Source organism: Artemia sp. Qi Xiang Cuo, chromosome 17, assembly GCF_049724085.1.
Source record: "Artemia sp. Qi Xiang Cuo chromosome 17, ASM4972408v1, whole genome shotgun sequence".
Lineage (NCBI taxonomy): Eukaryota > Metazoa > Arthropoda > Branchiopoda > Anostraca > Artemiidae > Artemia > Artemia sp. Qi Xiang Cuo.
In genome coordinates this window covers 27,680,921-27,753,009 of record NC_142810.1, presented here as the reverse complement: position 1 = coordinate 27,753,009, position 72,089 = coordinate 27,680,921, and the positions used below count along the sequence as shown (strand labels likewise).

Below are 72,089 nucleotides of genomic sequence, written 5' to 3'. Positions count from 1 at the left end.
GAACAGTAATAGTCGTATGCGTATACACCTTTGCAGGTCAATAGGTCATACACTTAACTGTCTGGAAAGTGCTGTTTAAGCAATGGAAAGCTATAAAAATTGTCACTTTTCTGCACTTGAATCAATTGACTCAATGCCTTGGGAAACAAACTAAAGGAATCTAAAAACCTGATTTTATTCCAACACGTATGCCCATTATCCACTGCCTGCCATTTCAGATCGAGAAGCAACAACTTCTCGGCCAATTTGGGAATAATGTTGTAGGTAAATGAACTGTTTACCCATGGACTGTCTACTCCCCCTCCCCCCCCGTGCATATGTACCAGTGCTGGTACAATAAATTTTATATCTTAATTTGAGTTGTGAATAAAAACAGGGATAAAAAACTGTTGGCTAACATTTAAGTTACACGATTGATGCGCAACCCCTCTAAAATTACTACCCCCAGAGGATATTTCCTGCTACAACTGATTATGGTCTCTGACTTTCCCCCTCCCCCCTCTTTTCCCTTTAGTCCCCTTATTCCCCTCTACAAACTCTCCCTTACAGACCTGACATATTTTTTTATTTTTAATCGCGAGACGATCCTCTGCAGACAACACCATATGGTAATGGGTATTTCTCAAACGAGAAATAGCACCATTAGCCCTGCCAATTAGTTTAGTCAGGGTCTTGATCGAGAACACCCCCTCATCCAATGTTTCTACTATTTCTAACAACCGCATGGTGTTAGAATTGTCTCTTTGGGCATGGGTATAGGGTACTGCAATAGCCTGATGTTGTTTGATTCGGTTTGGAAATCGAGGATCATTCACCTCCACCAGCTTAGCTTCACAATCCAAAGATATTTTGTTGCACTGGAAGAGGGTGTTTTGAAAATTTTTAAAGCGTAGAATAGAGCAATCTCCTGAAACCGTTTTTTCTGCCTTATAACTACGCTGTCTACAATGCTTCATGTGGTCCCCTTAGTTTTTTATCAATAAAAAATCGAGACAGGCATGATAGACATTAGAAACTGGTCCCCTTATGCGTTCCACCCCCCAGACCTCTACTGATATCTCTGATCGCATTAAAATGGTCAATTGAATTGGCAAAGTCACTAGATAGTGGTGTGTACAACAATGTAACCCAGTGTTTGACTAATTTAATTGTCGGGTCCCTTACAGGGAAAACCACCCCCTTCTTTTTTGAACGAACCCCATCTTCAATTTCACTTTTATACTGAACCACAGTAACGCCGATATTTAAATGAGCATTACCCCTTTCAAAAATATCTATAGATCTTAGCGTTACTGGGTATTTTCCCTCTAAGGAAGAGAAATCTACAATGGGAAAATTGGACCCTTCCTTCCCATGTGCATCCCAGTGATCTAAATTCGTCTTGGTAGAGTGACGTGCTAGAGGCTCGAATGCTGATATGAGGAAAGCATACTTGAAACATTTTTGACCTGTTTCAAAACAAATCCACTGGACACCTTGACAACCTTCTAGATCTGGATTATAATTTAAAACTGTACCCTTATCCCTATGCCCCCCTCTTAAAATAAAATCTTTCTTTAATTTACAAATATTCACACTTACATTTTCAAAAAAAGGAACTACGGAGCCGCTTCCACTTTCGTTATATTTATCGAGATGCGCTATAATATGACCTACCCAATCCATGAAAACACTATCAAAATTTTCTAAATTCGGATAAATCACGCGCATCTCAGAGTGTATATAATGGTGGTTACCCTCACCTGTCCACTCATTTATATAGCATATCTTTAAAACACGTCACCCCTTAATTAAATCCCTCCCCCCCTCCCCATAATTGAATTTGGTTCTCCAGCAGTGCACGAATTCTATCTACATAGTCATGCACAATTTCTGCGGGGTCAAACACAAAATTTCCCCCCATAAGTGAATTAAATGGATCCCCAAAAGTCGCAGTGTAGACAACTATTGAATTTAAAATTGTGTTGGACAGCTGAAATTCGGGAAATGTTGTAAATTGGACATTACCCCCCTCCCCTTCTTGGATATCATCAACACCCCCTCCCCCTCCACATTGTTCAATATTATGGGTATGGGAAACAATTTCATTTGTTTGAACTATGTTAATGTAATCAGTGGGGGGAGGGTTCCCAGTTAATTCATTTGTAAAATTATTTAAAATCTGTAGTGTGTTAGGACTCAAGTCCCCCAGCCTAACTACGCTATAATCGACAATTAAAAAATCAGTCAAAAACTCATCAATATTAGATGGTATTTCAATAGAATTAATAATACCATGCCATTCGTTGATAGCCGGTATTTCAATGTCCTGAATGGCGTCCTCTTCTTCTCCAACTGATGAGGATGATGATGATGATTATGATGACGACGATGAGGGGGAGGACAAAGAATAAGGGACCAATGGTCCAACCTATAAATGAAAAATAGCTTATTTTCAAAGTGTTCAAATCACCCCTACTGTTTAAAATTTGGATTATTATCTAAACGTGCTTAGTAGTAGTAGTAGCAGTATGCACATAGTAGCATTTAGTTAATTCACTGTTCCATATATTCTGAAAGTTCCAATTTCCAACTTAACATAAGATATTTACAATCTAAAACGCCGCTTTACATAGAAGGCAATTGGTTGAAAAATAGTTTTGTTTTTAGATATTTCTAAGATAGGTAAGAAAAAAATGCTCACATTTGCAAATTTCGGCTGTTTTTGAATGCCCGAAGGGCCAGGCAAAGCATGCTGTACCATCGGTAGACCTTTCGTTGGTGAGGCAGTGACTTTACCTGCAGTAGGACTCGCCATCATGTAGGAAGCTGCCCATTCAATTTTGAATTTCCTGCTAGTGGACGGGCCAGCGATGTCACAATCCTGCACAGATTGGGCTGCGGCTTGGGCAGGCAATACTTGTTTGTGAGTCTTCGGCCAGCGACCATATTGGACAACTGTCGCCTTCGCAGGGGCCGCATTATTACCCCTTGCTCTCTTACTGGGAGGCAGCGGGCATTCTTCACAATTGGCCTTAAAAGAAGAGAAAAAAGTTAGTATGGAAAATAATTTCTCTCTTTTTTTTACAGAAGGAAAATTAGTATCCCCTAACCCTAATTTTGTCTAGAAAAGCATTTATCGCAAAGAAGCCCCCTCCCCAGCATTTTCAGTAAAGCAAAAAGTAAAAATATACTAAACTCAGATATCAAATGCTATTTTAATTAATTAAAAAAGCTTATTCATAGACATCCCAACCCCTTACTTTTCAGGCAAAGAAAAACTTTGCTTTCATTGTAAAATAATGGTGATAGAATTGAGGCATGTCCCCCGCCCCCCTTCAGTAATTTCCTAAATATATTGTTAGACCTTAATTTGAAAATAACTCGTTTCACTTCTTCAAATAAAAGTTGCGTTTGCCTAGCTTAATTATCGCAATCTCTTTTTGCTCGAAACTATTTTTAACTTGACGGAGAAATAGTTCCTTTTGGATGTGTGAAACCTTTTACAGGAAGTGCTTTAAAAAGGGTGACAGCTAATTTTAACCTCGCGCTGGAGAGCCTTATGTCAAACCAGAGCGGCGGATGTCAGTTAGAGAAAAGATTACAATACAGAAAAGCCAAAATTTATCGAAAATAGAATTATTTCTATTGCGAGAATTATCGTTGTAAAACAATGGGGGAGGGGTTAGGTTTTTGAGGGTAAAAAGAACATATTTTATGTTTTCTATCGAGTAAAAAGATAGCATAGTGGTTTTTTGGGGGAGGGGGGACTTAAATATACTGGAGGGTGACCAAGGAAAATAATTTTATTTTGAAAATAAAAATGTACTAAAACAGAACTCACATTGCTAATTGAGGTTGCCAATGCTTCAAGCTCATCAATAGTATCCATTCTTGTTCTTTCAACTGTGTCACAATACTTTCTGATAATTTAATCACAATGCATGTCCGTTATATACGAAATCTCAAGGGTGAATTGTGATGTAACGGGGAAAACCATATATAAGCAAGCCTCTGATTGGCTGAGAATGGGGATGTTACCGACTCACTGATTGGCTGAGAAGGAAGCACGGTATCTAACTGTTTCCTATTCCTGGACACCTTGACATTCGCCCCTAGCATGCACTTGGCCAAAAGAACAACAACATCAAATAACTTGACCTTTGGAAATTTAGGTCATTGACCCTGTCTCCGGTAGACTCAATAATCCAGAAAACATCCATCAAAGTGACAAAAATCCTGTTTTTTTATTCTCACCGACAAAAACCATAAAACAGACATAAATTGATGTTGATATCCATGAAAAACAACAAATAAATTGACCAACACTCATAACCGTCCAAGAAACACCCATCAAAGTGAGAAAATTCCTGTTTTTCCATTCTCACTGACAAAAACCATAAAACAGACATTAATTACTGTTGACATCCATGAAAAACATCAAATAAATTGACCGACAAAAATAACCATCCAAGAAACAACCATCAAAGTTAGAAAATTCATGTTTTTTAAAGTGAGAAAAATTCTGTTTTTTCATTCTCACTGACAAAAACCATAGAACATCCATAATTTGATGTTGACAACCATGAAAAACATCAAATAAATTGACCTACACACATAACCATCCAAGAAACATCCATAAAATTGAGAAAATTCCTGTTTTTTTCAAGTGAGAAAAATCCTGTTTTTTTCATTCTCAGTGAGAAAACCATCTCCCTAGGGACTCTATGCCCATATATGGACTCCCGCTCGGAGTAGCACCCCCCTTTCTACTTTCAATTACTTACGACTATTTAAAAGGGCACTAGGCCTTTCTATTTTCAATCGAATGAGCCCTTTTGGAAACGACAACGCTTTCTATAAACACCTTATATTCCCCCAGGGCATAAATTACAACCCTTACCCTAAGGTCTGTTAGGGTGGTTGTCATCCTCTAAGACCGAATTTCCAGAACTTTCAACTACGTTAAACAACATGGCTATCTCAAAATTTTGATTAGATGTGTTTGGGGAAATGGTGGGTGCGAGAGAGCTGTTAGTCGCCGTACAATCACTTTCTACTATTAAAAAGAGCAGAAGCCACTCCAATTTCCGATTGAATGAGCGGTTTTCGAAGTTTCTACGACAACTACTTCGATACGAAGTGCCCTGCTCTAAAGGAAAAAGTTAAGAAATAATACATTGTGCCAAAATTGTTCTTATGTGCTCCCAGGGCATAACTTCAAACCCTTGCCCTGAGGGTTCTGGGGAAGTATCCTCCTCTTTACTTAATCCCCGTTTCTTGTCTCGTTCTCGAGTGTCCCCGTTCTTTACTTAGGCAGCGCGATCGTGATGCCTATGATTTATACAACAACTTTCTATATAAACCTTATATGCCCCCAGGTCATAACTTACAACCCTTGCACTGAGGGCTCTGAGGGGGTTATCATCCCAGAAGACCTGATTTCCAGATCGTTCAACTACGTTGAACAAAATGGATGTCTCAAAATTTTGATTGGATGGGTTTTGGAAAATGGTGGGCGTGAGAGGGGCGTTAGTTGCTATCCAATTACTTTCAATATATAAAAAAGGCACTAGCCCTTTCAATTTCCAATTGAATGATGCCTTTTGAATTTTCTACGACAACGCTTTCAATAAAAGCTTTATGTACCCCAAGGCATAATTTACAACCCTTGCCCTGAGGGCTGTGGGGGAGTGGGTTGTCATCCTTAAAGACCTAATTTCCAAAACTTTCTACTACGTTGAATAAAATGGCTATCTAAAGATTTTGACTGAATTTGTTTGGGGAAAAGGTGGGCGTGAGAGGGGGGTGAGTTGCCCTCAAATCACTTTCGACTGTTAAAAAGGGTACTATCCCTTTGAATTCAAAACCGAATGAGCCCTTTTTCAAGTTTCTACGACAAAGATTTCAATAAAAACCTTATATGCCCCCAGGGCATAACTTATAATCCTTGCCCTGAGGGGTGTGGGGGAGTGTTCTCCTCAAAAACATATTTTCTATCTAGAAATCAACTAGACTAAACAAAATGGCTATCTCAAATTTTTTATTGGATGTGTTTGGGGGAATGATGGGCTTGGGGGGGGGGGGGGGGCTAGTTGCCCTCCAATCACTTTCGACTATTAAAAAGGCACTATCCCTTTGAATTTCAGTCGAATGAGCTTTTTCGAAGTTTCTACGACAACACCTTCTTTAAAACCTTATATGCCCCCAGGGCATAACTTAAAACCCTTGCTCTGAGAGCTGTGGGAGAGTGTCCAATCAAAAACATATTTTATATCTGGAAATCAATTACGCTGAACAAAATGGCTGTCTCAAAATTTTGATTGGATGTGTTTGGGAAATTGATGGGCGTGGGGGGGATCTAGTTGCTCTCCAATCACTTTTGACTATTAAAAAGGGCACTAGCCGTTTGAATTTCCAATCGAATGAGCCTTTTTTGAAGTTTCTACGACAACGCCTTCTATAAAAGCCTTACGTGCCCCCAGGGCATAACTTAAAACCCTTGCCCTGAGGGATGTCGGGAGGGCCCTCCTCGAAAACATATTTTCTATCTGAAAATCAACCACGCTGAACAAAATGGCTATCTCAAAATTTTGATTGGATGTGTTTGGGTGGACGATGGGCGGGGGGGGGGGGTTAGTTGCCCTCCAAACACTTTCGACGATTAAAAACAGCACTAGAACTCTCAATTTCCAATCGAAAGAGACCCTTTTGAAGTTTCTACGACGACCTCTTCCATATTAAGTGCGCAGCTCTAAAGGAAAAAAATAAATAAATAGTACATTGTGGCGATTGTGCCAACATCGTTCTTATACGGCCTCAGGGCACAACCTAAAACCCTTGCCCAAGAGTTGTGGGGGAGTTTCCTCCTCAAAAATATATTTTCTATGTGGAGATCAACTACGCTGAAAAAAATGGTTACCTCAAAATTTGGATTGGCTGTGTTTGGGGGAATGATTGGCGTGGGGGGGGCTAGTTGCCCTCCAATCACTTTTGACTATTAAAAAGGGTACTAGCCCTTCGAATTTCCAATCGAATGAGCCAGTTTTGAAGTTTCTACGACAACGCCTTCTATAAAAACCTTATATGGCCCCAGGGCATAACTTAAAACCCTTGCCCTGAGGGTTGTGGGGGAGTGTCCTCCTTAAAAACATATTTTCTGTCTGGAAATCAACTACGCTGAATAAAATGGCTATCTCAAAACTTTGATTGGGTGTGTTTGGGGGAATGATGGGCGTGGGGGAGGGCTAGTTGCCCTCCAATAACTTTCTACTATTAAAAAGGGCAGAAGCCACTCCAATTTCCAATTGAATGAGCCCTTTTTGAAGTTTCTACGACAAGTCCTTCGATACGAAGTGCCCGGCTGAAGAAAAAAAACATATTGTGCCTACATCATTCTTTACTTAGGTAGCGCTAGCGCGCTGCCTATGACTACTGCTAAGGTTGTTCAGGAGAAAATTTCAGGGTATCTTTAGGGGAAACTTGAGCTAAATGAAAACGCACATTGTACATGCAGGTTATCAAAAGTGAGTATCAGCAATGTCTTAATAACGGCTTAGAGAATTAAGCTGAAAATTACAGGATGTGTTAAGGGGAATATTGAACAAACCGAACGGCACTACTTACACACTACTACTAATGTTACTACAATTACTAGTGCTAACCGGGTTGCAGCGGTAGCTAGCAGCCTAGTAAGAGACGATTGCTACTTGGACTAAGGGTATTACGGTGAAAATTGCGAGAAATATTGAGGGGGATGTTGAACTACATCATAACATATTATATGCATGTAGGTTGTCAAAGAGGCGATTTATCATGAATAACTTAGGCTATTAAGGTTAAACTTTCAGGACTTGATGAGGAGAGTGATGTACTAACAAAAGGCAGTAGGTACATATAGCAACTACTGCTACTTTTAGTGCTGCTGTTGAGATTACTACTACTATTGAGGCTATTGGCATTAAGGTGAAATTTTTAGGAAATATCTAGAAGGATGTTGAACTAAGTCAAATCACACTAGGTGTATTTTGATTGTCAAAAGGATGTATCAGCAATATCTCAGGAACGGCTTATAGCATAAGATGAAACTTCTAAGGCATATTGAGGGGGATGTTGAATTAACCAAAAAGTACTAGGCGCGGGCTACTGCTGGTACTTCTACTGCTTGTCTACTAATTCTACTAAAGGTAAGGGTATTAAGGTGAAATTTAATGGGGAACTTTGAGGAGGACGTTGAACTAAATCAAAACACATTATGTGTATGCAGGTTATCAACGGAAGTATCAGCAATATGTCAGACTCTAATAGATGTTGTGGTGCATGTTCAAACTAAAGTAAAACGTACTATATGGATGCAGGTTGTCAGAAGGGCATATAAACAATATCTCGGGAGCTGTCAAGGGTATCAAATTGAACCTTTCAGGGCTATTGCTGTTACTACTTCAAATACAACAACTACTGCTACAACTGTGACTCCGACGACTTGTGACTGTGAATCAGACTGCTTTCGACTGCGACTGTGACTACTTGGAACTGCGATTGTGACCACATGCAACTAGTGGCCAATAATTGACAAATCTATTAAAAAAGGAGTAAACAAGAGAAAAAGAACAGGATAAGAGGACGCCAAAAAATCTTCGGGGGGGGGGGGGGGCCCTCCAGCCCCCCTGGATCTGCCAGTGTGTCTCTACCCATTGGTCTAGGCAATAATAATGTATAGTAGGCTACATATGTTTTAAATTTAACCCAGCAAGCTGACCAATAATCCAGAAAATTTATGCCTACTCTATCCTTTCTAATCTGAGGTATCAATAAATGTTATCGGCTGAAAACTTAACGATCTTGGAATCAGTTTTAAGACGGTTCAAAATCTTTCTACCTGAACAAACAAAAGTGTCAGTTAAATATTTTAAAGCTTTAAAAAAATTATGGCAAGGATTATCCCCCAATGTGGACAGAAATAAAGAGGGCACTGCCATGAAAAGAAGTTTCCAAGGCATGTCACACGAAATAAACCGAAGTGCGGGAATGGAAAATTTTAGTGATTTCACATTGTCATTCCGAAACAATTTCTATCTGACGTAAAAATGTAAAATGATCTAAATCTTGGTTCACATATCAAGACTGATGTATAATATCTTGAAATATCAATCAAGCGTAAAAATGATATTTCAATCATATTTGATTGAAATATTCAAATGGGGGATTTTATTCGGTTTGTAGGTGAGGGGGATATTAGGTGAATTTATACCATAGTTTGAGAAAGTAATGGACAAAAGTAAGAAAGTAATGTATTTATTTTTACTCACATTTGCGGTACAAGGTTCGATGAGGAATATCAAATAAACAACTCTTCAATTTACTGGCGTAGGCACTATGGTAAATTACACACTGGAGATAGATTATAAAACGGGTCTATTTAAAATTCGAGTTCAATATTTGGTTTAAGCATAGTAAAAAGCTTTGTTAAAGTCAAAAATTGTTAATGGGCTGATAATAGGTTCACTCCAAACTCTCATATATCTGGTCAAGAACTATCAAAAAACTCCTCTAGACTCCTATAGACTCTACTGCTATAGACTGCAATAGCCTGGTTCAAAACTGCCAAATCTTAACTAATTATACTATCCAAATTTTGCCAGAGGTTACGTTAAGGCGTTGCTAAGAGTATTTTATCCGTATTCCCATTGGACCGGGAAGTCACCGATTAGCTTCTTCAACTGTCACACAATTTATAGCTTTGAGATTTTCATTTAGAAAGTTTTGAGACAATGCAACTTGATTACATTGGAATTCCTAACCTAAGCTTAGTTTCAGAATAATATAACTACATTACACGAAAAACTTCGTATTTCTCGTGGCTATTGTTGTGTGACAATACAACTTGATTACATTGAAATGCGTACCCTAAACTTAGTTTTAGAATAATACAGCTTGATTAAATGAAAATACTTTGTATTTCTCTTTACAATTGTTCTGTAACAGTACAACTTAATTATATTGTAAGGCCCACTCTAAACATAATTTAAAGATAATATGGCTACGAAAATATTTTTTATTTCTCTTGACTATTGCTGTATGAAAAATCATACAAAGTTTATATGATTAAGATTAATTTGTTTGCTACTTTTTAAATTACAAGATCAAGCCTTATTCGATCTTTGGGTTACTTTGATTTTTAGGTTATTATTTTAAGTGGTTCTATCTTACAAGGGTAACTTTAAATTGAAAGGTTTGAGCTTTTTGAATTTCGATCCCATTACATATTACCCTTCCCATTGTTAACGATGTCCTCATCGTTGTGTTTACTACTTCTCCTTTTATTCTTGAATTTTGATCCCGTTTTATCATTGTTAATTTGTAATATTTGGCACTTATTATTTGAATTAAACCACATTTATTAAGACATATCTTTTTTTCATATTCCTGACTGCTTTATATGACTACATATATGAAAACATTACTTAAAGATCCATCACCTATTCACTCTATTTGACGAAAGGGCCAAAGAGTTTCTACTGACTAAGATATATTGACAATGTGATTAAATATGTAAACATTATTTTCGTCCACCTAATGCTGAAAATATGTCCACCTGACATGCTAATATTTCTATATGATTTAATAATCTTGTTCCTGATTAAACAATTGCTCAATTACCTGATATGAAATAGATAATGAAATTAGACGCTCACTATTTCTGATTCCATATTATATTTCGACCCGACCCTATTCTATTTTAACTACCTAGTATAATGATGATAATGAAATTGTGCTTTCATTATCCCCAATTCTACATAATATTTCCACATGACGCTTTACGGACACTGTAAGCCACTGACTTCTAAGAGCAGCCTATTAAATCTAAATTTTAACACACCAATATATATGGATTAAAACAACTTGCTAAGAAACGAAGTTGACACATTGATAAATTTTAACTTAATATCTGATTGCAACACTGGAATGATGTCGCTTGCACTTTTTTCATCTGTTTTATGAAATGTTTCTCAATATTCACTAAAACTACATGTTAGATACATAAGATTTCATACTTACTTCATCATTCTACGTGTCTTTATAATACTCACATACATTGTCACTTTATTTTGGGCTTCCATTGAATTAATTTCTGAGTCAGCTAATTGTTTATGGTTTGTCATCTCGGTGTTTCAGTTTTGGCACTTATCGCTTGGGGTAAGAATATTAAAATGTTCATAAGTATAACTTTTTGCATAAGATTGTCCGTGCATGGTTTTCACATAATTTACGAGGTGTTGGTGTCATAGAATCGTTGATATGTTTACTAGGTACATATTGATTATGGGATTGACCACAGGGAATGGGTATCTTGATAGCTGGGCTGGGTATTTATTTTGAGCGTTTTATCCTCGGGAAAATCTAATGTGCGTACAGTTTATGTTTTCCGTAAATTGTTCACATTTGGCTCTTCTTTTTTGAATGATGGACTGTGTTACGACATCTAGGAGCAATTACGGTTGGATCCAAAATTGATTCTATGGTTTTGGTTCGACGTATTGTCTTTGATTTGGGGTTTAATGATACACAATCTTTGAGGGATTAATCACTGAGATCACAATATTAATAGGTGGGTTGGGTCTCTTTTCTGGACACTTTATTTTGGAGAAAGATTTAACACGTGCAGATTATGTTTCTCGTAAAAGGTGTTCATATTTGGCTCTTCTTTTTATGGAGGATGGGCTGCTTTGAGACGTCTAATAATAATTGTGGTAGGGTCAAAATTTGATTTTGGTGTCTGGTTTCAACATATTGTCTTTGATTCGTGGCTTATGATATGTGATTATTGAGGGATTAACCCCCTGGATTATTCTTGGTCCTTAGGATTTAATGTTTGGGACCTTGCCGTCTAAGGATAGTTTTTTGACGGGTTTATATGCAGTTTTATGACATGACTGGTCGGGGTGATTCTCTAGATAATAGTCGATTAATATATATGGGGTTGTCTGTTTGACGATATTGTTTGAGGTAGTGTTACCTGGTACTAAGTTTTGTTACCTGCGATTGTCATCAGAGTGTTGTCTTCAGGGATTTACTTGGTGAGTACTTATCGTTGGTTGACGAATGATGAAAGTAGATATTACTAGGTTGCATCTGTGTTTCGTGCGTGTATAACAAATAAGGAAATAGTACATAATTTATAGGATATTAAACAGGGACTATTATTTGAAGCAATAGTCGTGATTAATCACACTAACGATATCGGGTTAATCAGAGCAATATTAAATTTAAAGATAAAAAGACGAAAACCAAGTCTTATCGTTTTAGCATATTGCGGCAATACTGGATTAGTGCGATACAGATTTAGCAATCATTGAAAAAATGATTAAGTACACGGAAAAATAACACAATATGAAAATTTAGAGAATAATACTTATATATATTTTCAGCACATGTTTCAGCGCTTAACTTATTTTAAACGTTCCTCTACACTTAACTAATTTTGCATTTAATTTTGAACTATCTAATTAAACTAATTTTCAACTATCTAATTGAACATGAGATAGGTTACATGGTTTAATGAGATGTCGTGATTTACTATAAATTTTCAATCCTTTACTGTTTACGCACGTCCATGCCGCCTATGAAATGCATATTTATCGTCACAGCTGCATGGGCTCTCGCAAACAATAATTAGAGAGGTGGGACTGGACATTTTACGAATGAGGACCTCTACACCCATTCGTTTGATAATCTCCTCCCGTTTTTTTGGCCTAAGGGTTATCAGTACTCTTTTTCTACGTGTTCTAATAATCAGGGTTAATAACATTCTTATAGTCGGAGAAATCATCAACACGAAACCTATTGCCAGGAGCATGTTCCACCAAAAATTTGTTGAAAATAGTCCGTATCTACTTTCTACGTATGTCAATCTTTGGTCTTCATTAGTGAATAGGGGAATTCGGGAGTCTAAAGTTTCTCTTATTTTTGTAAGCAGTAAAGTTCCCTTCTCTATTTTCGACCATATTGAGGCTTTTACTTCCTCGTTGTTAATATTTGGAATAGTGTACGATAAATTACCTTAGGGCTTATTATATTCGTGCTTGTAGTTATTAATGGGTTTTTTACTGTCGCTTCTTTGGTTACTAATCGACACCCTTGTTTTATGGTTATTGTTCCCATGTCTTGTAGTAGTAATTCTGTTCTATAGCTTGAATCAATTCTTTCTGTGTTATTATAACATAATATGGACCCGACTGTTTCCTTTGGAACATAAAATAGCCACAGATCATTTCTAAGATGAATGAATATCTCTCTTTTGGTACTTCCTATTGACGCTTCACACGAATTGGGAATTTCTTCCTGTTGGGTTTCTTTTAAAAATATATCTAACATACAGGATCCAGATTTCACATTGTAAATAGGCAGGGTTAGCTGGCATACTAAATTTTTGGATGCTATACATTCCTTAAGGTCCTGTGGGTTAGCCAAGGCATATTTCCTTCTATCTTGATCGACTAGCAAGTATTCTGCTTCGGGTGTAATAGTCATAAATGAATTGGTTTCGCCTATTTTGGCTGGAAACGTAGAAATTCTATATAGGTCATACATGGATTGCTGATTAATTAATAGAATTGTTACCACTGCAAATAGTCGTTCGATTATCTCCGTGATTTGAACCCTCAGCGTTGTGCAATAGTGGAATAGGTTCGCTACTTCTGGTTCCGTGGGTAGATGTAGGCCAAATGTCAGATGTGTTTTTATTTCATTTCTTCCAAGATACTTTTTAGGTTCAAAGGATCTAACGGGTCGTAGGATAAGGTTCCTCCAGTAAGGGCAAATAACGCGAATTTAAATTAGCTAACATCAGTTGCTAGGTTAAGTAAAGACATTGTCACTATGTCGAGAGATCCTAGAGGCCACGCCAATTCAAATGGGGGGATTTTATTTGGTTTGTAGGTGAGGGGGATATTGACTGAATTTATACCATAGTTTGAGGGGAAATTTCATTTGACGGGGGATTAAAACAGTGGGTTAAATGAGGAGCATATGTCAGTGATCATTACTGAGTAAAAAATCAGATTATACAGATTAAGATTCCTTAGGGAGCGGATGGAGACACAAGGACTAGTTATTCTGAGAAGTATTAAGAGACAAAAGTAAGAAAGTACTGTATTTATTTTCTACTCACACTTGCGATACAAGGCTCGATCAGGAATATCACATAAACTGCACTTCAATTTACTGGCGTGGGCACTATATGAAATTACTCACTGGGGATAGATTCTAACACGGGTCTGTCTAAATTATCAGTTTAAAGTTTGGTTTAAGAATAGTAAAATACTCACATAATACTGTCAAAAATTGTTAATGGGCATATAATAGGTTCACTCCAAACTCTCATATATCTGGTCAAGAACTATCAAAAAACTCCTCTAGACTCCTATAGACTCTCCTAGACTGCTATAGACTGGCTAAAAACTGCCAAATCCTAACTAACTATACTATCCAAATTTCACCAGAGGTTAAGTTAAGGCGTTGCTAAAAGTATGTTATCCGTATTCCCATTGGACCGGGAATACACCGATTGGCTACTTCAACTTTCACACAATTTATAGCTATGAGATTTTCATTTTGGAATTTTCGGACAATACGACTTGATTACATTGGAATTCCTGACCTAAGCTTAGTTTCAGAATAATATAACTAGATTACACGAAAATACTTTGTATTTCTCGTGGCTATTGTTGTGTGACAATACAACTTGATTTCGTTGAAATACCTACTCTGAACTTAGTTTTAAAATAATATAGCTTTATTACACGGAAATACTTTGTATTTCTCTTTACAATTGTTGTGTAAGAGTACAACTTAATTATGTTGAAATGCCTACTCTAAACTTAGTTTTAGAATAATATAGCTTGATTACACGGAAATATTTTGTATTTCTTGTGGCTATTGTTGTGTAGGAATACAACTTGATTACATTGAAATGCCCACCCTAAACTTAGTTTTAGAATAATATAGATTGATTACACGAAAACACTTTATATTTCTCTTGACTATTGCTGTATGAAAAATCATACAAAGTTTATATGATTAAGATACATTTGTTTACTACTCTTTAAATTGCAAGATTCAGCCTTATTCGATCTGTGGGTTACTTTGATTTTTAGGTTCATATTTTACAGGGGTAACTTTAACTTGGAAGGTTTGAGGTTTTTGAATTTTGATCCCGTTACAATATCAATCAAGTGTAAAAATGTTCAACAAAAATTTAACACAAATTAGGAAAATATAACAAAAGAAAATCGATGTCCAAGAACTAAAACCAACCTAATGTGATTAATGGCAAAATACAACCAAACGGGGAGGGGATGAAATGTTAATGCATTATGACAATCAATTATCACAGGCTAAACAATGGCGGAATTAATATACCAAGTAAAAATAAAAACAATTGAAATCGAAATGTCAATTAAATTTCAAAATGAAATATTTACAATTAAAGAAAGGATTGCGCAAACGACTAGATTAAATTTTCAAATTACCACCACAAAAGTGTAAAGCAAAATGGAGATAAGATAAAAAAAAAAGTGGGCAGAGTTATTATGACCATATACCATCAGATCCAATAAAAGACTGAGGAGTTCATTTAGGTTCAGGAAACATATCAGGAATCATTAAGGTGTTCCAAAAAAACTGTTTAAAGGGGTTAAAACTGTTTCAAAACCTCTCTGTAACAGAATGGATGGGAGAGCAAGTTGGGATTTCTAAGGAGGCGAAGCGGTGGAGTTGGGGTCTAATGGGGTTGTGAAAATTGGGGAAAATGTCCTCAATACGGGGATTAGAAATGGCAGATTTGGCAAAACGTAAACAAATTTATTCCCTCCTTTATTTTAATCGGTTGATCCGTGTGGCTTTAAGGAAGAAGGAGTATGGGATTTCGCTCTCTTTGGAAATGATCCTAAGTGCATGCTTTTAGACCGACTCAATTTTTTCGCTAAGTTCTCTTGAAAGCGGCGTATGCCAGACCGGACATGCATATTCCAATAACGGCCTGACAAAGGATAAGTAAACACGGAGGGAATATATCTTCGGGCAATTAAATTTGTTTAACAGTTAAAACATGGATAGTGAAACATTCACCTGTTTAACAATATTTGAAACATACATGTATCACTTGAGATTGTTAGGAATCGGGACACCAAGGAGTTTAACATGATCCACAAGTATTTCGGGGGAAGGATAGGGTTTAGAAAACAAGAGTGGATTTCAAAGAAGTTTATCATCATTATACTTGATTTAGTGGTCACTTTTTTGGTTGGGGGGGGGGGTCACTTTTAATATTCCTATGATGTACTTCAAGGATCGAGAAGTCCTCCAATCAGTTCATATATATTTCCAACCGATTTATGAGAAAACATACCCCTTGCGTTTGACCAAACAAAAGAGGTATGATCACCGCAAGCTGTGGATTACGGAGGTAATAAAAGACAAGATAAAAAAGGAACTTATTATATGAGCAATCTTTTAATAGTTAGGATAACGCAGATTTTACAGAATTCAAACGAGTGAGAAATAAGGTGAACAGTATGAGAAAGCAAGCAAAGAAGAAGTATTTTGAAGAAAAGTTTTCTGATATTAAGGGAGATACCAAAGCCATATGACAGGTTATCAATGAGTTTATGGGAAATCGGAAAAATAGTCAGTTGCCTTGCATTGATATAAATCGAAGTTATGTGAGTGATAAGAATGTGGTCGCGAATTATTTTGGCCAGTTTTATTCTCCGGTTAGTTCGTCTGTTCAAGAGAGTGTAAAGTGTGACAGAGAAAATTTTCTTACCGGGGAATTCGTGGATTCTCGTGGAGATACTGTTGAATTTCAGTTTGAAAAGTGCACAAGTGATGAAGTGATTAAAATAGTGAAAAATATAAAATTGATTTGTGCAGGGATAGATGGGGTAAATCCGAGAACTTTTAAAACTGTTTTAATGTATATACTACCATGTATTCTCCACGTTATCAACTTATCTATAGAAACGGGGACCTTTCCAGAAGCATTGAAGCAAGCTAAAGTTATCCCGCTTTACAAAGGGGGTGCCAGGTCAGATGCCGGAAACTGGAGACCAATATCGATACTGCCTTTATTGTCAAAAATTTTGGAAAAAGTGATTCATCGCCGTCTACATAACCATCTCATGAAACACAGCTTACTCAGTGACACCCGATTCGGGTTTCGAAAAGGTCATTCCACCAGCCATGCTGCCATTCATCTTGCTGATTTTTTAAACAATTGTTTGGAAAATGGTGAAATTTCTCTAAGACTATTTTTTGATTTTAGGATAGCATTTGACACGGTAGATTTTAAAAATTTATTGCAAAGATTAGAATGCTTAGGTATTAAAGGGGTGAATTTGAAGTGGTTTGAAAAATATTTGTGTGGGAGGTCTATTAAGTGATGATTGATGATATTTTTTCTTCCCCTTATCAAGTGTCGTATGGTGTGCCACAAGGATCGGTTCTTGGCCCACTCCTGTATCTGGTTTAAGTGGATAGTATGAGGTTTTATCTTCCAGATTATTGCTCGACATTATTTGCAGATGACTTTTTCTTTTTCTTTTTCTTTACTTTTTCTAGTATTAAGTTGCAAGTGTTGAATGTAGGACAGCTATGGGACTACCAAATAGGAATTTTCGCCTATCAATGCTGGAATAATATTAGTCCTGATATTTTTTAGGATTATTTTAGTGACAATAGGTCTTTGCACCATTATGAAACTCGTCATGCTAGTGACTTCGTTGTTCCAAATAGAAGTGGCACCAGGGCTGACTTCCATACTAGGTTTTCCGGACATAATGTGTGGAACTCTGTTCATGAGAGTATTCGGATGGCTGAGCACCTGGATTTATTTAAAAATAAATTAAAAAAAATATTTTTTAGGTCAAGGTCGATAGCTTTATTTATTTTTTTTAATTATTATTTTTTGTGCTTTTGTTTATAGTTATATATTAGTTAGTAGATGAGTTCTATGTACCCACCCTGTTGCATGTGCTTTTTTTATTATTTGTTGCTCCTTTGTTTATAGTTAATTATTAGTTAGTAGATGAGTCCTATGTACCCGCCCAATCGCAAGCGCTTTTTTGTATCTTTCTTGGGGCAGGTATTGGAATATTAGTTAAGGCTGGACGATATGAAAACCGAAAATTAACTATGCAGAAGAGTTTTTATTGTGCGAAAATGGGGTGGTTATCTTTTGATGAATACAAACGGGTTTAGAAGGCGGTCCTTAACTTGACTCTGCAAAATTTGAATAGCAGGGTTTCAAGCTCTCACCTTATTTTAAAAGACAAAATCGCAAAACAAGGTAAGAAGCGGATAGATATATATAATGTTGTTTCCCTCTCAGTATTAGCCTTTAGTCAAACTGAGAAAAAACTATGAATTATAAAAATAAGAAACATCAATTAAAGAACAACGTATGGACGTATGATAAGATTTGGATAGGAAAGAATACGATTATTCAGCAAGAGCATCGGTCAAAAATATTCCAGGGGGGCAGACACAAAAATATCAATTGTGGTTGGGACAGGGAATATATTTCAGGGTATTTATTTTTTTAGGAATAAGTTTATTTTTAAATACTTTTAGTGAAAAACTCTCAAATTAAAAGACCAATTAAATTGCATACAAAATGAAACAAAATACAGTAAATTTTAAACAAAAGTTCCTCGTAAAGGATCGTTTTATTTAATCAATAATATATGCAACAATTATGCATATAATCTTAAAAGAAAATCTGATTCAAACCAAAATTACAGAAAGATTTATTGCTTCCATAGATTATAACAGAAGTAGACTTGTCTTTATGCAATTTCCTACTCCTTAGAATAGTTTACAGAAAGACTAAAGATAATCAAAAATCATCCCGCCTGCATAGATACCATGTCTTGATTTTATACCGGCCATGTAAAATGTACCTCATTCATAACAGGACTTTCCACCTCGAACTTAAATCCCTTTTATATTCAGACATTTGAAAACTTACAGAACAGCGAAAGAAAAAACTAAATTTAAACTTACTATCCAGCTGTCAAATTGATCCTCTTTCTTTTTATTAGCCTATTCAACTAAATAAAATCAGCAGGTTTAAACACAGTTTAAAATTTATCAAATAGTTTGTGATAAAAAAAAAACTGGAAGTAAAAAGTGACTTGGGCCAATATCCACCAAAACTAAAAATGAAATTCTCTTGACAATCGCTAAACCGACAGTATTGGCTTTTTATGCTGATTCTAAATATATAAAATTATTTCAGTTTATTGTCACCCACCCACAACTAAAAGTTTGAGAAAATTTGTCTATTTTTTGAAAAAAAGGGGAACACCCCCAGAAATGTTAACGATCTTATTGAAAATCCCTTAATAAAAAAATCACTTCAGAGAGCTCTACGATAGAGTTTTCATGCTCCAATCTTCAAAATGTGGAGTTTCGCATTTTTTTTTCAGAAGAAACATCATCGGTGCATGTTTTTTTGTTTTGTTTTTCACATGGGTGATTGTATCAAAGCGAATGTCGAAGATAATTGGGAGGGAGCTCTTTCAAACCTAAATTGAAAGCTCTTCTTTAAATGACCATACACGTTGGGCCAGAGGAAAGTCTAGTTTTCTGCCATTTTATGGCACCGAACTACCACTTTACCCTAAGGAGGATAAATTTGTAATCAATTTTAAATAGTGAGGAATTAAATGATTCAAAAGTACCAAAAAATGATTTTTATGCTTTCTTGTGAGAAAAAACGTAATGTCAAATAGTGGCAGTACAAGGTTGAGCAAAGTTGATTCTAATCATTAGTAAGGAAATTGGGCTACCTTCGGTAATCTGTAATTGCGTATCAGCTACAATGAGGGGGGGGGGGAGGGGGAAGTCATCCTTTAGTTGGGGATAAGTTAGATTCCTAAAAAAGTAGATATTAATGGACATATTGCTTACTCTTCATGAGGCCTCAGATAAATGTTAAAAGAGGTAGAGAGGAGTCGGAATTAATTAAAATGTTTCTCTATACAGCTAAAATATTAAATTCCCATATCTACCAGCACAGAGGGGGAAAATCTTTTCTTTTTTCTATTTATATGAAGTACTTCATTGTATTTAAATAAATGAATGCAATGTATTTATCGATAAGAAATTCTATTGCAGAGCTTGTAATGGGTTCAGTTATGTAAAAGATTAAAAGTCTGTCTCATCCGTAACTCCTTACTCTTTATTGTGAAGTTTGGCTTTTGTCCAAATTTTTAAAGAAAATTTGAAATTGAAAAAAAAAGATTTTTCAAAACACTAAAAAACTTTCGTTTAATGAGCAGGGTGTTGAAAAGGGGGCAGTCCCCCTTATATACAAAGTAACTTCAATCTGTTATGAGTTTTAAACTTGCTTCTTACTTTAGTTGAAACATTTTTTCTATTTGTTTAATTACATTTCATGAGACTGTAAAGAATTATGAATGCAATACTTTTGGTAACGCAGAAAAAACATCAACATTTCAATGATCTCTGTTTGGATTTTGATGTTGATCAAATAGTTCATGATAACTGACGATAAGTAAGGAGAAATTATAACGTATATGAGGGGATTTGCCCCCTCCTCAACACCTCGCTCTTTAAATTGTGTCCCAATTATTTCCATTTTGAACAAAATGCCTAATTTTGATCAAATATCTTTGGAAGAAGGGTAGCGAAAAAAAATGCTTGGGAGGGAAACGCGTTGGGATCAATCCCTTTGACTCTTATAAAAAGCACTAAAACTTCCAATTTTCAGCTGAATGAGCACCTTCCAAAGCTTCTTGGACAACTCCTTCCATGCCGATAAAGACTGCTAAAGTGAAACTCTGTTGATGAAACCCTACTTAGATTGCGTTTCAGAAATTCTTATTAAAAACCGCCAACAATTTCATCATTTCAACCAAAGATCTAAAAAAGGCTAATTAAATGGTAATAAAAGGATTTATTCTGGTACGGTAAAATTGAACACAGTGAGTGGAGAGAAACGACACACCCTATAGAAGTAAAAATACGTAAATCATTCGGTCGTAACAAAACATACTGCGCAAAACATATCTTATACCTCTTTCCCTACATAGCATGATCAAGTAGAAAAAAATGTTAGTAACTTAAAATAAAAAAATACTTTGTTAGTATTAATTATTCGGTATGGCATGAAAAAAAGATATAGAAACAGTGCAATTCATCTTTTCTTCCAATTTAAACACTTTAACAGGAAAATTCTTATTACACTTCGAAAATTGATATATATTGAGTTTTTAGAGTTGCTTCCAATTTAGTTCTGTCCAAAATAATATGAAAATAGGGGTACGCAAGGATTCTACAGTTGAAAGTGTCCCAACAGAGTTAGCTTTGTGAAAACATATGAGTAAATATAAGTATTCAGCAAAAAACATGCTTTATGAATGATGATAAATTAAAAGAATCGTTCCTCCCCAATGGCACAAGTTCTTTCACATTCTTGGCCTTCTTGAAAACTTTGCCTCCCATGAAATGTTAGAGTCTCCTGAGGTAAAATCCTGTTAATGTCCTCAAGTGAGACCTAGCTATTATGTTTCTCCTCTTTTCATACTAAGGATCAGGATAAAAACTAAATGTCAAAGTTGGCTGTGAAGTTCGCTTAGTTATTGGGCTTTTAGGTTGAAACTTTCAGGCCATGATGAGGGGGATGTTCAACTGATATAAAGGCAATAATTACATACAACTAGTCTCTTTCTGGCATTTGACCTTTTAACACCTATGCAGGGTTAAATTTTTGAAACCCGTTTGGAAGTTATTATAATCCAAATTTCAGTCATTGACCAGTTTCGAGCTATATTAACTGGATTTATTGTTTCACTATTATGTCAAGGCCTATGAAATTTACATGCCCAGAGTGCAGACTTTGTGCCTCTAGTGGAACAGTGCAGTGCAGTCGGTGTCAACAGGGATTCATCCAAAGTGTACAGGCATTTCTATTGAGGAGAGAAAACAATGTGATGAGTGGTTATGTTTAAACTGCCAGTCCCCCCGTTCTTCGAATGATGACCCTGAACCACTTTTAACACCACTTTCTCTACCCCCTGGCTCTAAGCCACGCTCTACACCCAAGTCTGCCACAAAACCTACAACCCCAAAATCAGTTTCAAAAAATCTATCTTCCTAAGTCCCCCCTTGTGTTGACTGTGTTAAACACATCAAACACCTGGCTGATCTCCGAGCTAAATACAATTCCCAGTTAGAGAAGAATTCAGACCATGAAGTAGCCATAAAACACTTGAAAAAACAAGTTGATATGTTTCTCAATTACCAAAAAATTGGTAACGATATACTCCATAAAGACGATCTGAAAATTAAAAAATTAAGTGGAAATATTAATTCCCATAAGTCCCACCGCCTTCTTATGAAGATGAACTCTACAATCTAGAAAACAATCAAGTGACTCTTAAATCGAAAATCCCCAAATTACGAGAGGACTTAAAAAACAACGAAACAATTATAACTACACTAGGGGATTAATTATCAGAGTTCTGCAAATCCAGCATTAATTGCAAAGTATCCCACGAGAGCATACAAATACCTACGTGAAGTATGAATACTGATGACGCCCTTGAGTTCGTGAATAGTCCAGTGACTTCCAGTTTTTTACATATGGACCTCTCAAAGATCTTAGACTTATTATATGTTTGTCTGCTTTTAAGGGCTTAGATCCGAATTCTCATACTTCTCTTAGGAAGTTGTTCGGATGAATCAATAGATTCAGAATGATAAAAAAACCAACACGGGCAACGGAGGAGAGGGCAAATACATAGTTTGTGTTTAAGTTTATTTAATGGTTTTCTTTCTTTTTTAATTCTATCCACCTAGATACTTTCAAATTAAAACACACTGAATGTGCCTTATGAAAAAGCATGTGACTTATGACCCTTCAATTTTTATTGCACTTTGTCCCTAGTAGAAAAAATGTTTAGAAATGTAGGATAAATCAAGGAAGATACAAATTTTTGTCGCAAGGGGAAAGGTAAGGGACTGTAGCCCCCTAACAAATAGCACAATTTCTAGGCATACAACTATAATTCATTCTATTCTGTAGCGTAAATCTTAAAAAATAGACTTTGATCTATGACCTTCTACTTAGTCACTGGCAGATCCAGGGATGGGCCCACTATCGTACGGGCACATGAAGTACTTAATAACGATTTATTGAATGTAGTTTGTTTTACTTTTGCTTTATATGTTTTAGTGCATAATTTTACATAATATTTTACCGGGAGATGCACAAGACTCTATAATCTTTTGAGAAGAAAGTTTAAAAAAATGAGGGGGGAGGGGAGGTGATTGAAGCTTAAAAACTTATAACTCTATAATATTTATCCCACTTAGTCCTAGTCGAAATTTTTTTTGATAATACGGGATAAAGATAGGAAGTAAAATATTATTTGTCGCAAGAGGAGGGGTAGGGGATTGCAGCCTCCTAACAAATAACACTTTTTCTAGGCATGCAACTTTCATTCATTTTATTTTGTAGTGTAAAATAAAAAAAAACTAGACCTTGATTTATGACCTTCTCCTTCAAGGGCGAATCCAGGATTTTTTTCGGGGGGGGGGGGGGTTACTAATTTTTTACTTTTTCAGGGGGGTTGATAATTTTTTACTCAGTTTTCGCCATTTTTTCTGACAGATTTCTCTCCTTTTAATTTCATTCAAATGATAGCCGATTCGTAAAGTAGGTTTATAGATACATTTTGATGAATTTTCTAGTGAACTTTTCTAGATCAAAGTGACAAGGAGCGCTGGAGGGTTGGAACCACTAATAATTCGTATGCCATTTTTTCTGACAGATTTCTCTCCTTTTAATTTCATTCAAATCATAGCCTTTTCAACAAACATAGCTAAAAATGAACAGAGACGGGAAAATTAAAACAAAAACATCTTTTTTGTCAGAATTTAAAAGACACACAAATAATATTACGTAGGAATAGCCCTGGAACTTACAATTCTTTCGATTTTTTCATTAGGTCGCTAGTCAAAACAAGCTTGAAAGTGTATTAAATCTAGGTTAAATAAATCTTTTATTTATCGAAAGTAGGGGGAGAGGATATTGTATGACCTTAAAATAGAGTGTGGAATTGTAAAACAGCAGAGAATTTACCTAAGACGGTGAAATTTGTGTTAAAATTTGAAATTGGACCTTAAAAATATTTTGGCTAACTAGGGATGGAGGAACCTGCCTCAAAGGATGTTTTCTGAAGCCAAAAGATTCCAACTCTTATTGAGACTTTAGATAAATGCATAATTAGTTCTAAGAACAAGACACGGGGAGGGTGGGGATAGAGATTGATGTATAATCCCCTGGGCCGTATTTAGGACTTTTGTTTGTGTATTATTTATTTATTTGTTTTTTTTGGAGGGGTGGAGGCGGGGGTGGAGTTTGCCCCCTTCTCCCTCCCCAAAATCAACTTTCACATCAAAAATGTGAAACTGATATTTATTCTCTCTTGATTTCTGGGGATACCTCCGTCTACGCTGTTATTATGAAAGTAAAGAGTAATATCAAAACCCGAAATGAGCAGAATTTCTTCCTTATAGGAAGGGGACTGCCCCTTCATCATCCCCACTTCAACCTCATGGTCTTAGAAACTTTGGAGGATGCTCATTTGATCAGAAATTGAGATTTCTAGTCTTTTTATAAGTCGAAAGTAATTGGAAACCAACCAGCAGCGGGAGGGGAAGGTATTTTCCTTGATTTTTTCCGGGGGATCTTCCTCGCCCTTAATATAAAAGTGGGTGAACAAAATAGCTAGGTACCACTCAAACACGGGTACGGAAATTTACCGCAGGACAGGGTTATGTATCGTGGGAGGCAGAGACTGCGATAACAACAGACATAGGGTAATGATAGGCGCTCGTGGAGGGAAACGATTATTCTAAATCATAATCAGTCGTAAAACGTGTTTTGCGTTGAATGCAAATATTTACACAAAATTTTCCCATAGCTTACTTGGTTGGGATGATTGTCAGCTGTAGAATGCTTGGGCACTTCTAATTTACAGGAGCTTGTACCGATGATTTGTTTTTTTATTGTAGGTGTCAAGACTTCAATCTTATTTCAAACATAATGTTCGACAGAGAGTACATTGTTGGTTTGCGCTCCCGCTTTATCTTCAAATGTGAATCTTGCCAAGAAGAAGCCACGCTTCACACTGATATTCCAGTGAAATTACAAAAGGATACGAAAGCTAGCAGCAGTAACATAACACAAGAGGAAAAAACAGAACTGTCAAATAAACGACCGCTCAGCCTGAAACGTAAAAAAATCGACTGGTCAATTAAAGGTATGGACAAAAGAGGCAACAGAAAGAAACGGGGTCTAGAAATATCAACAAAGAAGTTGTAGTTGCTGCTATAAACGCCTGCATGACTCATGCCCAGATTCAAGAACTTTTTTCTATTCAAGAACTTTTTTCTACAACTGCCCATCGCAAAAAACATTTACCAAGTACGAAAGCATTATCAGGGAGTCCATAGAGAAAATCCTTCACGATTATTTGCTAGAAAACGGTAAAATAGAGCGCCGAATGGCATTGGAGGCTGATGGAAAGATTGACTCCAACGGAATAGTCGATACGTGTGTTATAGTTGATGGAAGTTGGTGCACACGAAGTTATCGTAATAGATACACTGCACTATCTGATTGTGGTATTGTAATTGGATTCTATTCAAAAAGACTCCTTCATGTAAAAATTAGAAACAAATATTTCTGTGTATGCATGGCAAATCGACAGCAAGAATCTACTTCAGTTCCTGAACATAGATGTTTTATGAATTGGAGTGGTTCTAGCACTCGATGGAATCAGATATACTGGTAGAGGCCTTTCGTATTCCACCAGCAATGTACAAATTAAGATATACCAAGTTTATAGCTGATCGTGATTCAAGCACCCATTCAGAAATTACTACAAAGGTTTCATATGGTAGGATAGTAGAAAAATTGAATGCGCCTATCATGCTTGTAAGTGTTTGAAAAAGAGGCTTTGTAACAAATGCAATGAAAGCGCAGAATGTAGGAAATTTCTCAGTGGTCCAGCAATAAAGAAATTGTGCGATTTGGCAAGAAAAGCAATAGTGCGAAACACTACGTATGTCATATCGTCAAAAGATCTTATTAGATAGTTAAACGCAAGTCCTTTATATTTTTCTCGTGGGAACCACAGACAGTGTTCGTCTTGCTGTGAGCTATCAAGAAAAATCGCGGAGCTAGAAAATGAAAAAATCCCAAGTAGTGTCTTCATTAGCCATTTATTTGAAGCATTAGACCCACATTAGCCAAGCTCGCTTACTAATCGGAACGGCACAATTAATTTGGCAGAGTATTTTATGTCCATTGTTGCGGAAAAAATAAAATATAAAAAATATAATAGGCGGAAAAAATATAATGGTAAGCAAAAGGGGACGTTATAACACCCGCGTTACTGCTGCAGGAATACGGTATGCAAAGGGGTATTTAGGTGGGCAAGAAATTTTAGGAAAGGCATAGGAGCAACCCCAACTCGTCAATTGAAAAAACTTACACGTGAAAGAATTATGGCTAGTTTAAGGAAAAAAATGTAAAGCCAAAAAGCGCCTATTTGGCAGTGTTTCAGGAAAGATTGCTAGCCGAGGAGATAAAAGCTATGGTCCCAACGCAATTGCTCCAGATATTGACGCAGAATATTTTGAAAATGCAAAAGTGGCTGTTTTGCAGCGCTTACAGTGTTCAGAGTCAGAGATTTGCCAGATTGAATTAGCCACACGCCTTCAGGGACTCTGTATCGACAATAGTTGGCAGCTGCAGAGAAAAAATAGAATTACTTCTTCAGTAGCAGGGCTTATTTGCAAGCAGTGTGTTAAGACAGTAGCTCCAGTAGTGAAACAACTTCTGTATCCTAAACAATACAGAATTAAAGCAATGGAATACGGTCATATCCATGAGCCGAAGGCAAAGTCGTTTTTTGAAATAAAGTTGACTGCAAAATTAGTCCCGATGGCTTATATATCCGCAAACGTTTCACATTTTTGGCTGCTAGTCCTGACGGCATAGTACTGTTCCCATCTGGGGAAAAAGCAATAATAGAGGTTAAATGTCCCATAACAGCCAAGAGCTGTGTATCACTGAATGGGTGGAATCACAAAAGTCCAGTTGTATTGAAATCATTGACAGCAGTGAAATGAGACTAAAGAGAAACCACAATTATTTTTACCAGATTCAGATGCAACTTGAGTGCTCAGACATCGAAATTGGCTATTCTGTGTTATATTTTGGTAAAGGTTCAATATATACGGAGCGGATAGTTCGTGACAAGGAGTTTTGGTCACAGAAAATTCTACCAAAGCTAGAAAGATTCTTCTTTGAAGCAATTCTGCCAGAAATAGTTGATGGTAGAGTTCCAAGAAGCATGTACATTCGGGAACCATTCCTTTAAAGCAATTAACTTAGTTTCGTATAGATAAATGATTTTTTGTTCAATGAATTCAACTTGAATAAATTTTTACTATCATATAAAGCATTTTTACTATCAGATTGAATTAATATTTACTATCATATGATAGTATCGCGTACCATCATATAATAAAAAAATTAATAGCCGTACCTCCACAATTCTTACTGTTTGACCATGATAATTCGTTTAACTGAAGTTTCAACATAAGTGAGGAAGCAGCTGTTTTGCATATTTTTTTTTATTGTTTTATTAAGATTATTGTTACAAGATGTTGTCATTTACAAAAATGAGTTCCTTATCCTTTCTTTTTTTTTATTATTTGTCATGTTCATTTTTATCTTGCAGAATTTTGAAGCTTTTTGAAATAAATAGATCGATTCTATAGTTGGACTTTTACGTTATCATTGGGATAATAGGGAGACAGTAGTTGTCTTGGACAGCATTTTTTGCTCTTTTGGAGGGAGAAGGATGCATCTGAAAAAATATACTCTGCCTGGCCTTTCCAGTAATTTATGTCCCCTCTTTGTAGGGTTTTTATAAACAATGCTTTACGCTGCAGTTCAGTACACTTTTTCTAATGATTAATATAACTATTAAAGGGAATATCGTACGCATATACATTACAGGGATCTATCTTTCACACATATGCAGGGCTCCTGAATGGGGAGAGGGTACAAGGAGGTCATTTACAAGACCAGGAGACGTTGACAGTAGTAGCAGAAAAGTTGATATTCGTAATAGTAATAACTGTAGCAGCAACAGCACTAGTAGCATCAGCAGAAGAAGCAGTTGCAGCATGTACATAGTGCTCTTGAGTAAGTCAAACCTCCCCCTCAACATATCCCATAAATTTTAAATTAAATACACGACATCGGTCTTGTGATATTACTGACAGATATCACAAGACCGATGTCGTGTATTTAATTTAAAATTTATGGGATATGTTGAGGGGGAGGTTTGACTTACTCAAGAGCACTATGTACATGCTGCAACTGCTTCTTCTGCTGATGCTACTAGTGCTGTTGCTGCTACAGTTATTACTATTACGAATATCAACTTTTCTGCTACTACTGTCAACGTCTCCTGGTCTTGTAAATGACCTCCTTGTACCCTCTCCCCATTCAGGAGCCCTGCATATGTGTGAAAGATAGATCCCTGTAATGTATATGCGTACGATATTCCCTTTTAATAGTTATATTAATCATTAGAAAAAGTGTACTGAACTGCAGCGTAAAGCATTGTTTATAAAAACCCTACAAAGAGGGGACATAAATTACTGGAAAGGCCAGGCAGAGTATATTTTTTCAGATGCATCCCTTCTCCCTCCAAAAGAGCAAAAAATGCTGTCCAAGACAACTACTGTCTCCCTATCATCCCAATGATAACGTAAAAGTCCAACTATAGAATCGATCTATTGATTTTAAAAAGCTTCCAAATTCTGCAAGATAAAAATGAACATGACAAATACTAAAAAAAAAGAAAGGATAAGGAACTCATTTTTGTAAATGACAACATCTTGTAACAATAATCTTAATAAAACAATAAAAAAAAATATGCAAAGCAGCTGCTTCCTAACTTATGTTGAAACTTCAGTTAAACGAATTATCATGGTCAAACAGTAAGAATTGTGGAGGTACGGCTATTAATTTTTTTTTATATGATGGTACGCGATACTATCATATGATAGTAAATATTAATTCAAGCTTATAGTAAAAATGCTTTTTATCATAGTAAAAATTGATTCAAGCTGAATTCATTGAACAAAAAATCATTTATCTATACGAAACTAAGTTAATTGCTTCAAAGGAATGGTTCCCGAATGTACATGCTTCTTGGAACTCTACCATCAACTATTTCTGGCAGAATTGCTTCAAAGAAGAATCTTTCTAGCTTTGGTAGCATTTTCTGTGACCAAAACTCCTTGCCACGAACTATCCGCTCGGTATATATTGAACCTTTACCAAAATATAAAACAAAATATGCAATTTCGATGTCTGAGCACTCAAGTTGCATCTGAATCTGGTAATAGTAATTTTGGTTTCTGTTTAGTCTCATTTCACTGCTGTCAATGATTTCAATACAACTGGACTTTTGTGATTCCACCCATTCAGTGATACACAGCTCTTGGCTGTTATGGGACATTTAACCTCTATTATGGCTTTTTCGCCAGATGGGAACAGTACTATACCGTCAGGACTAGCAGCAAAAAATTTAAAACTTTTGTGGATATATAAGCCAGCAGGACTAATTTTGCAGTCAACTTTATTTCAAAAAACGACTTTGCCTTCGGCTCATGGATATGACCGTATTCCATTGCTTTAATTCTGTATTGTTTAGGATACAGAAGTTGTTTCACTACTGGAGCTACTGTCTTAACACACTGCTTGCAAATAAGCCCTGCTACTGAAGAAGTAATTCTATTTTTTCTCTGCAGCTGCCAACTATTGTCGATACAGAGTCCCTGAAGGCGTGTGGCTAATTCAATCTGGCAAATCTCTGACTCTGAACACTGTAAGCGCTGCAAAACAGCCACTTTTGCATTTTCAAAATATTCTGCGTCAATATCTGGAGCAATTGCGTTGGGACCATAGTTTTTATATCCTCCGCTAGCAATCTTTCCTGAAACACTGCCAAATAGGCGCTTTTTGGCTTTACATTTTTTTTCCCTTAAGCTAGCCATAATTCTATCACGTGTAAGTTTTTTCAATTGACGAGTTGGGGTTGCTCATATGCCTTTCCTAAAAATTACTTGGCGACCTAAATACCCCTTTGCATACCGTATTCCTGCAGCAGTAACGCGGGTGTTATAACGTCCCCTTTTGCTTACCATTATATTTTTTCCGCCTATTATATTTTTTATATTTTATTTTTTCCGCAACAATGGACATAAAATACTCCGCCAAATTACTTGTGCCGTTTCCGATCAGTAAGCGATCTCGTCTAATGAGGGCCTAATCCTTAATATGTATGACTAATGAAGACACTACTTGGGATTTTTTCATTTTCTGGCTCCGCGATTTTTCTGGATAGCTCAGAACAAGACGTACTCTGTCTGTGGTTTCCGCAGAAAAATACAAAGGCATTGCGTTTAACCATCTAATCAGATCTTTTGACGACATGGCATGCGTAGTGGTTCGCACAATTGCTTTTCTTGCCAAATCGCACAATTTCTTTATTGCTGGACCACTGAGAAATTTCCTACATTCTGCGCTTTCATTGCATTTGTTACAAAGCCTCTTTTTCAAACACTTACAAGCATGATTGGCGCATTCAATTTTTTCTACTATCCTACCATATGAAACCTTTGTAATAATTTCTGAATGGGTGCTTGAATCACCATCGGCTATAAACTTTGTATATCTTAGTTTGTACATAGCTGGTGGAATATGAAAGGCCTCTACCAGTACATCTGATTCCATTGAGTGCTAGAACCACTCCAATTCATAAAACATCTATGTTCAGGAACTAAAGTAGATTCTTGCTGTCGATTTGCCATGCATACACAGAAATATTTGTTTCTAATTTTTACATGAAGGAGTCTTTTTGAATAGAATCCAATTACAATACCACAATCAGATAGTGCAGTGTATCTATTACGATAACTTCGTGTGCACCAACTTCCATCAACTATAACACACGTATCGACTATTCCGTTGGAGTCAACCTTTCCATCAGCCTTCAATGCCATTCGGCGCTCTATTTTACCGTTTTCTAGCAAATAATCGTGAAGGATTTTCTCTATGGACTCCCTGATAATGCTTTCGTACTTGGTAAATGTTTTTTGCGATGGGCAGTTGTAGAAAAAAGTTCTTGAATAGAAAAAAGTTCTTGAATCTGGGCATGAGTCATGCAGGCGTTTATAGCAGCAACTACAACTTCTTTGTTGATATTTCTAGACCCCGTTTCTTTCTGTTGCCTCTTTTGTCCATACCTCTAATTGACCAGTCGATTTTTTTACGTTTCAGGCTGAGAGGTCGTTTATTTGACAGTTATGTTTTTTCCTCTTGTGTTATGTTACTGCTGCTAGCTTTAGTATCCTTTTGTAATTTAACTGGAATATCAGTGTGAAGCGTGGCTTCTTCTTGGCAAGATTCACATTTGAAGATAAAGCGGGAGCGCAAACCAACAATGTACTCTCTGTCGAAAATCATATTTGAAATAAGATTGAAGTCTTGACACCTACAATAAAAAAACAAATCATCGGTACAAGCTGCTTTAAATTAGAAGTGCCCAAGCATTCTACAGCTGATAATCATCCCAACCAAGTAAGCTATGGGAAAATTTTGTTTAAATATTTGTATTCAACGCAAAACACGTTATACGACTGATTATGATTTAGAATAATCGTTTCTCTCCAAGATTGCCAATTATTCCCCTATTTCTGTTGTTATCGCAGTCTGTGTCCCCCACTATACATCACCCTGTCCTGCGGTAAATTTCCGTACCCGTGTTTCAGTGGTACCTAGCTACTTTGTTCACCCACTTTTATATTAAGGGCGAGGAAGATCCCCCGGAAAAAATCAAGGAAAATACCTTCCCCCTCCCGCTGCTGGTTGGTTTCCAATTACTTTCGACTTATAAAAAGACTAGAAATCTCAATTTCTGATCAAATGAGCATCCTCCAAAGTTTCTAAGACCATGAGGTTGAAGTGGGGATGATGAAGGGGCAGTCCCCTTCCTATAAGGAAGAAATTCTGCTCATTTCGGGTTTTGATATTACTCTTTACTTTCATAATAACAGCGTAGACGGAGGTATCCCCAGAAATCAAGAGAGACTAAATATCAGTTTCACATTTTTGATGTGAAAGTTGATTTTGGGGAGGGAGAAGGGGGCAAACTCCACCCCCGCCTCCACCCCGCCAAAAAAAAAAAAAAAAAAAGTAATACCCAAACAAAATTCCTAAATACGGCCCAAGGGATTATACATCAATCTCTACCCCCACCCTCCCCTTGTCTCGTTCTTAGAACTAATTATGTATTTATCTAAAGGCTCAATAATAGTTGGGATCTTTTGACTTCAGAAAACATCCATTGAGGCAGGTCCCTTCATCCCTTATTAGCCAAAATATTTTTAAGGTCCAATTTCAAATTTCGACACAAATTTCACCGTTTTGGGTAAATTCTCTGTTGTTTTACAATTCCACACTCTATTTTAAGGTCATACAATATCCTCTCCCCCTACTTTCGATAAATAAAAGATTTATTTAACCTAGATTTAATACACTTTCAAGCTTGTTTTGACTAGCGACCTAATGAAAAAATCGAAAGAATTGTAAGTTCCAGGGCTATTCCTACGTAATATTATTTGTGTGTCTTTTAAATTCTGACAAAAAAGATGTTTTTGTTTTAATTTTCCCGTCTCTGTTCATTTTTAGCTATGTTTGTTGAAAAGGCTATGATTTGAATGAAGTTAAAAGGAGAGAAATCTTTCAGAAAAAATGGTATACGAATTATTAGTGGTTCCAACCCTCCAGCGCTCCTTGTCACTTTGATCTAGAAAAGTTCACTAGAAAATTCATCAAAATGTATCTATAAACCTACTTTACGAATCGGCTATCATTTGAATGAAATTAAAAGGAGAGAAATCTGTCAGAAAAAATGGCGAAAACTGAGTAAAAAATTATCAACCCCCCTGAAAAAGTAAAAAATTAGTAACCCCCCCCCCCCCGAAAAAAATCCTGGATTCGCCCTTGAAGGAGAAGGTCATAAATCAAGGTCTAGTTTTTTTTTAGTTTACACAACAAAATAAAATGAATGAAAGTTGCATGCATAGAAAAAGTGTTATTTGCTAGGAGGCTGCAATTCCCTACCCCTCCTCTTGCGACAAATAATATTTTACTTCCAATCTTTATCCCGTATTATCAAAAGAAATTTCTACTAGGACTAAGTGGGATAAATATTATAGAGTTATAAGTTTTTAAGCTTCAATAACCTCCCCTCCCCCCTCATTTTTTTAAACTTTCTTCTCAAAAGATTATAGAGTCTTGTGCATCTCCCGGTAAAATATTATGTAAAATTATGCACTAAAACATATAAAGCAAAAGTAAAACAAACTACATTCCATAAATCGTTATGAAGTACTTCATGTGCCCGTATGATAGTTGGCCCATCCCTGGATCTGCCACTGACTAAGTAGAAGGTCAAAGATCAAAGTCTATTTTTTAAGATTTACGCTACAGAATAGAATGATTTATAGTTGTATGCCTAGAAATTGTGCTATTTGTTAGGGGGCTACAATCCCCTGCGTTTCTCCTTGCGACAAAAATTTGTATCTTCCTTGATTTTTCCTACATTTCTAAACATTTTTTCTACTAGGGACAAAGTGCGATAAAAATTGAAGAATTATAAGCTACATTCTTTTTCTTAAGGCAAATCAGTGTGTTTGGATTTGAAAGCATGTTAGGGAATACAATTGAAAAAAAGAAAACTAACAAATAAAAATAATTAGATAATGTGCATTTGATTTTTTCGCCATCGACCGGACTGCTTGTTTTATGATGCTAAATATATTAATTAAGCCGAACAACATTCTTAGAGAAGTTGGAAAATTCGAATCTAATCCCTTGAAAGTACACAAACGTGTAATGAGTATAATATCTTCGGGTGGTCTGTTCTACAAAATTTACTAAGTGGTACTTACATATGTTTGATTACCAATTCTTCGTAGCTCTTTAGAAAATATGGCACATTAACCATCCAGCGAGAATTTTTTAAAATATCCGATTCTAAATTGCGACCCGCAGTTACAACTTTCAGTCTTGGGATTTCTGCTGCAGGCTCTTCTTGAAGAGATGTTTCGTTCAAGTCGAGTAAATGTTTTGTAAGTCGAGGTCTTCCAAGCTTTTTGTATATTTGCTTTAGTTTTTCCCTGTGCTTCTGTACAGTAACCAAGCCAATGCCTCTTTTATTACGCTTCTTTACCATCTTTCACAAAGCACTTTTGTGAACTAACAAGGCCAATTTCTTTAATTGCCTTTCTCTTCTTTCCAAATCTCTGACCGCAACCTAATTTGACGGAGCATTCCTATTTGCATTCCTATTAATTATGCCTGCCTATTGAAACTAAATTTGCAACAGTTCAGGAGTTACTAATATAAAACTGATGGTAACAACTTTTAAATAAACTGATAAAAATGTCTTTTTTGAACTAATTAGGAAAAAAACTTAAAAGGCAAGTTGTTCCTTTCAAAATCCTCTACAAGTCCGTGTTAAATTTATTAAACTTGTATTTACCGTTTGCTCAGACAAGTTGAAATGGAATTTGCACGAAAAAGTCTAATTTAGAAAGCCAAGTAAAAAATATTAAAAATAGCAAACTCAGAATATGTTGCTGGATCAAGGGAACAGATAGAAACCAAAATCAATGCCTTAATGCGTCTTCTGTCGCCATACAAGCTAAACATATTTAACATAGAAGCGACAGCTGTGATTATTTCTATTTTGTTCCCCCTTAAATGTATTTTTGATGTTAAGTAAAATGACCGGAACTGAACTAATAAACGAATTAGGAATTAGGATGTTGTGGTTAACCAAGTCGAAGGCTTTTTGGAAATTGATTAAGACAAGGTTTAGCAGAGCATTTGGTTTCTCAGGGTTACTTAGGATAGTATGTGCCAACTGCACAATGTAATTGGTGGTGGAGTTTTTTTTTTAAATTACCAAACTGTCGGACGCTAATGCGTTGACTCATTTTAACTTTAAGCCAGTCGCAGAGGAAATCTTCATAAACCTTTTGAAATACTTAAGTGAGTGTAATGGGACATACGTTGGTGAAAGTCAGGCTAGTCGATTTCTTTGGTATAGGTGTTGTAAAACCTTGTTTCCAGCAACTTTGGAATATGCCGAATTTTGTGACTTAGTTGAAAATTTTTTATAAAGGTTCAGCGATTTTGTCTGAAAAGGCTTTAATTAATTCAGTTGAAGTATTCAAGGGGCAAGTGATTGATTTCCTACGATTGAGGATTTTATTTATAACATCAGAGGGAGAAATTAGGGGAAAGGCACCTTTTAACTTTCTGCTGAAGAAAACGGGCTTCATAATTACTCCTCAATAAATTTTGGAGGGACAAAGCTTTGCAGTCAACGTAATTTATTTGATACACAGGGTACGAATTCTCAGCAGTAATTCAAGAGCCAAAATGATAGAGTTCTCAGTCAATAACAAGTCTATAGACGGTTTCAGGAATAGCAAAGGACTCTTAACTTTAACCAGCGGAGATCAGAGTAGGCTGAAGTGATAACTACCCCCTAGACGGGGCAGAGCGGAGACGATTTTGCAAAAGTTTAATAGAATGGTGCATATTAAATCAAGAGTAGTGTTGCCTTTCGTAGTTGGAACCTTTAAGATTCTAGTTGTAATTCATTTGCATCACCTAACAGGAAGATTTTAGCATTAGGGTATTTCGATAGTACATAATCAGTACTGGTATGTAATTTTTCGATTAAATTTATTTTATTAGCAGATCTTTGATTAGGAGAGGAGGGTGAGAAAAACAACACAGCACGATTAAATTGAAAGGACAGGGTAAGACTTTAAATCGAACACACGCCCACATTATCTCATCAAAGGGAGCTAAACGCGGAATTGAGATTTCAATTGGATAAATATCATTACGGAAAGAAGAAAAGAATTCCGCCACCTTTCTTACCCAGAGTGTGGTTTTCGGGTCCGAGTTTAATTAACTTGGAGAAAATATTAATTTAACATATGTGAACATAACATACATAACAGATATGAATTTTGAGCTCGTACTTCAGTAATAGCGATCATTTCTTAGCTATATATTTTAGAAAGGGACTCTAATTCGTTAAGTTTTTCAAAGTTAAGACTTTTAGTGTTCCATAACAAAAGTATGGGGAATTGAAAATGACTTGTGAAGGTATCATTTTTACCCTTGACTTATTTCATATCACAAATGGGGCAAGGGTCTGTCCTGGGTGTTGAGAGTTAGGAAAAGAGACAATATAGATATAGAGGAAGCGTGATCAGGAAGACAGAACTAGTTTCCAGTCGACAGCAAGGGAGAACATTTAGAATTTATGACAGGATTAATTTTATGTGCAAGAACTATGAAACCTGAATCATACATTGTTGTCACTATGAATAAAATTAATGGGAGGGGTAGGATTTTAAAAGGATTGGGCAGGAAGAAGTCAAACTGGGAGGGCTCTTCAACGGAGGGAGAGGGGGTATGGAAAAGCAGGATGGTGCTGGAATAGGGAAATAGGGTGGGAAGTGTCTGGGAGGAGAGGGGCTGGGTTTATTTTAACAAATGGAGGATGGGGACTCGAGCCACACGGAGAGGATCGGAGCTGCGGGGTATGCTACTCAATAATAAATATGGAGGGAGACATGATTGGAGGTCGAACACAACACGACAAGGAGGGGGAGAGGTCGCAGATGCTTTGTGCGTAGCTCGAAAAATTGTCAGGCTTTAAGATAAAAAGAAGGGGGCACCTTAACATGACCGTTAGCACAACCAAAACAACGACCACTAGAAAAAAGCAGTACAAATATTTACAAGCTAAAATTATGCTCGAGCCTACTACATTTTCCTGATAGGTAAAATTTGCATAAATGTAACAAACTACAACAACCAGATCAACCAGATCTACACTTAAGAATTAAGATTTTTTTAAGAACTCTTAATAAAATGTCACTTTTGGCAAGGTCAGGGTTCAACAAATTTTTTTATTTGTAGCAATGTTTTTTGTTGTGACTCCTTTTTATTCATGGATAACTGAAATTTCTTCATCACTCAGATTTTGACAGGACTGTTCGGTGACATTTTCACTAACCTGACTAGACACTTATTTAAGGTTTTTGCTCCTCTTGGGAGAACTGTACAGGGTCATTTTCTTGGCAGGATTAATTACTGATAAATTAATAACTTCCACTGAGGTGATATTACAATGCTTTGGATCCTTTCTTCTGACGTTGGAAAGGAAGAGGAATGTCGCAGGCATTATTATACACATTTAGGGTGTTCAATGGGTTAAATATTTCTACATTTGGCATTGTGGGCAATATATTTGAAATAATTCAGGATATATGAGTCGAAGATTGATCTAGCTTTTGCTTCAATTCCGAAAGCCACAACACTGTCTCTGGTTTCAGATTTGATCTTGGGTAACTAAATCTGTCATACAGAGTTCTCAACAAGGGGAGCTGGCAGTTTGGGATAAAATTCCATTTGAACTGAAACTTTTCGTGAGGTGGGATTAGAGTTAACGCTAGGGTTAATGAGGGTAGAAGAAGGTGTAGAAAAATTTAAGTACTACTCTCAGTCTGGCTCGTTAGTTCCTGAGGGGTAAACAGCTCTTCGTGATGGCGATTGGGGGAAGTTAAAATCATCGTCTGGGAAACGAGAGTCAGTGGAGATTCGGCATTAATCGCCTTGGGGATACTCAGCATGTTGAATCGTGAATTTGTAGAGCGGGTAGTGCGAGGCAAAGATAAAACAGGCGACTTTAAAGGGTTTACCTTCACGCCAAGAGTATCCTTAGAGAAACAGTAAGGACACAATCAACTTTTATTCTAGTTAGTAGCGTCAATTCGAGCACACTGTTCAGCGCCTGGATGAAAAATAGAATTGTATCCTCCACATTTCACCTGAATTAGAAAACACTCCTAATCTCCATTCCGGACAAACTTGGCCTTGTCTAATCAGTATATATGCGAAAAGGTTAACAAAATAAATATACTCCGATTCGTCACAAAGTGTTATTAGGTGGAATGTTAGATCAAGACTAAAGTGAAAAGGATTCATGTTCTTTTGATCCAAGACTTTAATCCCTTTGAAAATTTTTCTTTACATCTTGGATGTGGTTTAACCTATTTCTATACTTATGCTGTTTAAATATCTCGTAACAGTTTTTGTGCTTCAACGTTGCAATGAGCTGTTTCTGCGTGAGCATTTTTACGATTTTCCGGTATCCGTGAGACTTCTTTTTGTGTTAAAAAAAGAAGAAGAAAATCCTAACACTGTGAGCCAAGGACAAAACCGTCAACTAAAAATAATCCATCAATCTGAGACAATTTTACACTTTTATATACCTTATATATTTTGCAAGACATAAGCCTCTTCGGCCCATAACAAAACACCAAAAAAACTTATAGTCAAACACTGATATTGAAATAGATGACACTTTTACAAAAGCGGCTCGACCATTTTACGCATCACATTAGCAGACGTAATCATTTTCGGAAGAAGGTTATGAGTTCATTTGATTCACACAACTGCTGGAGGTAAGATCATTTTTTTATCCGATTCAATCTTTAAAGTGTTGCACTGTTTTTGGCCTGGAAAATATTAGAATAATTGGTGCAAGCCTGTAAATGCTTAACAATGGAATTCCTACTTTATAATATCAAGCGTGTTCCTATTAACTTGATTTTATGCTTCTTTCCATTTTTCTCTACCTTTTATTCTAATCTAAATAATTTTTTGGAAAATATTACAAACAATACTAGGTTAAATCAAGATGAGGTAAAATTCTACTTTTGGCTGACTTGGAAAGGGGTTTGGTTAGGAAAATGAAACTTTCAGGAATGGGTCTACAGGCTAAAGTATGCCCTGGGCTTGGGAAGGCATTTTGAAGTTTCTTACCTCAACTCCTTTTCCCTCTAGAATTTGCCTACATGACAGGTCTATACCTGTCGAAATTTTTACAAAACAACATTTTACCTTAATTTTCAGGTGTCAGTTGTTTTTTCCTGTCTACAGTTCTGAAAATGCAATTCCTGTTATTTGAGTAGAATTTGAAGCCATATCTATGTTTTTTTTTTTTCAGAAATTAGAAAATGTATGCATATCTTTACAGCCTTATAAATTGGGGTTGAACAAAGCTGTGAAGCAGAAAACAATTTTGTTGCACTTCATTCAAGCAGAAGATCTATTTTGCTAGGCTTTATTTTTATAACAGATATTATAAAGTCATCAAAGGTCAGGACTCTCTAGAGAGAGGAGTGGAGGAAGGTAGGCTACTTCAAAATACCTTCGCAGGATATACTTTGGTAAATTGTTTGTTATTCGTATTATTGACTTATGAATAAAGTAAACATACCACTTGATGCCTTTTTTATGCTCTTTCCAAATATAATAATCATTTTTGTTAGAAATGAATTTTATCCTCACCTTTATATACATCAATTCAGGTTATATATTTGTGCATAAGGGGAGGGGAGTTCAAATTTACCTCTCATTTACATAAGAAATAAAATTTACACCCACCCCCCTAATGTGCAAATATATTCCCTGAATTGGTATATATAGGGGTGGGGTAAAATTTTTGTTATTTGTATTATTGGCTTACAAATAATGTAAACATACCAATTGTTGCCTTTTTTATGCTCTCCCCAAATATAATAATCATTTTTGTCTGAAATGAATTTTACCCCCACCCCCATGTATACCAATTCAGGGTATATATTCTGGTATAAATTTAGAATTCTGGCCCCTGATAAAGAGATATGTTAAGAAAACAGTTCTTACTTTAAAATACATATAATGATCCTAGTTAACATATTATCCAAGGAGAGAATCTTTATCATCAAGTCTTTTCTTTTTCCAGCTTAAAAAAGAGGAATTTTCATTTTTTCTATGCTGTAAAACCAGTGTGTAAATCTTTTAAAATTGATGCTATAAATTATTTTTTATAGATGGTGTTTATCCTGGTTGTTGTTAGTTAATGTCATAGCACATTTTTAAACAAAAATCAGTGGCATATTGAAATTATATAAATTGTGAATTGTGTATGAAAAAATTTGAATCATGCTATTAACAGAAAATTTATGTGTCTTGTGTGATTCAGCAATTTTTGGTTGATGAAATTAGCATTTCATCAACAACTGCTGTTGATTGGCAAAGTTTTTATTGTGAAATGTGCCTTGACTTCATTGAGAAACATAGTGGTAAATTGGGTGGTCTCAGAAAAATAGTTGAAATAGACAAAGCAAAGGTAGGGAAAAGAAAACACAATAGGGGACATTACATTTAATGAAGTGGGTGTTTGGAGGAATTGAGAGAGACAGTGCAAATTTCTTTATTGTTCTTTTTCCCAACCAAACATCAGACACACTACTTGAAAATATAAAAGAGTGGATTCATCCAGGAACCACAATAATATCTGATTGTTGGAGCTCTTACAATAGATTAGGCACACAAGGTTTTCAGCACCTAACTGTCAATCATTCTTTGAATTCTTTGGACCCTGTGACTGGGGCCCATACACAAAATATTGAACATCTATGGTATTCAATGCATGAAGCAATCCCCAAGTACAGGAGATTGGACAACCATATGGCTGGATATCTTGCCAAGTTTTATTGGAAAACTTTTTTCCCAATAAATGGGCTAGACTGCATAATTAATTGCTACAGGCTGTCGAGTTATACAAACCTGATATTCATCAGCCAGATCAAAGTTTACCTGGCACCAGCCATTAAAAATCAAATTTATCATCACAAGTGTCTTGATTTATGACATTATAATTTACTCACCTACAATTCCCTCTGATTTTGAAACTGCTAGATCATCCTAGAATCAAAAAAGGTAATTTTTATAGCCATTTCATTTCTTTTTAATTCTGTTTTTAGCAATCCCCTGCTGCCTAATGTGCAAATATATAACCAAAAAATGGAAAGCAAAGTAGTTTTCATTGAGTTTACAATACTTAAATTGTTGTTTTTTTTAGGTTTATGGGGGTGAAGGTACCTAGGTTATGTTACATATTTAATATATGGGATGCTTTACCACTACCCCCCCCCCCCCCTAAAGCGCAAATATATAGCCCAAATTTGTTTTTAAACTATTATATATTTATTCTATTTTATTTCATTAGCATTAACCAAACTTAACTTTTTAGAAGTGTCTGTTTAATGCACCAGTACCAAATTTTACCCCACCCCTATATATTCCAATTCAGGGTATATTTTTGCACATCAGGGGGGTAGGGGTGGGTTAAAGTTCAGGGTGAATTTGCAGTGGGCCAAATAATTCAGCTAGGATGAAAGTGAAGAACATCATTTGATGATTTTTTATGCTCTTTCATAATTCATATAAAATACCTTCAGGGCCCCTATTTAAGCCCATGTACATCAGTTCCAAGATTTGGATCCTGCTGCTCATAGTTAGGAAAGATATGTTCTAATCAAATTATTTGTCCAAGACTTGGCACTTTTCAAGTACTCAGGGTCTTACCCTACTAAGCCAATTTCAAAGATTTGGGACCTATTGTTGGTCTCCATCTTCATGTTAGATACATTTTAATCAAAATATTTGTCCAAGTACTAGTAATATTAGGCTACTTTACTACTTTTATTTAATTAGATGTTAGTAAATATCTAGTGGTTCAACTCTCCCTAAGGAAACACTATAAAAACTGAAAACTAGCCTTTAAACATTCTAAAACACTTGTATCATTTTGTAAAAGAACATTGCTTTACTTAACCCCCAACCCTAATGTGCAAAAACATAACCCAAATTATATATACTTAGTGAGTTTTCAATAGCACAACTCTTTTCGTAATTTAATACTAAATAAGTAGCAAGAAGAAAAGAGTTATGTTATTCAAATTCATTGACTTTAAGTTGGGGTATATATTTCGGCTGTGATAATTGAAAGGGCAACATATGCCATTTTGGTCGAAAATGAGTTATGTGTATGTCATGGGTAAACCCAGCATGAGGAATTGAATGGTGAAGTCAGAATTCTCCTACCATTGCGAAGATAAAAAAGAGGCATATGCCACTTTTGGACGCGGATTGCAGCTGGGCCAAAAAGGAGATACATGCAGAGCATGTGTCTCCTTTTGACCCTGTTCTTTTGAACTTTAAAATTTGGCATATGTCTCCTTTTTGGCTCAAGAATCAGCCGAATTTCAGCATAATCATCATGATTTGAAGAAAAGAAACAGTTGTTGTAATGTGATTGAGACCACAATGCATTCCAGAAGCTCAGCTGGCTGTATGTTCTATGTTGTCTATGGAAATGCAAAAGGAGATCCACAGCAAATACTGGGCTCTGGACCACGTGGAATGCCTAACCTACAAAAAACCACTGATAGAGGCAGTGAATATTTTCCGGAGAAAGGTGAAAGTAGATGGCCATTTGCCATTCAAGAAAAACCTCAGTTATAGCTATTTCGTACCTTTGAAATCCGGTGATGATGGCAGTGCAAAACAGTTACATGTCAGGGTCTTCTGAAATACTTTTATGTGGACACTGGGATTTTCTAGTACAAAGCAGATAAGAGAACTCACTGTTCAGTTGATGCTTGATGATTTTCAGAAAAACTATCCAAATGAAAAATGCTCTTGTGCTTCTTATGCCGCTGTGATGCACAACATGAATGTATCTTTGAAAATGCCTAAGAGTGATACCTGCGAACTTTGTGACACCATGAAAAACAAAGAGAAAAATGAGCAGCTAACTGAATCAGACAAGGAGGTAATGGAAAATCATAAGCAAATGGTGCAGAAAGCAAGAAAGGAGCTAGAAAAAGATGTGCAAAACCCTCAGGGGGTGGAAAAAGTGGTGTACAGCATTGATATTCAGAAAGTACTTTTGCTGTCCATTATGCCAAAAATCAAAGTCACACTTCACTAGCCATTTAGTAGTCTTTAATGAGACTTTTGCTCCTGTAAAGTCAGGAAGTGTGCTGGAGACCATGTATTGCATAGTTTGGCATGAAGCCATCTATGGCAGAACTGCTGATGGTGTGGTCTCAGTCATATACAGTCTGATTAGCGAGTTGCAAGAAGTGAAAGAATTTGTTTTGTGGTGTGACTATTTCTCGGCCCGAAACAAAATTGCATTCTGTTTAGTGCACTTGTTTGCATCGTGAATCAGAGCTGGGGACCCAACTCCATTACTTTAAAGTACCTTACTAAGGGTCATACACATTAGACGGAGGATGCTATCCACGGTTGCATTGAAAAGAAGATAAGAAATTGGGATGCTGTAGAGGATTTGAGGGATCTGGTAACTGATGCAAATTTGCAGGAAAAACACTTGTGTGAAGGTTCTGGACACAAAAGATTTTTTCTTGTGGAAAAATGAGACGGCTCCTAAAAAGGGCCCTGAAAAGGATTCTATCCTGCTGAACAGAATTGTGCAGGTTACTTTTCAAAAGGGGCAGAAAGATCTATGCTACAAGTACGATTTCAATGACACTTTACAACGTTTTGCTTTTCTTAAACAGAAATTGAAGTGCATGAAAGGTTTGCCAGAGAATGTGAAAGGTCCTAGAGGGATTTCAAAAGCAAAGAAGCAAGGAATTTTGAGGCTATCCACACTCATTTCCAATTAGCGGAAAACGCAATTTTGGATTGACTCGCCAGTGAATGAAGAGTCTCCTGATCTAACCACGTGTTTTGAAGGATGTCAACGTGATGATATTTAAACAACGACCTAATAAGCTACCTTGTGATTCATTTCTTCTTGTAGATTCAAGTAGATGTAGCATAAGTAGAATTTTGCACTAATCAAAATCCATTTTTGGTTCTGGGATACTACGAACTGCAAACGTGTTTAGTCATTGTTTAAACATCATCACTTTGGTGTGTCTTGTGGAAGTAAATCTTCCAGTGTTCCAAACAGGTCGTGCCAATGATTGAGTTTTTTATATTTTACTTTGCATTATTCAAAGTTCTTTCAAGAGGTTGTGCCAATTCAGTTCCTTATTTTTACTCTTGTATTATTTCAAATAAAACAGGTATATTATTTGAAGTCCTGGAGTACAAAAAAGAGAAAGAAGAAGACTACAAATAGTTAGAGTTTTGGTGAAGAAAAGTTTCAAAGTACTTTGACAAAACGATGAATTAATATAAAAGGAGGGTAAGATGCGCTTGGTCTGATAATATGAACAAAATGGCCACAATCCAGGAGGTTCTTGTAAGTAATTCTGTAATACACCAAGGGAAAGGAAGAGGAAGCTAGTGCAAAAAGTAAGATTGGATCAGAAGTCTCTAGTACTTCAACGGAACAATGGTTGCAGGTAAATTTCATATCAAAAGAAAGCTCAGAGGCAGTCTCTGTTTGATATTGCAGACAAAATGCTCAGATTCCTTCAGTATTTTTTGGAATTCGGAATGACAAAAGAGGATTTTCTTATAGAGCTTTAACACGGGGACCTGGCATTTGTCTCCTTTTTTTGTCAAGGAAAAAGGGGACATACGCCATAAAATGGAATGATTTCGAGCTTGCTCAGAATACTTGAATTCAATTTAAACCGCTGAAAAAAGCTGGAAAAGCTGGTCTAGAATGTTTCCTTGATCTCCATTAGCCTCGCGCTTCAGAGCAACCACAGCCAACAAACTTTTTTCCGTTTTCTGGCTCTCCTGAAAAGTAGCAAAAATGGTGTATGTTGCCCTTTTAATTATCACAGCCGATTTGTCCATTAGAGGGAAGGGGAGGGGGGGTAAGTTATGTTCTTCTAGAATGACAAAGCCACAACTAACACAGGGACAAGTGGAAAACACTACTTGATAACTTTTTTGTGCTCAATTTACTTGGCAAATGCGCACCTGCCCTCCTGCTGATAGCCTTTCCAAATAGTTTATAGTAATGAACTGTAAGTTAGGAGTAACTCAGCCCAATAGTAACCAAAACTAAAAAAGGAATTTTGATAACAACAGATATATCAAAAGAATTGGCTTTTTATTCCGATTCCAAATATGTAAAATTCATTAAGTTTAATGTTACCATCAAAAGCTACAAGCCCAAGAAAATTTCCCTGTTTCAGAAAAGGGGGGAATCACTCCCAAAAAGTCAAGTAATCTTAATGAAAATCACACCATCATATTCAGCATACTAGAAAACCCTACTGTAGAGGGTTCTAGCTCCTATATACAAAAATGTAGAGTTTTGTATTTTCAGGTAGAAGAAAGATAACAGATTTCCATTCATTTTTGTTTTTGTTTTCCCTGGGGGGTGATTGTGTTGAACCAATGGTTGGTACTTGTCAGTTATTTGGAAACATTCAATAATTATGCTTAGGTTACATCTCAGGAAACTCGTTTCATAGCTACAAAAACAAGTGATGGAGGATACAATGTATTAGACTTTAATTTGGGCAATATATTTGCACATTATGGGTGGGGGTTAGGTTATGTTAGGTTTCCATAATTTTATTTCTAAATTATTAATTTATTGTTATGTTTTGTTATTTTTCACTAGGATTAACCTAACTTCATTTTTTGGGTGTGTTTCAAATAACCAACAAGTACCCAATGGTTATAGAAGATCAAGAGAGAGCTCATATAAATAGAAATTAAAGTTCTAGTGCCCAAGAAGATTGGAGGGTAACTAGTCCCCTTCCCGTGCCCATTTTTCCCTAAAGACATCCAATCAGAATTTTAAGATAGCCATTTGATTCAGCATATTTGTAAGGTCCAAAAACTATGCTTTTGATGATGACCCTCCATATTTACTGGGGAAAGGCCTGTAAGTTATGTAATTTTCTCATATTATTCATGTATTGTATTTGTTATTGGGCAATGTAAGAAATTTTTGGGGGGTTTTCTAGAGGGAAAGGATTTTCCACAGGGAGAATTTTCTATGGATGAAAAATTTTCCAGGAGAAATATGACACAGGGTGAGGGGTTTCCTGGCATGATTTGAAAAACAGTCAAAACTGAAAAAAAGACAATAGTTTTTTCATCTGAAAGTAAAGAGCAATATTTTATTAAATTGCACTTGCCAGCAATAAGTACAACTTCATTTGTCAGGTGCATCACATACTCTGAGCCAAGGCTTCCTGCACCAGTCTTTGTGAACTGCAGCCTTGAAGGCTTCAACACTGGGAGACATAACAGCAATTCTGGTTAAGGGAGCTCTACAGGCTGAATACACAATTAGAATAGAATTTATTTTGCCGTCTGGTGTTAGCATGTTTTCAGTAAAACATTAAAACTTAAAATGAACCGAAATTATTTTTAGGGGGCTGCCCCTTCCTCAGCCCTTGCTCTTTATGGTAGTTTTTTTTTTTTTTTTTTTTTTTTTTTTTTTTTTTTTTTTTTTGTCCTTAACCTTCAGGAAAGACTACTCAAAGACAAGGGCTGTTGATTTTGAATGGTATGTATTTTTAAAAGACTACCATAAAGAAGGGTACTTGTATAGAAAATAATTTCTGTTTGTTTCAAGTTTTAATGTGACCTCTTAATTTCAGTTGAAAAAAACTTGTTTGTTTTTATTTTATATTTAGCCTAGTAATATATTGGTCCTTGACATTAGTCTAATCATACATATAGCTGCTAATGAAACTGATTATCTTCTCAGTCTGTAATTTATCTTTGTGTGTGATGGTGTGTAATTTACCATAATGTTATTTAAAACGATTATAAAAAGCGTATAAATAATAGAAGAAAACATGATAATCTAATCAATAAAAACTTAGTGCATATCACAAAATAAGAAATACACTTATTTTTTCTTATAGTTTTTATGTACTCCTTAAGTTATATATGAGACAATCACAGAGGAGGGGTGCATTTGCTAGTGGATTGATGTGTGTTCACATAGTCCCTGTGTTAGTTATTGATAGATATTTGCCAAATTATAAGTAAGTATTTAGAATGTTAGAAAAAAGAACATTTGACCTTAATTTTTGGTTATTGGTCTCTTTCCATTGGCTCTAGTTTTTGGTAATATCAATTATTATAACCAGTTTTTCAACATATTAAGGATTTCTTCTTTAATGTAAGAAATATATTTAGATTTACAAATATTTATTACAACCTTGTGCATCAGGAATCAGAACCTTCTGCCTTCTTTGAATAGTTTCTAAAGCTATTTATCAAGATTTTAGTTGTACAAAATGAAGAGTGTAAAAGATCATCAAAGGTCAGTGCTTTTTAGGGAGGGAAGGGGCAGAGGAAGGTACTTCAAAATACCTCATCAGGGGAGCATTGAGGCTCTTCTGGTTTTATTCATAACTCAACTACTTTTCAAGATGCACAGAATGGCCTGCATCTATAATTTTACCATAGGCATGACTTAAAAATGTGTTCTGTGTCTTCTTGCCTCCTTAATGCCTGGATGTAGACCTGCTCCTAGGCAATAACTTTTAAAATAGATTGATGTTTTATTTATATTAAGGTGCATTATAACCAGAAATCAGATGAGAGAGGAAAAAATAACTAAGTATTCTAGTAAATCTCAGGGGTGCCAATTACAGGAAAGGAAAGTGTTCCTGCTAAGTATTTAGTTGCTGGTTACCTCTGAAGGAAGAATGCTAGACCAATGAAAGTAGTACAATTAGATTCCTTATTTTATGCTCTTCTCAAATTTCAGCGTTTCTTTTCTGACAATGCACCCTACCCCTCCCTCCCCCCAATAGCCTCATATATAGTCCCTGTGGTATATATATTTCTAAGTTAATTGATGTAGTGATATCTTGAGGTTTTATTTTTACAATGCTGTTATTTTTTTTTGGCAGTCTTGACTTGTTGAAATTTACTTTCCTCTTAATGTTACCTTTTTTATATTTTAACTGCATCTCAGCAGTATCTGACAAAAAAAACCAACAAAATTGAATGTTAGGTCCAGGCTTTTCTTATTACCTTGAAAATGTTGGTCTAATGTCTACATTTGTGCCTTCATTATGTCTGGAACTACTCATTGTGATTAGTCTCATTGTTTGAAGGCTAGAGAAATTTCAGGCTTAATCCCAGAATGATACTATGTCATTTTTGATTCGTGGCCTGTATACATTTTATTCAAGAAAATCTTAGATTTGATTCTTTTCGTTAGTCTTAACTAGGCATGAGCAGACTGCAACCTCTGGACAGGTATTTTTCATGCCAAAGATATTTACTTGTTTACAATTTTGGTACAATTTTTTTTAAAGACTGAAGGCTTATTGTGGATTGTTTTTTCACCCTCCCTCTCCCTCTACACCAAACACTGTACTTTTTTAACTTAACAACTGAATAACATATGATTCAGTGGTGTATGGCAAAGGGTCCCTATCGTTTATTATGATATTATTCTTATGAAATTTTCTCTTTGTTTCTTTTTAAAACTGCTCTCAGTGCAATTCCATGTACTCTTATCAATTTCTATTGGAATTTGGTTGCTTGGAATTCAAAAAATTCAAAACGTGACTTATGTAGCATGGTATATACAGTTGTGCAACTGAGCCTCATTATGTTTTATCATTGATTTCAACCTAGCTGACAGTTCTAGTTTTTCTATAGCATAATAATAATGCAACCATTAAGAACTCGTTGGAACACAGAGCTGCTTACTGCGAACACAGCTGTGCATGCTCCTCCACCCCAACTTATTCAGTGCTTCACTATTAGCCCCCTCCTATTGATTTGTAACATCCTTTAAATTCTTTCTCATGACCTCATTTGGGGATGGCCTACTTTTTGTTGGGCCCAAGACAGGTGGCAAAAAACAACACAGTCTTTGGCAATTGTCATCCTCCAATTGTAAAATAAAACCTAGGATCTTAACATGCCTTTAATTAAACTGCAATATTGGGATTAAAATAGATTTTTTGTATAAGTTAATTTTTGTTGTACAAGTACATTTTTTGTATAGATTAATGTTGTACACTAAATCAGAAACGTTCCTGAAACTGTCCTTAGACAACTCCTGAAATTATTGGACAAATATTCCTCTACCTTTCAAAGTCCCTGTGTTTCAGAGCCATACTTGACCATTGTCATTATGTGTGGCTTCCATCATTTTAATCTAGTTTGCAGGTATCTTCCCTATTCTTCCAAACTTTTTAACTGCAAAAACACCCAGCACTGGATATTCCACTTACATCTTTACTGCATCCACTATTTGTACCAATAATGCTACACAAGTATGTGATGCTATCTTAACTAAAATTTCATACTTATATCGCCTCTTCACTCTCATTTATTTTCAGCCTAAGCAACTCAGTCTTCTTACCAATCATTTTCAAACTTTTTGTTGCACTCTGAGTGCTTAAACCCTCTGAAAATTCTTTTTTTTTGCTAACATTTTATCTAGCACACTCAAATTATCTTAATGGTCTAAATTCAGGAGTGTTTCACTACCTCATTAGATGCTATGTTCTCCCATAGCCTTGCTGTGCTCCTTGGGAGAAAGTCCATGAGGGTAACAACACAACCCTGCTTAACTCCTGATTCCACACCCAACCAACTAAAAACCTCACTTCTTACCATAACTGCAACAATAATATTGTGTGTATAGTATAAATAACTTTACTGTACTTATCTATACAATAATAGGTCCTTCACTTGAGCTTTACTATCAGCTGAGTCAAATGTCTGTAATTTATAAAGCTGAGGACTAAAGAGGCCTGATTTTTCTGACTTCAAAATTTTGTTATATGTGAAAATTTGGCCTCTTCCCTTACTAAAACTTCACTGACTGTCACTTAAAACTTACACCAAAAGTTAAATATACATAATCTTTTAGTCTAATAAGCTACATCATGCTTATTAATTACGTCCTACAGAAATAAAACCAATGCCTGTAATTATCAGTCATTCTTACCACCTTTCCTTTAATTTGTTTTAATTACAGTTTTCCTAAAATTGCTAGGAACTTTCCTGAAATCATATTTCAGTAATTTATTTTATTTATTCAATAAAGGAGAAAGTCATAGGCTTGTCGCAATACAAACCCAAGAAATGAAAGCTCAAATAGCAACCCTGCAAAACAAAAACAAAAAATATTCATTAGTAAAAAAAAAAACTGGTTTCCATAGAACTCAGTTTCAACAATAGCACTCATAAATGTTTGCACCATTTGCACAGAAACTACAGTATCAGGTAAACCATTCCAAAGTTTTGAAAGCTACATTGACCTATTTTCATGTGCACTCGCGGCTGATACAGTTTATATGAGTTTTGTCAAGTGGCTGAGTGATGACTAGGTTTGAAGAAATCAGCCCAGTTCACATTATCGACACCCTTCATAATATGGAACGTATTGATCAGGTCAATCCTATCCCATCAAAACTCCAGTGAAGGAAGTCCCAAACATTGCAGTCAACGCTGATGTGGTAAATGACTCAAATATGGCACAAACTTTGACGCCCAATGTTGAACCTTTTCAATTTGCTGGAAGTCACATTTCCATGTTGGATACCACACAGACGATCAATATTCTACCACTGGGCATACTATTGTCTTGTATAGTGTCATAAAAGCAGTGAAGGTTAAATTTCCTGAAACTCATCTTAATTCGAAGCAGACCATAATTAGCATTTTGCAAAATTGTTGACACATGCTTATGAAACCTCAACTGGTTATCTGAGTGAATACTTAATTCCCATACTGTATCCGCAGATGAAACAAGTGTATCACCAAGGTGATCAGTCAAGCTTTTCGAAAAGTAATGAAGTACAAAACATTTTTGATAGTTTACAAACATGGAGATCAATTTACACCAATCATATAGGTTATTCAGATCCTCTTGAATAAGGGCAACGTCTACCAGGGAGGTAACACTTTTACAGTTTTACATTGTCAGCAAACAGTTTGACAGTGGAGTGGTGAAATACTTCAGGCAAATCATTGACAAACAACCAAACAAAATAACACTGGAATCAAACAACTACCCTGTGGCACACCACTCAAAATTGGGCTCTCACTTGAAAGTGCTCTACTGACTATAACTTGCTGGAAACAGCCTGATAAGTAATCCATGCTTAAGCTCTACTGCCTAGCTCATACTTTTCACATTTTTCAAACAACAAACTAACTAAAACTTTGTCAAATGCTTGACTGAAGTCAATGTACAAGCAATCAAACTTTAAACCAGAATCAGTCATATTTTGGAAAATCTTTTACTACTTGTTCCAACTGCAAACTGCATGACCTGTTTTTTCTGAAAACTTGTTGTGACAGATGCCATAATTTATTTCGCTTGAAGTAATCCTGTATCTGATATATAACAATCTTTTCAAGAACTCTCGAAAAAATTGAGGTGTTTTAAATTGGACGATAATTTGCAAAGTGGGACTTAGATCCTCCTTTATGGAGGGGCTTTACGACCGCTTTTTTCAACGCTAAGGGGCATTTACCACTCAATAGACAATGGTTAAACAAAAACGCAAGAGGTTCAGCCAAATACATGGCTGTCTTCTGAAGAAAAGTGTTATAAATACCATCTATATCTTGAGCTTTATTGATGGAAAGGTCATTGGAGAATTTTTAAAACCTGCTCTGAAGAAATGTCAGTCAAATGGCACTTTGTCTGCTGAAACAAATTTGGTAAAATGGGGTGGACTGCATGCATGAACATCATTTGGATTTGCAGAAGTTGGCAAAAACGTTTTATTAAACACATCAGCCTTTTTCTGATAATTGCTTATTAATTTGCTAGTAGCTGGGTCATCAAAAATGCACATATCAGTCTTGTTTCTATTAACACACTTCCAAAACTTCTTTGGACACCCTAGAATGTTAGTAATGATTGACAATTGGAGTGATTCCTGGTTAACGTGTAGAGATCGAGTGGCGTGATTCTGAGCCCTTGTATACTCAAAAGCAACATCCACATCTGCATTTCTAGACTGAAGCTCCTCACAATAGAAACAGAATGGCTAAAGTCTTGAATTTCATCTTAACGACCCTTGCTGTAATCATAATAAAATTTAGAACCAGAGTTCACATGTGCACTTACATTCATTGATGGAGACATAACTAAGTGACCGCTTTTACCTAGAGGTGGCAGAATCTTAAGGTCTAGTATGTCACCTGGAGATTTTGTGATCACCAAATCTAGTACATGGGGAGTGGAATGATTTCTGAGCCTTCTGGGATCAACAATATGCTGGCACAGAAAACTATCCTGTAAGGTTTGCACAAGTTGAAAAGCAAAACTGGTCCGTCCCTGATGTGGCTTGGGATAGCCAGTCAATATTGGGTGCATTGAAGTCACCAAGAACAAGAATTTTTGAGGAAACAGACAAAAGGTACAGCAGATAACTCAGCAGGAGATTGTCATTTAACATACTAAATTCATTTCTAGTATTCATTATTTCTGCTTCACAACCTCCATATTTCAAAAGCTAATTTGTTGCACTAGCATTTGGCATTTGGACTTTATTATTTATTTTTAATCCTTTTAGCACTGTAAAATAAATCTTCCTTAACTTCCTAATTGTCATTTTTTGTTCCATATTGTTTCCTATTATTTTATACTGGTTTAACATATTTTCAAGTGTTCTGCTTATCTATCTTTAACATTTTCCTTATCACCAAATGAGGCACATCTCTTATCTTGAACTAGGACAAATCTAGACTGACTACCATCTCTCCATTTCTTAACAAACCAGTACAATATCTTGATGTTATGTCATCTAACAGCATCTTCCACATTCTTCACAATTTGTCCATGTCATGTCTTCCTTTTAACATCTTGTTAGTTGCAATTTTATGCCTTTTCTACTTTCATCTTGTTTTAGGTTTATCACTCAGGAAGTCCTTGTACAAACCCCTTCTCTCTTCTGCCAAACTGAGTGTTTTTGCTAATATTTCTAGCCGGATTTCTGATTTCCTCCCCAAGACATGTTCCGCTACTTTTCAAACTACTTTCCTAAAATTATTCCATCCATGTTTTATATTCTAAAATTCTCATCCCCAGGTCTATCAACATCATAACTTCTTGGAAGGTAGTCAGTCACTTGTCCCAATTTTAGCTTTAAATTATACCTTAATGTCCTGTATTGATTCTTCCGGTGATGTACAATATTATATCAATATGGTCAACTATCTTACCTTTGGTTGAGTTTTCTGTTGACTTATGGATCATTTTATGATCTGATATTGTATTGATTGTAATTAGGTTGTTGTGTTGATATAATTGTTGCAGTCTATTACCATTGATGTTTTCCTCTCCCCTACACTATCTTTGCCTAAGCTAGGATATGTATTTTTACCTCTGTTCGGTCCTCTATTGTGTCTAAAACTCAACTGTATCACTACTGCCTCTGCCAGTTGGTTCCACAGGGACATTTACCATTATGACTGATACCTTTTGGGTCATAATCAAAGCCATTGCTTACTTCCCAAACCTGAAGTTGCAAGAAAAGAATACCATTAGAGGCCCTTGTGTTAAATGTAGTTAGATCTGGACCCATCCTGGTCATGTGTTTTTTTTTTTTTTTTTTTTTTTTTTTTTTTTTTTTTTTTTGTATTTGGCAGTGTTCTATCAACAAGGGTCAACATCCTTCCATGAGCAATCTCAGCTGATTGTTAATTTGTTCCTGAATATGTTATGCTATAATGAGGAGGTACCTTACTATAAAATAACACAACTAGGAAGAGGTTATAAAACAACCCAGAAGAATTGTCTGCTAATTAAAATCTTATGACAAACATTGTCATTCACAATAAAATGGTTTACTGCAAAAGGGAAGATTCAAGTCGGTTTCAGCCACAATTTCTCAGTGTGGTTGTAGTTCAGGGGAATACTACTGGGGAATTTGTAATCGTTATAATTACATAAAAATAGTTTTCAAAATAATTCCTCAGTGAAAATTAATAACACTATTAAAACATAAAACAAAGCAAAAGTAAAGTCACATAATAAGTGAAACTTAGAACAAATACTGTGAGTAAATGAAACCAAAATTGAAAATAATTAAGTCAAGCTGATGTTATTATGAATGGTCAAGTTAAATTTCAAACAAGTATTGTTCTTTGAACTAGGAAAGGGATGCTTCTAGGTTTGCAGTTAATTAATTTGCAGTTAATGGTTGTTGGTAGGCAAATCCAGTTATCATATACAGCACATCTAATAACAGTTTTATTGGGAATATGACACTTTTTATTATAGAATGTTAATCCTGCTTTTTGACTACCTCTAAATATTGTATCTTGAAATCATTTATTAGAACAATTCGGATCATATGCAAGCAAGATTGCACGACCAGGAAATTCAACTTTGGTGGACAGCTTTAGATAAGTCGACTAGTCTTACTTTGTATAGAGATATAAAGCGGATTTATGGACAGGAGACATATTTGAAGCTGGGATTACCTAGTAAGTATATGAAAACGTGGACTCAGCTTCGAGCCAATTGTCTACCAATACAAGGAAAAGAAGTTTGGAAAAATAGAGAAGGTCCGGAAACGCAGCGTATTTGTCTAAAATGTGGTGAGAATGATTTTGGGCTGGGTCATTTCCTCCTGCGATGCCGGCGGCTTTCTCATATAAGGGGGGAGGTTTTGAAAGAGGGTACTGATTGGCTACTTCGGGGGATTTTGAGTTCGGATTCACCACAAACGGTAGTAGGTGTGGTGAATTTTGCATTGAAGGGTATGAGTGTTGATTAAGAGGATAGTGATTTTAGTATGTATTCATTTTATTTATCCTTTTTCTTTTCTTTTTGTTTTGTATATGGCTGTAAAAAAGCTTTAATAATACATTATTATTATTATTATTATTATGTTCAACAAATAAACGTTCTAATGGGGATAAGTCCATTTATTTAGACAGTGAAAACAGGTACACAAGTCTAGATATTTCAATCACATTTACAACAATTGTCACCAGTAGAAATACTAAAGTATTAAAATTAAAACTATCATATTTATACAAAACAACATAAATAGTTTTCAGGTCATTCACAGAATAATTTACTGTGGTCTGAGAAAAGGATACCTAATATAAGGTGTTACGTCGTATATATATGGGGAAATGTGACCATACAACTATAAACTCTACATTTCTTTTGCAACTAGACACAGAAGAGTTTGCCACCTTCATTAGAAATTTATTTTACATATAGGCATGATTAAAGAAGAAAATTTACGTCAAGACTTTGAATGAACTATGTCATTGAACTCTTCAAAAAAAATCTAGTAAATAAGCCGGAAGTTCATTATTTTGTGAATGACCTGAAAGTTATTTATTTTGTATAAGTTTGTTAGTTTGAATTTTATTGCTTCAGCATTTCTACTGATGCTGATTGCTGTATATGTGATCGAAATATCTAGACTTTTGCACCTGTTCTCACTGTCTAAATAAATGGATTCATCCCCATTTGAACATTTATTTGTTTGTCATAGAAAAGCAGTGTGGTCTGAGAAAAGGATACCTAACATAAGGTTTTACGTCAAAAGATCATATTTTCAAGTTGGTAGAACAATTGGACAGGATGTACATACCTCAGCTGGATAAAATTGACTACTGATGATAGTTTTACGAAACAATTCGATTTCTTACTGTGGGAAGTTGTTTTGACAATGGGAACCCTTCTCTTGACTTAGCTTATAGTACACACCATTTTTCAATGGTGGTGTACATACCATTTTTCAATAACCCTGTCAATGATGCTGTATTGCAGAACCTTGAGCATACAATTCACATCTTCAGAAAAATGTTAACTAAATTTTTAAATTTTCAGTTTAGGATTGGTGTTTTGTCACATACACAGGATAGTTGAAATTGCTTATCTGTAAAGAAGATATTGATGAATCCCCTTTTCTTACCTAAATATGTACTTGTTCTATTTCTCTCTCCCTTTATGATATTGCTCCTCCTCCTCCTCTCCCCTTCCTCTTGGATATATATGTTCTTTAATCTAATGCTATTTTTGCAGCTAAAAGATGGTGAATCATCGAATTGCTAAAGTAGAGTCAAAGACCTATGTTGCCCCCCGTAGGCCTTTTGAAAAAGCTCGTCTTGATCAAGAGCTAAAACTTCTTGGTGAGTTTGGGCTGAGGAATAAAAGAGAAGTATGGAGGGTCAAATACACCTTGGCTAAGATTCGCAAGGCTGCCAGAGAGCTTCTTACACTTGACGAAAAAGACCAGAAAAGATTGTTTGAAGGTAATTGAATGAGTTTTTTAGTTATAATGTGACTATCATTTTTTACTAGGGTTTGTGTCCAAAAAGCAGCTGTATAGACTTATATTTCATCTTTTGTAAAAGAAAAATAATTGTTACCATATCTTCTGATATTGTTGATTCAGAAGATAAGTAGCCTCCTGGGAGAGGGGTGTTAAACATGAAGTTGTAGATGTAAAATCTTAACATAAAACACTTTCAACTTAATTCCTTTTTCCTTTGTTTTTGTTCTTCTTGTTTTGTGTCCTGAAAAGTATTTTCAAAGAAAAAACATAATGACCACCTGAAGGGTTGATGGGATAGTATCAATTTTAGCCACAAACGCAGTTTTCAACCCATAATAGCTTTCAGAATATAACAACAATTTGCAATAAGTTATTTGATTTCAGTTATTATCCCGGGTCTCTTCAATTGTACTTAACTCATTATGCAAAATCTATCTTCATTCTTCTTTTTTTTAACAGTTATCCACAAATAATGAATGAATGAAGTGTTAATGAAGAAAAACATAATGACCAACTGAAGAGTTGATGGGATAGTGTCAATTTTAGCCACAAGCACAGCTTTCAACCCATAATAGCTTTCAGAATATAACAACAATTTGCAATAAGTTATTTGATTTCAGTTATTATCTCGGGTCTCTTCAATTGTACTTAATTCATTATGCAAAATCTATCTTCATTTTTCTTTTTTTTAACAGTTATCCACAAATAATGAATGAATGAAGTGATAAGGCTAAAATATAAAAAAAAAACAAGAAAAGTTAAATTCACAGAACGGAAGCTTATTTTTGTGAGGTGAGGTACAACAACATAGTGTGAGGGACTGGATAATTCTTTCAGTTTAAGAAAATTTGTACTTTCTCTTCAATAATAATTCACAAAGGATCAACCATGGCAATCTTATCTCCTCTTACTTCCTTACTGCAGACTAGGTTGCAGTTTTGATTTAAAAAAGTGTACAGATTCCCCTGGTTTCCAAAAATTCTCCACATCCTTATCTGAAAACCTGATTCAGTAGTTGTTTATTAATGATTAACTCACTCTTCAGTAAAAAAGAAAAAGATCTGCTACTTGTGCTTTTTGAGATGATGCAATTTATCTGACACTTCTTGTCATAAATTATATTTGAATGAAAATTTTTCACTGACATTATTTTTCAAAGTATATTCTGTCAATTTGTTTTTGAGTAGACTGAATCTCTATTCGTATCAATAGGTAATGCTCTGCTTCGTCGCTTGGTCCGCATTGGCGTGTTGAGTGAGGATCGTATGAAGCTCGATTATGTTTTGGGTTTGAAAATTGAAGATTTTCTGGAAAGGCGTCTTCAAACACAAGTCTTTAAACTAGGACTTGCCAAATCAATCCATCATGCTCGTGTTCTTATCAGGCAAAGGCATATTCGGTAAGGGTGAATTTGGTTAAATGAAGTATTTTGTGTATTTTATTAGTATCACCCCAACATTTTTTGCGGAATTTTTTCTTTTGCTTTTTTAGTGACTAATTTTGCGCAGATTATTAATTATAATAATACTACAAAATTGATATTAAGAACGGTCATTTACTGGGCTTCATGCAACATTGCAAATGACGACAAAGACCACGCTGCTTAAGTTAATAAGTTTTATGTATAACACTACAGCTAAGTTGAATTTGTCTTTCAGAGTTATAATTCATTTTAATGACAGTTATTTTTCTGTTCATTGAAGCTTATTCCTCCTATTCTTGACGACGGATTCATTTTGAATGTGGCCCATAGCTGACTAAATCTGTTTATGTCTAGCCAAGGTTTATTGAGAAATTCCAGTAAATGCTCTAAATTATATTTGCAGAAAAATACATAATTGCAAACAACATAGCAGTAAAATAAGTTGACGATGAACTTGTTTATTTTTCTTGATATTTACATTGTACTTTGTAAAGATCATGCCTTTTCTTGTGTAGTGTTTTTTTCAAATAAGTGACTCATAATTAGAAGGATGTAATGCCTGTGTGGGCAAGAGTGAGTGCGTTGTTTTAGCACTTGTCCTCTAATCACACATGGCTATAGCAATAGACAGGATTTCGTTGTGGCTTGTGCGTGTGCATAATCCTCATTTCTGTTCTGACTACAGTATATACAAGAATATATGTTAAATAATAGCTTATCCTTTTTGTATTATCGTTTTTGCTGTGAATTTTTTAAATTTCGGGGGAAATAATGCAGAATATACTACCTTGCCTTAAGCAATAGTTCAGACGAAATGGTAATATTAGCTTACAATGCTTCTAGTTTAAATTCTGGCTGGAAGTTTTCAAGGTTTTGGTGTTTTCTGTTTTTGCCGTGGTGCAAACTAACTAGCAGTATGTTTGTATTTCTGATTGGGTTCATTAAACTGGAGTCCTTGTCTTTTTCATGGAAAGAAAATCCTCTAGGAGTGGCTTTGATTGTAGGGATCAGTTATAACAGACATTTGGTAACTTTTTGTTCTGTTGAAGGCCAACACTTAATACCACAGATTAATACCCAGTGTGATTTAATATCATCGTGCTGTGAAGGTCAGGTTCTAGGTTCAAATGGAATAGTTACAGGTTACTGTAAACACCTTCATTCCTTGTCTTATCCTGCATTTTCTGTTTTAAGGAGGTACACGTTTTTTTTAATCCTGTGTTAGCATGTACTTTGCTCCGTTCTATTATTTAGACAGATCATTATACCTAGTGATTAATTGTTGATGTTTTGGTACTTGCAGATAATGGACTTGGCTGTTGTTTTTGTGACCAAAAATTCAAATAGAACGATCTATTCTTTAAGGCCACTTGTTTAGAGCTTGCTCTAAATAACGCCTTTGTCATTAACAAGAATGACTGATTTGACAAGAAGGTAAATTCACCTTTGCCTTAGATAACCTGTACTGCTGGGATTTTTCAATTGCATCCGTAGAAGGACAAGTTAGTCTATTGTAATTGCAGAAGGTTGCCTGTTGCACCATCAATCCACCATTGGCGCCTTATGCACGACAAACCAAAAAGTTGTTGCCGGATTGGGAAAATGTGGGCTTAAATTTATCCACATGAATCTTTAGTGGCAAGAGAGAAGTGATTATTCTTCCAAATCATTGTATTCAGTTGGAAACCAAATTAAAAGCAAGGGGAATTTTCTACCTCCTAAGATCAGTTGAAAGGATCATGTTGGGAAAAGGGTCAAAAATTCAGTTTTCTTTTTATCTGCCCTTCTTAAACAATCCCCTAGGAACCCGTCTTCTTCCCCCACTCGAGACCAGTTTGTGTGCAAAACTATGATTATGCACATCTTAAGGCCCTACCCGCTAAGCTCCATTGAAAGGGCTCATTTTTCTTGTTATCTGCTTTTTTGTTTGAACAATCCCTAAGTAGCAATGATTATGCATTTTAGACATTTGCGAACGTGGTTTTGTTTGCAATCACATAATGAATGTATAAGGTAAGGACCCTTGGCTTAACATTCAAGAAAAGCTGAATTGTTTTCATGTTTTGAACATGGATTAATGGCTTTTTCAGCTCTGGGATTATTGTTTTATGAAACTACAGCAATTTGTTGCTATAGCCAGATGCTAAAAAGCAATTCCAAGCTCTGCTTAAATCTTCATGTTTTCCCATTAATAATTGTCAAAAATACACCCAAGTTATTTCCAGAAGTATTAATTCTTCAATATCCAAGACAGTATGAAATAAAATCAATGCAGATTTAGTTATTGCACAAGTGGGACAATAAGGCCTCGGGTTCTAGCAAACCGGTTTAATTGGGATACTAATGAACCTTGGAAACTTATCATTTATTATTTAATTCCTATTTTTTCATCATTCTCTTCATACTTTCTGTGTTGGACACGTAAGAAACAAATAGTTAAAAGTATTTTCTTCTAAGCTCCTCAAACATTATAATTTGCCGAGTTAGTTGGGGAAAATAATTTTAACCCTTAGAAGGGTCTTAGTAACCCCAAAACTTTTCCAAATTGAAAGAAACTTTCAGGAATTGGTCTATTCCCAAATTAATGGCAAAATAGTGTTTTTTGGCTTTCTTGCAAAGTGGTCGGGTAACGATTTGCCAAGGAGCAAATGAAAACTGAATTTATGCCCAGTTTCCTATCAATTTGATATTTGAAATTGCGTCAAAGCATTTTGTTTGGGTCACATAATATAAGATGTACCAGCAAATGACACCTGCCTTTATGGGTTGGGGGGGGGATTAATTCTGAGAACCTTTGCCATTTACCCATTTCAGTTACCCGTTAGGGTTGGGGAAAGAAAAGAAGGCATGTCCGGGATTCAAATACTGAACAACAATTTACTCTTTTACTACTGCTTTTTTTTTTCTCTTCTATAGTTTACTCTACGAGGGTTCAGTAGAATGGGATTGGGTTGCAATCGAACTGATAAAAATACTGTCATGTTGGATCGAATTAGATTTTGTCACAACGACTGCCAATGAAATAAAAGGCGAGGTTTGGCCATCTATATATATAATATAACCGAGTTTATAAAACTGTAGTCTGTGTGAATTATACTACAACCTAAATTTTCATGTTCTTTTTTCCTTCGTTTCAGATTTTGAAAATATTTATGTTAATTCCTAAGATAACATTGAAAGACGAAAGAATAGGAAAATAACAAATTTTATATGTTAATTGGTAAGATAACATGGAAAGATAAAAGAAAAATAAAATAACAAAGCTTATTCTCAAAAAATGATTATCATGTAGAACTTCTTCGTCTTTGAATATTTTTTGATAATATATAGCATGAAATGTCGCCATGAATTTTCAACGATATTTCTTAGAGGAGAAACTAAATGCAGTTTTCATCTCCGGGAGGATACTGTAACTTTTGAGAGTTGTTAGGGGTGGTTTTTGATGAGTATAGATTTCTGTTGTTATTTTCTCTTTTTTTTTTATTTCTTTATTTATAGTGTAAGAAAGCAGTTAGTTAACATCCCTAGCTACGTTGTTCGGCTCGATAGCCAGAAACATATCGATTTCTCTCTCCGATCACCATTCGGTGGAGGACGCCCTGGCCGTGTCAAGAGGAAGAACGCAAAGAAGGGTACTGCTGGTACTGCTGCTGAGGAAGATGAAGAATAAACGTTTTAAGCTGTGATTTTGAATAAAGGTTACAGTTTAAAATTTATCTTTGATGTTCGATCGTGTTCATAGCTAATGAGACGTCTCAGTATAGTTTTTTTTTTACATGGTATAAGTTTCAACGATGTAAATTACGAGCTATATATTTTCTCATGGTGAGATTTAAGGGGTTTTATTTTCACATAGCATCAAGCCCATAAAAAAATTCAAATTATACTTTGTAATGATTCTAAGTTTTAGTGTAAGATTTGAGGAATCTTAGTTGTAGTAAGCATTAAGCACAAAAATATAAATGTTCAAGTTCATTTAATTTCTCATTGAATCACTACAAGACAAAATAAAACTTTTACAATATGAATCAGTGGAAAACAAAATATTTACAGAGGGTGCCTACACAGTAAGTTATACTCGAAAACAGGCACCCTTAAAAGAAATAATAATAATAACAAATGATGACAAGAAATAATAATAATAACAAATGATGAAAAGAAATAATAATACACTAGATATACTCGGAAGAAAATGAGACACCACACTGAACCCACAGCCCACACCTCAAATCAATAAATTACCACATAATTAAATATTTATGAACAATAGCACCGACCTACATGACTTCAAATAAATGAATAGTTATCTATAATTACTTATTAGATATAGTTTGAATTTAGCTTTAGAAACTGGAATAGAAAAACGCGAATCAATATTACCTTCATTAATATTCCAGAACTTTATTATGGAATTTTTAGGAGAAAATCTGGATCTTTCAGTTCAGATTCTAGGGCATGGTAATTTGGCTGAATTTCTTCTTAAACAATAATTATTCTGGACCAAAGAAACTAAAGAGAAGTTACTAGAATTTAAAGCCAATAGTAATAATTCTTTTATTTGTTTTAGTCTGAAAAGGACACAATGTGCAGTAAGGACTAGATCAACTGGCAATATTCTTAAACATGTATAAAGGCTCTTGGTTGGGGATTTATCGGGGAGGGAAGATGGAGAAGGAAGGAGTGCTTTTAACGTACGAAGGGCATTATTTTGAAGACTGAATGGGCTTAATTAGAGATTTGAAAGTATTTAAATAAGCAATTGGACAATAATTAAAACAAGAATGGGTTAGAGAATAATAAACTGACTTAAGAGCAGGGAAAGGGAGGTGAAATTTTAGATACCGCAGTAACCCCACATTCCTTCCTAGCTGCATCCTTAGCCTATCAAGATGAAGTTTCCAAGATAAATTTTCATCAACTGTTAGCCCTAAATACTTACAAGTCTCCTTCCTGGCAATGGTAACTAGTTGGGAATTTTAGATATTTGGGAAATCAACGGTACGGCATGTGAAATTTGAAAGAAGATGATAAAATGGGTCTTCGAAGAGTTTAACACCATGAGGTTGTCAGCAAACCACTGCAATAGCTTCTTTAGACCGAAGCAGATGTTTTCTCTGACGGATCTCTGACTATCATCGGTGATAGTGTCCAGAAGGTCATTGGCGTATATTAAAAATAGTAGCGGTCCAAGATTTGAACCTTGTGGTACTCCTAACTTTTTAGAACATGGTGTTTTCACCAATCTTAGTGCACTCCCATCCAAAAATTGAGTCCAACCACTGAGACAGTACTGGATGAGTAGGAGAGCATTTTTTCTTATTACACATTTGTCAGACTTATCCAGAAGAATCATATGACAAATTGTGTCAGATGGTTTTTTTACATCCACAAATATTGTAGCTGGTATCACATCATTCAAAACTAGCAAAACCATTATAGAATGTTCGGTTGAGTGCCCAGGTCTAAATCCAAACTGATACTTGTTGAAGAACTGATACTGTTGTAGATGCAACGCTCCATAATTTTCGAAAAAGCAGAGAGAATAGAGATAGGGCAATAGTTTGAAGGCAGCTTGGGGTCGCTACCTTTGTGGAGGGATATAACCTTCGCCGACTTGAAGACAGTAGGAAAGATGCCATCTTTAAATGAAGAATTGACGATGTGTGCGATAACGCCGACATAGCAATCGATGGTCTTCTTTATGAGGTAGTTTGACGACCCATCTGGACCTTCTGAATGACCGTTTTTCATGGTTTGAACAATAAGCAGTAATTCGTCTTCAGTGACTGGTGCCAGAAACATAGAGGAGCAAGACAGTTAAGGTAGGTATTTCTTTTAATTATCCGTGATGACGGTTGAAAGGCCATAAGCTTCCTCTATGGTTGCTTCTCCATACAATACATGCAAAAAATTCATTTACCGTGTTGGCTACTTCTTGTTGGGATGTTGAAGATGTTCCACCAGGCCTGGCTATGGTCTTAGGAAACGTATTAGTTTTTTGTTTATTCAGGCATTCATTTATCAGTGCCCATGTCTTCTTTGGCGATCCTTCTGCTTCTTGAAACTGCTTATGGTAGTAAGCCTGTTTAGCTTTCCTAAGCAGGGTTGTCAGAGTGTTTTTATAATTCTTGAATTGCGTACCATGTACATCAGGATTATCAATATATTGCCTGAATAGCATATTTTTGTGTTCAATACTGGTTAGTAAGTCTTGGGTGATCCAAGGCTTTTTCGGGGTCGCATACCTGGAGCGCTTTTTCGAAATGGGGCAGGCAGAGTCAAGGGCAGAAGAGAATTTCTCAATAAATATGGTAGCCATTGCATCTGGGTTGGCTTCTTCATGAACTGAAGTCCAGTCGCTACAAGTGAGTTTAGCTCTCAAATTTTGTAATTATTTATCATCAATAGTCCTTCTTATTTTTATATTAAGGTAAGATTTAAGTCTATTTATCAAAATTCACCAAGTAACATAGAGTGATCCGATTCATCAGTTAATGCGACATAACTCGAATGTAGATTGGAATTCGTAAAAATGTTGTCAATAACTGATGCCGACTGTTCACTAATACGTCTTGGTATTCCTGTTGTTGGAACCAATCCGGCAGAAAAGCAAGTAGTTAGTAAATCTACAGGTAGAGATCTTAATTCTTGGGACTCTGAACTCACCAGTCCCAAATCTATATTAAAATCACCCATAAAAACCACTTTATGGTTCTTAAAATTCATCCGTTGTGTTAGATCATTCAAGTTACCAATCAAATTTGACGCACTTGATCCCGGTGGTCGATAAAATAAGCATAGGAGTAGCTTCTCCTTACCGGACTTTATCTCAACCATTAAAAATTCAAACTCCATCTCTTGATACAAATCATTAAAATACGTAATTTTACGGATAGGGAGATACTGGTCAATAAACACGGCAAGTCCACCTTTTGAACGGGTAGACCTGTTTCTAGTAACTATCCTGTACCCAGATACACCAACCAAAGAACTATTACCATCACTAAGAAAAGTCTCACATAGTCCCAGAATACCATTACGATTACTATAAAGGAATGTGGATAGAAAATCTAATCTACTAAGCACTTCTCTACAATTCCAAAACGCGATACGGGAGGATTCTAACTGATTAAATGTAGGGATTTTGTCATTATTTATATATTTACTACGAGCAAAAGACTGGATAAAAAGATCAGAAGATTCATCACCAGTTGATCCTACCGATTTAAATAATTCATTTAGGTAAAGTTGTTTTTTCTCAAAATCATGGAGCCGGTCCGATGTTCTCTCATTTAACAATTTATATCATAATAATATCATACACATAAAACTTACTAAAATAAATATGAAATGACAGGCTAATGAGTAAAAGGTGGTACCTCGGATAATTCCCAGCATACAAGGAGTGAAAAAACGAGCAGAACGAGAACTTTTTTTGCACAACTAGAGCTAGACAGAAAAGAAGGAAAACATGAATATAATCACACATAATGACAAGACAAAAAACACTGACGAGATCAATTCCAATCTCTTTTTTCACTCGCGGAATATAATAATAAATCAAAATCGATGTCACAACTAATTCATTAACTAATTTGGACGCTAGACCACGAAGACGAAGCAGATCCTTTAATTTCAAGCCATATGTCTATGCCTTTTTGAAGAACCCGAGAAGACGTTATTTCGCCTTTCCTTTTCTTCTCACCTGCTTTGGTCAATAGCTCACTTTGGATATTCAGTTCAGGCGGCAAGTCTGTGCAAATAACGATACCACTGGCCTTAAGTTTACCGACGTTTGAAATTATAGCTTGAATCTCATTTTCGGACCCTAACGATACAAGCAAAGGCTTCACTTGCTTTTGCTTACTTTTGCGTTGGCGGGAGTCAGTAATATTTGCCGAACATGAATTAATGCGATACTACATCATTGTCATTACTGGATCATCGATTCCTAGCTTATTCGCAAAAAGATTTTTCACCTTAGCTTCAGGCAGTTCATTAGATTTTTCTTCCGATAGTCTGTAAACCAACAAGTTAAGCTTTCGGTCTTTTACTTCAAAAGCAAGCAATCGTTTCTCTAGAGCTTCAGATTTAAGCTTCTGCTCCTCTAGTGTTGATTCTAGTTCAACTATTCGTGAATCACGGGTTGTTGCATCACTTTTTAACGACACAACTTTCGCCAAAATTGAGTCTAGTTTGCTGGAAATCTCCACCTGAGACACAATTGTTTTGTCCAGTTTTTCTCCGAATAAATTAACAAATTTGTCGAATGACGACTGACTGACGTATGACATCTTTAAATACTACAAAATCCGCGAAGTGAAATCTTTAGTTTATTCCATGACAAATGGTACTCAGATTACCTTAATTGGTATTTCACTTGGGAAATATCCACAAACAGGTAACACAGATGCAATTAGTCAAGCGCTGAAATGTAATTTAAATCCAGTCAACTTTTATTCCTTAGTTTCTGTCATAAATAGCTATAATCCACTTTCGATGTTCACTCAATGAGAACAGAATGGCTAATAATAATCTTAATGAAGAATAATAATCTTTATTATTGCCAAACTGGCGTACTGGTCTTGGATATCTTATGAAATTAACTCAATTTAAGAAAGCCAAACGTTCAATTAATGCATTGGACAGAAAACTCCAGTCAATTCAATTTATCCAGTGACATCACACCTTCCAACTAGGTTACAGATACTGAATAAATATTTAAATAGTTTATAAGACGTAGAAGCGTTCTCACTATTTCGTAACTACTGAAAGAATTCAGTGTCTAATTAATTCAGAATAAAATCCTATACCGACAACTAGTTCAAAACTGGGATTAATCATTTTTAAAAGAATAGATGGATCAAAGACTGAATTGATCTGATCTAGATCTAGACTGAATAGATCATAGATCTGTTCAAAGACTGAATCAATACTGATTCACTACTTTTAACAGTTCCACAATTCGTCTTAAATTATGTTACAGCGGGAGGTTTTAGCTTAGTTGAAACGACTATAATGACTCACAGTAAAGTTAGAAGTAATTATAAAATAGGATATGTATAACAGGGAAGAGATGAGAATCCTTTTTTTATATTTTTTAACATATATTATACACGGGGGATAGCCTTCGGCTTTTCGTAGGAAGTAGTAAAGAACGAACTACGTCGTCACTGGTGTTAGCCCTTTAAAATCTTATTACACCGTCAATTTTTGGTGGTAGCTTACAATTATGACCTTATTCATCATCCTGTATGTGAAGATGCAGTTTTTGTAAGAAAAAAAATGAATTTTAGTTTTAACATTGTTTTGTTGCTTAAAAACATAGGTATAGAAATTTCCTTTCAAATAGCCCTTAAACAGCTCCAATATCCCATTGCCATGTTAGCAGTGAAAAAAAAGTACACACCAGCACTATCCATTCAAAAAAAGTGTATTTTCCTCGTTTTTCAAGTCAGGAGACTAAGTTTCCTGCGTAGGGTTTGCGGTCATGTCGATTCCAGTGGTATACTCTTTGTTTCGATTCCGACGCTATTTATAAGGGTTTCAGGCAGTTGTTTTGAAATTCAATTATTTAGGTTTCAAAATAATATTTTCTTTTAAAACTTACCGTGATAATATTTACCATTCTTGAATAAGCCAGCAATGGCAGTTTTTTCTTACTTGCCTATTTTTTAAACACGTTTTTTGTGTGTGTTAATATGGGTCGTGGTTCGTCCATACTACGTTACAACTACACTGCAACCATGATCATTTAACATTAATTTAGCCAAGCATTTAAGCTCTTTCCTGGCTCCGTCACGCTGAAATAAGAATAATGAAAAAATAATTTTCGTAGCAGGCTTAAGTTGTTCAACAGGACTGACGAAGCTTGGGCACGCATATCAAATATGATATGCAATTGGTTTCTTTTAGTATAGTTGATGCATATTTAAATGAAGGGAACAAACAAGAATAAAAGATGAGCAATTAAAAAGTTTTATAAACCCTTCTAATGAAATTACTCTCAAGCTACCGATTGACTGCTTTCGGATTCAGTGCTGAAATTTTCAAAACCATTTTGGAACTTATGGAGTTGGTGAAAATCTACCATAAGCGCGGATCTAGATTAGGGCTAACTTGTTATGTCGTTGAAAATTCAGCACACGATCTTGGAATGCGCAAGAAAATTGGTATCGTACAATCTATTATGATCAGACGTTCTAGACAAGGGAAATAAGAGGATAGAAATGAAGACCAGGCGCGTTTGCAGGTGGAGGCTTCAGACCTGAGCCTCCTATAAATGTCGGAATATAATGTTTAATGTGCTTGCCGCCCTAAATATGGGCACTCGGAATTAAATTCTTTCGTAGATGCTCGTCAATATTGTGAAAAGAGTCACAATGCAAATTTAGTGTAATGCAATAAAATTGACTTGGAAAGGAAAACAAGTATATCTCACATTCAGAACTACTGATAAGGGAAAATTTTAGTGCCGAGATTTGTTCAGTTCTGCTCACGGTTTCTTTTCCATTGAGCCGGAACAACTAACCAGTTGATATCTTATCAATTAATGCAAGTATCTTGGCAGCAACTTGAATTCGGTCGTATTACAGGTACGGAGGACCTTAAAGCTCTCAAATGGATTAAGGAAAGGTGACAGACTAATTTAAAGAATTTACGACTAGCTATTGTAAAAACGGAATTCTTCAATGAGACTAATATTATTCTTTCTAACTTCTATTCAGTCTCGCATGTAATTCTACCGCACGAATTACATAAATTGTTATGTTATTTAAGTATATTATGTTTTTCTATTATTATTCAAGACTTGCAACACCAATGGACGCAAAAACTTCCCGCTCTGTCTATTGAAAGTCGATAATTGTTGAAATTTAACCCAATTATTATTGCATGTGCGAAATACCACGCGAAAACAATTTTTCCCTAAGCTCTGCTGAAAAGCTTTGCACGTTCGTTGGCGAATTAGCTTTTTGTTGTCCGTGAAATGCCGCATGAAAACATGGCTGTAGAATATTCGGTACTTATGTATTATAACGACAACACTTTGTTCGTAATCTGTAATGAAACCGGTTTTCTGTGTCCACCCGGAGATAGTCAGCTTAGCATGAGGGAGATAAACGGTATCTATGCAGGTATATTTTAATTAAATATAGAGGTGGTTAGGCTACGTTAGGTATTCAATATGATGCGTTCTGGGCGGCCTGCTTTCCATAATTCTCTGTTGTAGTTTCCATAATTTTGTTGGTAGAGTATTTTATTTTCATCATGTTTTGGTATATTTCATTATGATTAACATAACTTCACTTCTTTGGTGTGGTCGCTATAACACTTGAGTACCGAATTTTCCCCTAATTCTCAATTTAGTCGCGGTTCTCAAAAAGAATCATAAATCGTCGGGCTATTGAGCTGGAAAATTATAATTGAATAAAGAATAGAATACTTTTATTTATACGAGCAATCATAGTTTAGAATCAAAATTCCAACTAAAAGGCGCTAGCACTTACAATGAAAACACGAGACTATAACTTATTAAACACTGACATGTAAAAAGGAAAGAACGAATTGGCGAAACGATTTGTTCTTGGAGTAGGTAATTGCAGTCTCACTTTGTTAGCTGACCTTGTGTTTAATAGTTGTAGTACAGATAATGCCGATTCATAACTTGCATACGGGTCTGAAAAAATAACTTTAAAGGCTCTTTTTTGTAGTGACTCAAGTTGAGCGCTTAGGTAACATGTGTTGTTGACTTGAAGGCGCCATACAGGGCAAGCTTACTCGAGAATTGGTCGGATATATGTAAGATACGCCGTCTTAAGTTGGGACACAGAAAAACGGGAACGACGTAGTAAGATAAGGGTACGCATCGCACCATTTGTCCTTAAAGTGATTGTATCAACATAACGAGTAGTCAACGCTAAATGTGAAACCGAGAATTACAGCCGAAGATAAGCTTGGATATGGTGGAGGAGGACCAACGAAGTCCCTCTTAAGTGGATTGAAGCGAAGGTAGTCTAATATTATTTTCAAATATCGGTTCAATAGATAGTAATTAATAACAGAGCACAGAGATTAACGTAAATTTCGAAGCAATTCTAGAATCTGGAAAGGTTTATTTAAAGACAGGAGAATATGGTTAATTTTCGCGAGAAGGACAGATGGATGAAAATTACACATCCACATGTACTTCGGTTTTCGTGCTGGAGTTGTTCGATGGAAGTATGTTTATGCTTCCATCCATATCTAGTCAAACTTGTCAAAGACCTCTAGTTGTGCTTCGACTTAAGACTAGAGAAGAAGTGGATGGAGAAATTCACGCTTTTGTTGAAAAAAGGCTTTCGCTTTCAAGAGGTTGGGGTGAACATAAGTTCAACACCAATCATTATGAAAATAGGCCCTGGGCATATTTGTTTTTCAAGAAATTTTCCTGTCATATATCTTATCTGTTTGATGGCCTACTCACTGTAGCAAGGCCTGGCTCTGTAGGTTCGGTAGATGTATATCGCTGAGACAAACAAAGGAACACTAATAAACTTTAAAAACTAAAATACATTGTGAACTGACAAACCATTAGAGGTTCACCATCGTGCGTTCATTATAGAATGCAATAATGAACATGGTCGAAAATCCCTCGAGGGCAATTGGATAATTGTTACAGACTAAACTGGATTGGTACAATTTCTTCACCTCAACAGTCAACTTGCCAGGTATCCCTTTTGTATGCAGGTTTCTGAGGTAAGGAAACAATAAATTATTCATGATAATGGGTTTCTATCCGAGGTTTGTAAAGCATATAATTCTTCGGAAGCTTACTAAGAATCACAGGAATTGTCAATGCTCTTGTGGTAGAAAAATACGCCTTTAAAAAATAAATTTAAGTTTGTTTTTTCATAAAAGTGCGGGATTAAAACTAAAAAGCGAACAGAAAATATTGGGGGGGGGGGTTACTTTTTTCTCCTTAACCACCTGATATTTATGCTAAAAATTTATTTAGGTGTGCTTAAACAATTTCTTGAACCACGTCTTTCCATTCACAAGTAAAACGGAATGAAAATATGTTTCAAATAAGACGGGAAAATTTACACCCTTTTTCACTGATATAAAGTTCCGAGTATTTTGGCTTCGCGTTCGGAAGCCTTTATCAACGGCTAACATGTAAATGAAAGGAAAAAGCACAAACGATAAAAAAAAAACATCTTTAATAATGTTTACCATGCAATAGCAATAAATCAAACATAAGTAGGATTAATTCGGTTGTCTATCTTGTATATCACAATGCAATAAAGCAACAGCAGGGATGGAGTTGGTTGTTGGCTTGGTAATGAAATCTAGTATAATGAAATAGTTTATTTAAAAAAAACATTTATCCCGGGTTAAAACAACTATAATTAGCAGCTCTTCTTTTCCCGGCTGTTATCAACTATATACTTTCTGACTTTGACGATCGTTTTAAATTCGTCGATGATTTGTCTGCGCTTCTTAAACACCACGTAAAGGATTCACAAGCTGTAGCCCAGTTTGATCCAAATTTTTTCGATCAGTTTAAATCACAGTGTACTGCGAACAGTCTTCAAATTAATGAGAATAAATCAAAGGTTTTGAGGTTCAACCCACTTAAACGCGATTCTACCTACCCCGCGACTTCGTTCCCTTCTGCTTCGTGTGCGACTATCTTGGGTGTCACCTTTAGTGTGGACTGTTCGTTCTCTATTCATGTACAAGAGTTGGTTAAGAATGGACATTATGCTATGCGGACACTGGTGGCGATGCGCCGCCTGGGTTTTCCAGTGTATCAGCTGAAAACAGCGTACCTCACTTTTATTCGACCCATCCTTGAATATGCGTGTCCTGTCTGGGGCCCACAAGTTCATCACATAGATTACTTAAGTGATGATTTGGAGGGGATCCAGAAACGAGCTGTAAAGACCATTCTTTGCGACAAATATGTAGATTGCAGCTCCGCTCTGAAGTCACTTGAAATACCAAGCCTTCGCGATCGCCGTTTTCAGCTGATGATTCGTTTTGGCCAGTTTTTATTGTCTAGTCATGTACATAGTACAATATTACCACCTAAAATGCCTGTCCGCGGAAATACCAGAAGCAAAAGCAAACTTATGCCCGTCTCGTGCCGCAGACACAGACTTAGTAACTCCTTTTTTCCTTTTTTTACAAGTGCTTTTAATAAAATGTAGAGAAGTGTTTTCATGTAAAAATGTTTTCATGTAAAAAACAGCGCCTTTTAGTGCATTTTTTTAATGTGTCTACGACAGCTGTTTTCATTAAAATGATTCTAATTCTGATAATTAAATACAGGTCAAGAAAACTTAATTGTGTTTGATAAATTTCACGAACGTTTTTGTTTCTTAATCTAGCA

The 72,089-nt window shown here is 35.7% G+C and overlaps 1 protein-coding gene across 1 annotated transcript; it reads left to right on the top strand.

Moving 5' to 3' along the window:
- The first annotated feature begins 38,641 nt into the window (after positions 1-38,641).
- Positions 38,642-61,431, top strand: RpS9 (ribosomal protein S9). The gene is made up of 4 exons (XM_089103530.1): positions 38,642-38,724; positions 56,040-56,269; positions 57,505-57,691; positions 61,214-61,431. Exons 2-4 carry the CDS (start codon positions 56,047-56,049, stop codon positions 61,383-61,385), a joined length of 582 nt encoding a protein of 193 aa, XP_088959656.1. The 5' UTR covers positions 38,642-38,724; positions 56,040-56,046; the 3' UTR covers positions 61,386-61,431.
- The last annotated feature ends 10,658 nt before the right edge of the window (positions 61,432-72,089 follow it).

What these genes read in the sequence shown, in the direction of transcription:
- RpS9 (XM_089103530.1), top strand. Translation starts at nt 56,047, where the DNA reads ATGGTGAATCATCGAATTGCTAAAGTAGAGTCAAAGACCTATGTTGCC. An exon ending in CCAGAAAAGATTGTTTGAAG is followed by an intron (nt 56,270 to 57,504) that starts GTAATTGAATGA and finishes TCGTATCAATAG; the next exon opens with GTAATGCTCTGCTTCGTCGC. An exon ending in ATCAGGCAAAGGCATATTCG is followed by an intron (nt 57,692 to 61,213) that starts GTAAGGGTGAAT and finishes CTTTATTTATAG; the next exon opens with TGTAAGAAAGCAGTTAGTTA.